The 72,089-nt window shown below is 40.5% G+C and overlaps 4 protein-coding genes across 4 annotated transcripts in view; 1 reads left to right on the top strand and 3 right to left on the bottom strand.

Annotated features, from left to right (window-relative positions):
• Positions 1-62, top strand: part of LOC114371395 (agamous-like MADS-box protein AGL62) — a 537-nt gene extending 475 nt beyond the window's left edge. The window contains exon 1 of the mRNA XM_028328856.1: positions 1-62. This exon is cut by the window's left edge and continues 475 nt beyond it. Within this exon, the coding sequence (XP_028184657.1) occupies positions 1-62 (62 nt within the window).
• A 15,360-nt stretch (positions 63-15,422) lies between these two features.
• On the bottom strand, positions 15,423-17,779 carry LOC114371394. The gene is made up of 3 exons (XM_028328855.1): positions 15,994-17,779; positions 15,650-15,908; positions 15,423-15,483 (listed from the first exon to the last, which is right to left on the bottom strand). The coding sequence occupies exons 1-3, from the start codon at positions 17,777-17,779 to the stop codon at positions 15,423-15,425; spliced, it is 2,106 nt and encodes a 701-aa protein (XP_028184656.1).
• A 29,371-nt stretch (positions 17,780-47,150) lies between these two features.
• LOC114371392 lies at positions 47,151-59,109 on the bottom strand. The gene is made up of 3 exons (XM_028328854.1): positions 58,867-59,109; positions 49,194-49,506; positions 47,151-47,182 (listed from the first exon to the last, which is right to left on the bottom strand). Exons 1-3 carry the CDS (start codon positions 59,107-59,109, stop codon positions 47,151-47,153), a joined length of 588 nt encoding a protein of 195 aa, XP_028184655.1.
• Positions 59,110-62,397: 3,288 nt separating this feature from the next.
• On the bottom strand, positions 62,398-62,808 carry LOC114371391. The gene has a single exon (XM_028328853.1). The coding sequence runs from the start codon at positions 62,806-62,808 to the stop codon at positions 62,398-62,400; it is 411 nt and encodes a 136-aa protein (XP_028184654.1).
• Between the last annotated feature and the right edge of the window lie 9,281 nt (positions 62,809-72,089).

Below are 72,089 nucleotides of genomic sequence, written 5' to 3'. Positions count from 1 at the left end.
ATAAGAAGATGTTAGAGGAGTTTAAGAGACAACTCAAAGAAAAACGTGGAAACCTCAACTGATGATGCCCTATTTAAAGTTTTAGTCAATGTTTTTTAATTTAATATGTTTTAGAATGAGCACTAGCTTAATCAAATTAATGTTTGGGGTGTGGTTAGGACTGATTATCTAGGACTTATGTTTTCGTTATGTTGAATAGTCTTCATCATGTGTGGGTAAACTATGTTTCCTTTATGTTGTTTCTTTGCTTTGTTAGTGGAGTTTGTAATTGTGATGTAGTTTCTACATGATGTAGTGTTTGAATGAAAGGGCATCTTAAATACATAAAAATCCAATTCTATTAGAAATTCCAACCTTTTGAAATTTGGTTGGCGATTTTCATTTTCTCATCTTCAACTAAGGTAGGTCGAGTTTGGAGGTAGGCTTAAAACAAAACGGCACAAATAATTAAATCTCCATTCCATTTCGTAGGGGGTCAAAGAATAATTTAATGTATTTTAAATAGATAAGTAAAATATTTAATGTATTTTAAGTGATTAAAATATATTTTTAATTATACTTTTAGTCTCCTAAATTTTAATTATGTCGATTGGCTCCCCTATGTATCACAAATGTGTGATTTTAGTCCCTTAGATTTCAATTGTGACAATTGAGTGCCTTAGGTGTCTCAATTGTGCGATTTTTGTACCTTAAAATTTATAATTGCACTATTAGAACTATCATTTTTTAGGGAAAAATCACATTATTGTGATACCTTGGTGACTAAAATCCCACAATTACAATACTTAAATGAAATTTATATAATTGTGTACATGAGGACCCAATTGACGCAATTGATATATAGGGGACTAAAGTCACACATTTGTGATAGCTAAGGGATCCAACTAGCTCAATTGAAACTTTAGGTATTTCAATTCTCAATTGTGATACCTTAAGGACCAAAAGTATCATTAAGCCAAAATGGAATTCATAAAATTCATGCAATCAATATTTTAAAATTTTTTATATTTTGTGTTTAGTCCCGACCATTTCGTTTCCTCTGTTAAGTGTTCATATGTCCGTTAATTTTTTAAACAACAATTTGTGGTGGGTTTTAAAATCACCAATATTCATTTAGAATTTCAAATTAAAATTTCTAGCAGCTTAAAAACCGTCAAATCAATTAAAGAAAAAAAAGAAAGAAAGAAAACATATTTGGAACATAAAGACAATTCACAATCCACAACCTCATGCCAATTCTTGACAATAATTCATATGCACTAACCTTGAAAAAAAATTTTGGAAGAAAAGACAATTAACAATCCATAATCTCATGCAACTCTTCTCAATAATACATATTCATTTTCCAAGAAAATAGATCTAGTACATAAATCCCCAACTCTCATGCAACTCTTCACAATCCAAAATCCAAAATAAGAACAAAAAATTATTGGAACACAAGGATGATTCATTAAGGCCACAACTTTAACTTTCCCTTCAATGACAAGCACCTCATCAATTAAAGCAAAAAAAAAAAGTCCAAACACTTGAATTAAAGATGTCACAACCTTGACCATTTTTTCATAACTACCCCAATGTTACCCAAAACACAAAGGTAATTGAAGATGACCCTTTTATTATCCTTCCACGATGTTGTGTGTGGGTGAGGTGATAATTGTTTCTCACACTTTATTTTTGTGAACAATTAGCCTAAATTTTTTTAGGATTTTTGTTAATATATTGTTGCTATTGTGAATAAACTATTATAAAAATAATTTAAGAAAATAAAAAGAGAGTTTTTTTATTGTTTTGTTTTAAATTTTGATGTTACAAAGGTATTTTTTAGTTTAAAGGATTGATAAGTTGCAGACTTAAGTTGACCATAGCTAGATGACCCTTCACCACAGCGAAAGAGGACCTGTTATCAAGTGAATGAATGTGAAGACTTGCCACAACTAATATGAATGTTGAAGACTAAGATATTAAGCAAGCACTCGCCACAACGAGTGCAACTCTCACCATAGCGAAAGTTGGTCATAGAGCAAGAAGATTCAAGTGAAGTATCATTTGCAAAAGATGAAGCCTCGTTGTAGCAAGAAGTGTCCTCGCTACAATGAGAGTCTAATGTGACAGAAAAAATATATAGATTTGGCTCTAACTAAAAGAACTTGTAACATCATAATTGACACCTTTTGTCATTTTTTCGATTCAGACTTATAGATTTGCATTTTTTCCTCTCTCTCTTTCTATTGTAACTTTTGATTTTAATGTTATTTTAGATCAAATCAAGATCCATTGGAGCTAAACATTGAAGTTGTTAATTGAATGAAGTAGTAACCAACTATGTGATTCTTCATTTTCTGATTTATTTTCTTTGTTATACATGTGATCATATTCCAAATCTTTGCTTAAATGCATGCTTAGGCTTGATCAAACTAGCTTTTAGGAATTGAATTGTGTTGAAAAAAATTGATTATAGATTTGAATTGGAATTGTGTGAGAGCTTAATTTTAGGAATGAAATCAATTTTTGCATTGAAGAGATTCATTGTTCATGTTCTGAGTTCTTGGTTAAGTTACCTAAGGAATTAGGAATTTAGCTTAGGAATAAAAGATTAATCACCTAAGGAATTAGGATTAATCAATTGAGCTGAGTCTTGGTTGCATTGTGTTGGATCGAGTGGCCTCAGAATAATTAAGAAGGGGGGGTTGAATTAATTATTCCTAAAACTTTACCAATTAAAAATTACTCTTTTAAGGCTTTTACTTTTGTTGTTAAGAGAATATGGAGTAGAAGAGAAACTTAACAGAAAGTAAAAGCGAAAATTAAATGTACAGCGGAAAGTAAAAGAGTAGGGAAGAAGGAAACAAACACACAAGAGTTTTTATACTGGTTCGGCAACAACCCGTGCCTACCTCCAGTCCCCAAGCGACCTGCGGTCCTTGAGATTTCTTTCAACCTTGTAAAAATCCTTTTACAAGCAAATATCCACAAGGGATGTACCCTCCCTTGTTCTCTTTGAACCTAGTGGATGTACCCTCCACTAGAACTGATCCACAAGAGATGTACCCTCTCTTGTTCTCAGTCAAACCCAAGTAGATGTACCCTCTACTTGTACCACAAAGGATGTACCCTCCAATGTGTTAAGACAAAGATCTCAGGCTGTTAAACCTTTGATACTTTGTGAATGGGGATACAAAAGAATTCTCAGGCGGTTAAACCTTTGAATGCTTTTGTATTAGGGAATGGGAAGAATCAAAAGAATTCTCAGACTGTGTCGTGTTGAATTCTTTGACAAGGGAGAAGGGAGACACAAAAGAATTCAGGCGATTAGTCCTTTGTTCATTTGGAAAAGGGAGAAGAGAGACACAAAAAGAATTCAGGCGGTTAGTCCTTGGCGAATTCTTTTTGGCATAGGGAGAAGAGAATGAAAAGGATGAATAGCACAAGTTTTCAAGGTTTAGAAAACCAGAAAACTTCAGAAAGCTTTTGGTACAAAGAAGAAGAAGATGTTCAAAGAGATTCAAGGCTTGTAAAGGATTGTAATGAAATGATTGGAAAAGTATTCAAGATTGTTGTTAGAAAGATTGATTGAAAATGAAAAACAAAGCCTTGCTTTTATAGACTCTTCATGTCTAGTCAAGAAGGCCATTCAGAAGAGTTATAACTTTTAGAAAAACTTAAAACCCATTTGAAAAAGTCAAAACCTTTTTGAAGAGTTACATCTTTAGATTTTTCAGAAACAAACACTGGTAATCGATTACCAAATAAGTGTAATCGATTACACAAAGCTTTTGAGTGAAACAATGTGACTCTTCATTTTTAAATTTGAATTTCAACGTTCAAGGACGCTGGTAATCGATTACCAAAACATTGTAATCGATTATAGCCTTTTGAAAATATTTGGAACGTTGTAAATTCAGTTTGAAAACTTTTTCAAACTCATTTTGCTACTGGCAATCGATTACAACAATATGGTAATCGATTACTAGAGAGTAAAAACTCTTTGGTAAAGGTTTTGTCAAAAACTCATGTGCTATTCAAAGTTTTGAAAAAACTTTTTAATACTTATCTTGATTGAGTCTTTTCTTCATTCTTGAATCTTGATCTTGATTCTTGAGATCTTGAGTCTTGATTCTTGATTCTAGGCTTTCTTCTTGAGTCTTGAATTCTCCTTGATTCTTGAACTCTTGACTTGCTCTTGATTTGCTTGAGATGTTCTTTGATTCACTTGAGTTGTTCTTTGATCTTTTGAGCTTTTTGTTCATCACCTTTGTCATCATCTTTTGTTGTCGTCATTGTTATCATCAAAACACCTTTGAATCATTGTTGATTCATCATGAAGCTTTGCTTCCACACATTGAACTAGGAAAATGATTAGAAATTGACTTCTATATGTTGAATGCTATGGAATTCAAGTCAGCAATGCCTTTTTTCTTTGATTTCCATTTTTGCTCCAAATTTTTTTTCAAAATCCACCAATTGTTCTTTTCTCGCTATAGCAAACTCGGGTCTTGCTACAAAAAAATTCTCTTTTGAAAACTGAAAAACATTGTCTCACTCACTAAAACAAATTGACAACACACTGTAGTGAATGTTTTAGATTACATTTTTTGCTCAATTCCTAAATATTACACCAAGTCTTTGAGATTACAATACATAATACTTATTGTTTCTTTACTACTAGATTAGGTACACTTTCCTAGATCATGAGCCAACATGAAGGTGAGTAAGGTGATGTGTCAAGCTCATCCGAGTGGGAAATGTGATTGGTTGAGAAGTGAACTTGAAGTTGGTGATATGAGTTAGGGGTCTCAAGAAACCCAAAAACATGTACTCAGAATAGAATACCACATATTTGGAGTCGAGTTTCTAAGGGGGGTTTTGAGCCAACAACGAAGGCTTCAAAGGGTGCTTTTGGAGTGTTGTTTGGAATCAGCATCGAGGAAAGGTTTGTAAACAGTCACGATTCAAAAGGAAGGAGAATCCTTTAGGTTTAGGGTTAAAAAGAATAAATTTTCTTGATTATTTACAAATTTTAAATTAATAATAATTAGTGGTTTATATCCTAGCTATTGATTTATTTAAATGACATCTAAAGTTTTAAAACAATTGGTCCATGGTGTGGTTGCATTTAAATGGTTTTAGAAAATTATGTTGTAGCCATGTCCAAGTCTATGGTTTTCATTGTTGGTCACATTTACCATGAAGGAAATACTTGTGCAAATAGGCCCAACTTTTGTTGGTGGGACTTCACGCCAACTTTTGTTTCTAGACTTTTTGTACTGGACAAATAAAAACTTCTTTGTTAAAGGTTTAGTTAGTCCTCTTTTTTTGCCTCGCCTGGGTTTGGTTATGCCCCCCATGGTCTTCTGTTTTTCTCCTTTGTTTATTATTGGATTATGGCGGGAGGTTGGCGGGTTATTGTAACAGTGCCAACATAGTTGGGATGATTGGAACCTCTTTGTCTCAAATGCCACAATCTTGATCATTTTTTTATAACCTCCCAAACGCTACCCTTGCATGGTGTAAGGGTGAGTCGTGTGGTGTGTAATGACCCGATTTTAACTTTAAATGAATTTAAGTTGTTTTTCGCATTTGAAATTGTTTGGTCTGAAGGATTCAAGTTGGCAACAACTTGTGACTAATTTCTTAAATCATTATTGTTAGATTATTAGTGCTTGATTTACTTGGTAATGGATTTATTTTGTGTTTATAATATTAATATTATTTTGTTTGGTTAAAATTGTGTGATTTGATTAACAATTGAAATTATTGTGCATGTTCAATTATTTAACTACTGTGACAATTAATTATTATAGTGTTGATAATTATGACGTTTGTAAATTCAATTTTATAATTAACCATATGTTTGAAATTATATAGAATTTAATTAACTGATATGTTGTGTGCTTCATGGGCCAAAGGAAGGTTACAAAAATAACTAGATTTGGGCCTACTTGCTAGAAAAAATATCTATCAGAAGGGGTGTATTTAACAGAAACAGTATGCAGCGACGAAACCTGGCCAGAAACTAAAAAAAGTGGAGTTAGAAAAGATCGGGTGGAAACAATATTCGTTTGGGCTTCTATTTGTTTTTCGGTCCAAGAAATTCTAAATAATATAGAGTAATTTTGACACATAAATTAAATTATATTATTAATTAAAATAAAAAATTCAATAATTATTATTAAAATATTTTTAAATATTAATCATAATTTGAAAATCTTAGAAGATTTTTATAATTTAAAGAAAATTGGCTACGTAAATAAAATATAATTTAGTTAAAGTTGAACTTTTTTTATAATTTTCATAATTTGTAAAAACAAATAAATGTTATTTCTTAGAAAATTATATGATTTTTTAATTAAATATTAATTTTTTCATTTCAGCAAGATTTATATATAAGTAGTTTGGACAATATAAAATTCATTGTGTACCATTGGATTAACAATATCAACAAATTATTTGGACATTGGTACTAGAGTTGCCAAAATGGACCAAGCCAGACTGAACTCAAATAGGCCCAAATTCAATCAGGCTTATTAAGTCTAATATTTTTATTTTTCTCTTTTTGAATTTGTATAAATTTGGACAAAAAAGTAAAATTGGTCAATATGGTTCGGTCCAATGGGCCATCAGGTCTGATTGGACTTAAAAAAATAAAGCTCATATAGAATATGGGTTGGCCTAACCCAACCTATTTTCACACTTGGCATAGTGGACCAGTCCAGGCCACGTAGGACCGAGCCATTCATTTTGTTAGTTCTACTTGATACATAATGTCATGAATACTCAAATAGATTTGTTTGCCTAATGAATTACGTGAAGTAAGAAAAATACCACAAGAAAGGGATTGAATTGGGGTTTTACAAACTTTTAAATCATTTTTGAAATAAATAGGTTTCTAGTGTAAGCTCAGAATGAAACAGTTCAAAATGAAGAACTATTCTGAGCTCAGAACAAAACTACAAGTAGTTTTGGAAAAAGTGTTTTTTTCATAGTTCAGATCTCTTGTTTCACAAAAAGGGTTTGTTTAAAATAAAACTTTGATAAAAAAAAATAAGTTTAGTTTTATGTGTATTTATGAAATGTTTTTCTGTCTTAAAGATTAATAAAAACAATTAACAGATCAATCACCAAAATCAATGCAAAGAGAGGGAAGAAGGGTAATGCATAATGATTTTAATATTGGTTCACCCCAACCTTGGGGTACGTGATTTCACTAACACAACCAATCATTGTTGGACCAACAACCTGCTAATACTCCCATTGGACTTCCAACCTAGCTTCAACTAAACCAGCAACAACACTAAATTTCCACCTTGCCAGCCATTACTAGACTTACAACAATAAATGGATTTTTGTGTTTTTGAACTACATAGACATAGATCTTCACCTCACAGAGGGTTTCCACTCAGGAAAATAAATTATGCCATTTCTATCTCAAATCTATTATAGATTATAAGTTGATTATAGAAGTGGGCCATTCTCAACAAAGAGGGTTAAAGCAGAAAACTTAGATTTCTCACACAGAGATTTTGCTCTAGTTTCTCTCACTAGAATGCTTCAACTTGACTTCAAGATGCTCTTCAATAAACTTATAAATGTCAAAAGAAGGTTGTTGAAGTGAAGCCTACTCAACTGATAAGCTTTTGAAGCAAGTAGACAAACTTAACAGTTGTCATGAATTGACAACTTGTAAAGCCATTTTGAGGTAGTCATTTTAAAGTTTCCATCCCGAGGAACCTTTCTGATGAGCATTTTGATGTAAAATCAGAATAGCCAATCTGATGTTAGAAAAGAAAGGATACATGTTTGAGGTAGATCTTTTTTATTGTAGAAGCAAATGCCTTTGGTGTTTTGATGATGATCATGATGATTTGATGCAAATGATGCAAATGGGATTTTCAAGTTTAAATTCAGGACAATGATTCAAGAATACAAGCCACAACATCAAGATGATCACTAGTATTTTAGGAAAGGAATTCCTAATTGATATAGCAAAAGGTTTGGCCAAGTAATTTAAGTTAAAAAGTGTTTTTCAAGAGATTTACTCTCTGGTAATCGATTATCAGAGGATGTAATCGATTACCAGTGGCCAAAACTGCTTTACAACAGCTACTAAATATTTGAATTCAAATTTTAGACTGTGTAATCGATTACACAATATTGGTAATCAATTACCAGCAGTTAATAAACGTTTTAATTCAAATATTAAAACCTGTAATCGATTACACAAATCTTGTAATCGATTACCAGAGGAGATTTTCAGAAAATAACTTCCAAGAGTCACATCTATTCAAATGGTTTATGAATGGCCATCAAAGGTCTATTTATATGTGACTTGGAAACACGAATTGAGATGAGAGTTTTCATTGCCCAAAAAGTTTTATCCTCTCAAAAGATTAAGAGAGTTTTTCTGAATTGAAATGTCTTATCCTCTCAAAGATTCCTTGGTCAAACACTTGCATATTCAACAAGGAATTGTGATTGATCTTCATTGTACAATCTATCTCTTTCAAGAGAGATTTCTTCTTCTCATCTTCTTACTTCTGAAAAGGGATTAAGAGACCGAGGGTCTCTTGTTGTAAAAGAATTATGAACACAAAGGAAGGATTGTCCTTATGTGTTCAGAACTTGTAAAAGGATTTTACAAGAGAGTGGAAAATCTCAAGTGGGTTGCTTGAGGACTGGACGTAGGCACAGGAAGTGGCCGAACCAGTATAAATCAAGTTTGCATTTCTCTCTTCCCTTAAGCTTCTTTTATTTATTGCTATTTATCTTTGGCTTGAAAGAAGTTTATTTTGAATTGTCTTTTGAGTAATTCATGTTAAGGGTGCATTGTTAATCTAAAAAGAGAGAGTGAAATTTTAATTGGGGAATAGTTCTTGTTATCTTAATTCAACCCCCCCTTCTTAAGATAACTGAGGCCATTTGTCTAACAAGTGGTATCAGAGCAGGATTCTTGTATAAAGTTTAAAAACTTCAAGAATAGATATGGCCTCATCAAACTTTCCATTCCTTGAGGGAAATTCTATTGATAGGCCTCTTATGTTCAATGGCGAGGGTTATCACTATTGGAAAACCCGAATGCAGATCCTTATTGAGGCCATAGATTTAAATATATGGGAAGCCATTGAAGTTGGTCCTTTTATTCCTACAAAGGTAGTGGGAAATGCAACTATCTTTAGTAGCATCAGTCGCCCAGTAGGAAGACCAACACGTTGACCATCTACCTTCGCACCCACCACTGCTCACCTTTTATTTACCTTTGTTTTGTTAGTTTACACATGTGTCCATACTACACATAAAACTTTGAATTCTTTGACAAGGGAGAAGGGAGACACAAAAGAATTCAGGCGGTTAGTCCTTCGTTCTTTTGGAAAAGGGAGAAGAGAGACACAAAAAGAATTCAGGCAGTTAGTCCTTGGCGAATTCTTTTTGGCAAAGGGAGAAGGAAATGAAAAAGATGAATAGCACACTTTTGTTTTCAAGGTTTAGAAAACCAGAAAACTTTTAGAAAACTTTTGGCAAAGGAAGAAGAAGAAGAAGATGTTCAAAGAGATTCAAAGATTGTAAAGGATTGTAATAATTGTTATGAATGAATTTAAAATGCAAGTCAAGGTCTTGCTTTTATAGATTCTTCATGTCTGGTCAAGAAAACCATTAGAAGAGTTATAACCTTTAGAAAAACTTGAAAACCATCGGAAGAGTTACATCTTTTGATTTTTATTCAAAACTTATCACTGGTAATCGATTACCAAATCATTGTAATCGATTACACAAAGCATTTCTGTGAAAGGATGTGACTCTTCATAATTGAATTTGAATTTAAACGTTCAAACATACTGGTAATCGATTACCAAATCATTGTAATCGATTACACCATTTTGAAATCAATTGGAACATTGTAAATTCAGTTCAAATCTTTTTGAAAACAATCTTCGCTACTGGTAATCGATTGCAATAAACTGGTAATCGATTACCAGAGAGTAAAAACTCTTTGGTAAAAGGTTTTATGAAAAATTCATGTGCTACTCAATATTTTGAAAAACTTTTTAGTACTTATCTTGATTGAGTCTTTTCTTGATTCTTGAATCTTCAACTTGATTATTCTTGATTCTTGAAACTTGAATCTTGAAACTTGATTCTTGAATCTTGAAATTAAATTTCTCTTGATTCTTGAAGTGTTCTTGACTCAATCTTGAATTCATTCTCTTGGGCTTTTTGTCATCATCTTTGTTATCATCAAAACTCCTTGAATCAATCTTGATTCAACATCATGAAGCTTGCTTCTACAAATACTGGGTCCAACTGAAAATAGAAGAAAATCACTCAGAGTGTACAAACCTCACACAGGCAAGTGTTTCACCCTAATTTTGAACCATAGATATGTCATGACTTGATTTTGCAAATCATTTCCTATCAAATAAAAAATTACATGCGTGATCATGGATCAATAGGAATTTTTTGGGAATAGTGTTTTTGGTGGGAAATTTGGCTCTGAGTGTTTGGGCATTTTCCTTTTCTGTTTTTGTTTAGTACGGGGCGAAAAAGTCGTCGGCGCACAAGATTTTGGTTGGTAATCAAAGAGAAAGGACTACTTCAAGTCGTGGTTTCCTTTGTTTTTTGCTTTCTTCCAATCTTTGATTGGGAATTTTCTTCTTTTTCTTTCTTCCAATCTTTCATCAGGAACTTCTTTTTCTTTTGTTTTCTTCCGATCTTTGATCGGGAACTTTTTTTTCTTTTTCCGAGGGCGAGGATGGATATTCTCACCCTGGGTCATGGTTTATGGTGAGTTGGGATTTTGGCTCAAGGCTTGTAGAACGACTGGACATGATATATGTCAAGGCATTGGTTTGGCCAACGGTTCAGGGATAAAGGAATGTCCCACATTATTTCCATGACACACATGCAACAATGATGATTTGGAAATTTTATGCAAAACTGGTCATGCATACACCCATGTGGACACTCAAGCATCAAGTTTTTATGGTCATGTGACACTAGGGCTCAGGATTCATTTTCCCTATTTAAGTCAACCCAGTGTTTCCAAAACATGCTCTTTTATCAATTCATGCATCCATTCGAGTCCATTTTGGGCTTTTGGCAAAATTTTCACAGCATTCACCTTTCAGGTGCATACACATTTGTTTTTCAAAAACCTTGTGTTCTGAATGGCAAGTTCATTTCCTTTCAAGAGCATGTTGGCTTTTTAGCTAACCAGTTTTATTGTTTTATTGTTTTTTTTTGTTTTATTGTTTTTTTATCATGAGGTATTTTGCTACCTAAACACATATATATTTTTGTGAGGTATTTTGCTACCTAAACATATACATACATATTCAAAGTAGTTTTGCTACATAAACATATACATTTTTTTGTGAGGTATCTTTGCTACCTAAACATATACATACATATTCAAGGTATTTTTGCTACCTAAACATATATATTCTTTTTTTTTTGTGAGGTATTACTACCTTCCCAGTTTGTGCTTGTTTATTTAAATTCCCAGGATTATGAGCAACTAGGTGTGTCAAACTATGACTTAAGAAACAAAGGTGATCAAATAACAAGTAGAAAATTTAAAAGGTACTAGGCTACCTCCTAGTAGCGCTTCTTTAACGTCTTGAGCTGGACACTCTGCCTAGTGTCTATTCGTATCCGTCCCTAGGCCTTTGGGAGCAGAACGACATTATGAAGTAAAGACGTGACCATGCCCCCGCTTACCCTGGTCTCTTTGAATCTTCTACTAGGCGCGGCATCGGCCTTCGCTTGAAGCACGTGTTTCCCCGCTTTCACCTACAGGATGGAAATATGCATGGGCATGCACATGCATAAGCAGTTTAAAATGCAACGATGCTGAGCAAAGTCCGTTATGTTCATTTTAATTAAGCATCCGCGACACCCTCTAGGGACCTGAGTGAAGGGGCTTGACGCAACAATAGACACAACACAAGGATTGGGAAAAGAATCATTAATCTTTCATTTTTATTAAATTTGTGACCGGGGCATACAAAAGGACAAGAAGCCTCGGAAAAAACACAAAAACAAAATGGGCAGGGAATCTCTGAATTTCCCCAAGTGTCAAGCGTAGTATCGCTTGACAACTTCAGTGTTCACGGGGAAGGGTAACTCGATGTCATCCATGTTGGCAAGCACCAGTGCTCCTCCCGAGAATGCTTTCTTCACGACAAAAGGTCCTTTGTAATTTGGAGCCCATTTTCCCTTGCTATCCTTCGGGTCTTGGGATATCTTCTTCAGCACCAGGTCTCCCTTGTTAAACTTGCATGGGCGTACTTTCTTGTCGAAATCATTCTTTACCCGTCTTTGGTACAGACGCCCATGGCTCATAGCCGTCAGCTGTTTGCCCTCTATAAGGTTGAGTTGGTCGAAACACGCTTGGGCCCACTCCGACTCTTTCAAACTAGACTCTGCCAAGATCCTCAAAGATGGAACCTCCACCTCGAATGGTAGTACGGCTTCCATTCCGTACACCAACAAAAATGGTGTTGCCCCAGTTGAAGTGCATATCGAAGTCTGATAACCATGTAGCGCGAAGGGGATCATCTCGTGCTAATCTTTATAGGACACAATCATCTTTTGGATAATTTTCTGGATGTTTTTGTTTACCTCCTCTACTGCCCCGTTCATCTTGCGCCTGTAGGGCGTGGAGTTGTGGTGCTGGATTTTAAAGTCCTCGTACATTTCCCTCATCATCTTGTTGTTCAGATTGGTGGCGTTGTCTGTGATAATCTTTCTCGGCAATCCGTATCGGCAGATTATCTCCTTTCTAATAAACCTGATGACCACCTTCCTTGTGACACTGGCGTACGAGGCGGCTTCAACCCACTTGGTGAAATAGTCGATTGCTACCAAGATAAAACGATGCCCGTTTGAGGCTCTAGGCTTGATGGCCCCGATAACATCTATTCCCCACATGGAGAAGGGCCATGGGGCAGCCTTGACATTTAAGGGTATCGGTGGAGCGTTGACATTGTTTGCGAATGCCTGGCACTTATGGCATTTTCTCACATGGAGGCAACAGTCGTTCTCCATGGTGAGCCAATAGTACCCCGCCCTCAGGATCTTTCTAGCCATGGCATGCCCATTGGCATGTGTTCTAAAAGAGCCCTTGTGGACTTCCACTATCATCCGCTCAGCCTCCTTAGCATCTATGCATCGGAGTAACACCATATCATGGTTCCTCTTGTACATCATGCTCCTACTCAAGAAGAACCCAGTCGCTAACCTTCTTAATGTCCTCTTGTCATTATCAGAGGCCTCGGGTGGGTATTCCTTGTTCTCGACATATCGCTTGATGTCGAAAAACCAAGGTTTACCATCTTGCTCCTCTTCTATCAAACAACAATGTGTGGGCTTGCCGCGACACCAGAACTCGATGTATGGCAAGTCTCCATGCGGAGTCAGCTGGAACATGGATGCCAAAGTGGCAAGTGCATCGGCCATTTGGTTTTCCTCTCGGGGAACGCGGTGGAAGGAGACATCATTGAAGAAATCAGCTAGCTTCGTGATGTAAGCCTAGTAGGGTATCAACTTATAATCCCAAGTCTCCCACTCCCTTCTTAGTTGGTGAATTACCAGAGCTGAGTCCCCGTAGACCTTGAGCCGCTTGACACCGAAGTTGATGGCCGCTTGGACTCCGAGGGCACATGCCTCATACTCGGCCATATTATTGGTCTAGTTGAAACCTAGTCCGGCTATGAAGGGTATGCACTGATCGTCAGGAGAGACCAAGGCTGCTCCAACCCCGTGGCCTACGGCATTCGATGCTCTGTCGAACCATACGACCCACTTCTCCTTGTCCTCTTCTTCCAGCTTCCCCTCAAATAAGGCCATGATGTACTCATCTGGGAACTCGAGATGCATGGGCTAGTCATCGTTGAGGGGTTGCTGAGCCTTTTGGGTAACATAGACTATGTCAAAATCGAATAGCAACACCTGCCACCGAGCAATTCATCCTGTGAGGGCCGGCTTTCCAAAGATGTACTTGACCGGGTCCATCTTGGACACCAACCAGGTGGTATGGCTCAACATGTACTGTCTCAGACGATGGGACGCCCATACCAAGGCGCAACATGTTCTTTCCAAAAGGGAGTAATTCATTTCGCAGGCTGTGAATTTCTTACTTAGGTAATAGACAACGCATTCCCTCTTTCCAGAATCATCATGTTGCCCCAACATGCACCCCATTGACTTATCCAACACTATCATATAGAGGAAGAGAGGTCTTCCAGCCACCGGTGGCATCAGCACCGAGGGGTTCATGAGACATTGCTTGATCTCTCCAAACGCCTCTTGACAATCGTCATTCCAACGAATAGACCGATCCTTGCGCAAAAGCTTGAATAACGGCTCACAGGTAGCCGTGAGCTATGATATGAACCTGGAGATGTAGTTCAAGCGCCCCAAGAAACCTCAGACTTGCTTTTCAGTGTGCGGCTCTGGCATTTCAAGGATGGCCTTAACTTTTTCGGGGTCAACCTCTATCCCCTTTTGGCTCACAATGAAACCTAATAGTTTTCCCGATTTGACCCTGAAAGTGCACTTGGCCGGGTTCAACCTTTGCCAGTACTTCCGTAACCTCTTGAACAACTTCCGTAAGTTGACGAGATGTTCTTCTTCGTTTATGGACTTGGCAATCATATTGTCCACGTACACTTCGATTTCTTGATGCATCATATCGTGGAACAAAGCCACCATCGCCCACTGATACGTTGCCCCGACGTTCTTGAGCCCGAAGGACATCACCTTATAACAGAATGTTCCCCACAAGGTGACGAACATTGTCTTTTCCATGTCCTCTGGTGCCATCTTTATCTGGTTGTAGCCCAAGAAGCCATCCATAAAGGAAAACAAAGTGAAATTGGCGATGTTGTCCATGAGGACATCAATGTGTGGTAAAGGAAAGTTATCCTTGGGACTGGCTCGGTTTAGGTCCCGATAGTCTACACACATTCGCACCTTCCCGTGTTTCTTTGGGATAGGGACTATATTGGCCACCCACTTAGGGTATCGAACCATGGCTAAGAAGCCCGCATCAAATTGCTTCTTTACTTCCTCTTTAATCCTTAAGGACATTTTGGGCTTCATCCTCCTCAACTTTTGCTTCACCGGGAACATCTGGGATTCAAGGGGAGCCTGTGCTGTACAATGTCAGAGTCTAAGCCAGGCATATCTCGATATGACCAGGCGAAGACGTCTTGGTAGTCTCTTAGTAAAGTCACCAGCTTGTTATGGATAGAGGCAGTCATGCCCGTTCCCACCTTTACCTCCTTCCTTTCATCGCCAGCACCAAGATCTACGACCTCTGTTTCCTCTTGTTGCGGCTTCAACGCCCAGTCCTCTTGGGAGACCATCCTTTCCATCTTCGGGGATAACCCTGTGGCATCTTCTTCCTCCTCCATCGGATCTGCTTCTCACCCAAAATCGACGGCCGAGTCCTTGGTATCAGTACCTTCATAGAACTCGTCGTCGTATCTGTATCACAGCAGAAAGAAATAAATATGCAAATGAATGAAGAAGGGTGAAGGCGCAAGAATAGATGAGCAAAAGATCTTGTATTATTGAAATGAGTAACGCCTTATCAAAAGGAGAACCCTAAAGCCTAGGCCCAGCCATAGGGTTCTTAAAACTCATGGTTTACATTATGCTTGCCGAGGAAACCTCGGGCCGTTCCATGACTTGCCAGTTTCCCAGCTGCAAACCCGGGGGACATGGTTGCACCAGGTCGGGACACCTTTGAGGGGATTCATCGTGCACCATGGCCACTTCCTCTTCACACCTCAAGCCTACGCTGACGAAGCTCTCGTTGAGGAGACAGGGAGGGGCTCCTTCACATGTGCCCTTAGCTGTGAGCCAGTGCCCCGGTTTCTCTTTTCCCAGCCGCTCTTCCTTATGTTGGCCTGCGTAGGCTTATATCCCAAATCGAACTTCCAGAGTCGGGCCTGCCGTCATTGTTCTTCCCCAAGCCCATGTCGGGCTAGTAACCATGCCCTAACATGACATGGGCTACCATGACCGCTGCACTAGACATGCGAGGACACATTGGGAGGGACTCCACCGAGGTATTACTTACTATCTCGAAAGATTGGAAGGCCATTTCCAGAGCTTCTTCGGTGGCTTCGACATAGGGCATGGAGGACAGGAAGCTTATTAGAAGGTCCTCCTCTCCCGAGACGATGACCAAAAGGCCCTCCACCATAAATTTCAATTTCTGGTGAAGCGTCAAGGGTATTACTCCAAGTGAGTGGATCCAAGGTCGGCCCAATAAGCAACTGTAAGCAGGATTTATATTTATCACTTGAAAGGTAACCTTACAAGTGTGGGGTCCTACTTGGATCGAGAGGTCGATCTCCCCCCTCACCTCCCGACGGCTCCCGTTGAATGCCTGGACTATCATGGTGCTTGGCCTTAAGTGGGATGCATTGAAAGGCAACTTTTCCAACGTGCTTTTTGGCATCATATTCAAGCTCGAGCCATTGTCGATGAGGACCTTGGCCATAACATGGTCCATGCACTTGACGGAGATGTGTAGGGTCCTGTTGTGCCCTCGTCCTTCAGCAGGGATTTCCTCTTCTGTGAAGGTAAGATAGTTATTGGCAGTAATGTTGTTGACTATCCCCTCAAAACCCTCCACGGACATGTCTTGGGCCACGTGGGCCTCGTTTAGCACTTTGATCAATAATGCCTGATGAGGCTCCGAGCTTATGAGTAGCTCTAGGAGGGAGACCCTAGCTGGGCTTTTGTTAAGCTGCTCTATGATCTTGTATTTGCTTTGTTGGATTATTCGAAGGAATTCACTGGCCCCTTTTACCGACACCTCCTTTCTGCTAGACTCCACTTTCTTCTCAGCGAACCTCCCTGTCGGCACATCCTCCTTCGGAGCGGGAGTCGCGTTACTGGCTGGTCCTTCATTTTCCTTAGCCTTTCCCTTAGCATTAACGGGTTGTGCTGGTAAGTCAGGTGTCGCAAGGATGCGACTGCTACGGGTCACGCCACTTAGCTCGGTGATGTTGGTTACCTTCGTCAAGAGTGAGTTGATGTTGGCGGTGTCTTCTTTCTTCTCGCACAGGTTTAGGGGGGCATACTTCCACGGTACCGCCTTGCTGCTTTTGTAGGGAAAGGAGGCCGGCCCTCGGCTTGATGTCGTGGGCGTGTCTTGGTGCCGCTGGGGTGCAGAGACCCGGGTGAAATATATCACTAGGGGTTTCGATTTCTTAGGAGTTTCCATATCCGCGGATTGCATGCAGACATGCTGTTCATTCTCGCTCCAACTATTGACTTCAAGCTGACCAAGATCGATCATACGCTGCAACAACTCCTCTAGTGTCATGCATGTCTCCATGTCGTGTGGCAGACCCGGGTGCATCAAGCAGGGGTCTTCTTTGTTCCCGCTGGGGGGAACCACACCTGCCTCTTGCAGGTCTTCAAAGATAAACCTTCTTAAGGTTATCACGTCTCCCAAATGCTTGGGCTGTCGCGACCCACACTCCTCTACTACGTTGACGGCCGGTCCTCCGTGATTGGCAAGTGGGTTGGTCTTCACATTGGGCCCATCCTCTTGGAATGTCAGCCATCCTGCCTTGATCAAACTTTGAACCTTGGTTTTGAAGGCGAGGCATTGCTCAATCCAGTGCCTTGGGGTTCCCCCGTGGTATGCGCATGTGATGTCGGGATTGTACCACTTGGGAAAGGGGACTTGATAAGTTCTTTCCAGGGTTACTACCACCATATGGTTGGACAGTAGTGATGGCAAGAGGTCCCTACAGGACATGGGAATCGGGGCCAATTCTGGGGTTCTCCTCACCGAAGGGCTTCTTCCGGCATTGTAGCTCGTGTTGGGGGAAAAGTTGTTGTTAGGACGAGACTGGGCTGGAGCCGGCGCCAGAGAGGAGACCCTTGGTGGTGGTGCGGGTGTCCTTAGTTAGCCGGGTGCCAAGGGAGAAGAGCTTTCGGCGTGGGCCGCAAAGCTTGGGTGATGCTGGGCATACTGGTGGGTGCCGTGTGGGGCCGGTTGAGACTTAGGCTAAGTAGGTGTGGAGGTGACAGTGTGGGTGCCGCCTTCCTTCTTCCTTGCCTCAGTTGTTCCCACCCTCTGATTGTTGGTGCTGGCGTGAAGATGAGGTCTGTGAAGCTAGAGGGCATATAGCCTACCAACTTTTCATAGTAGAACATCGACAAAGTGTCTACTATCATGGTGATCATCTCCCTTTCCATCATAGGAGGTACCATCTGGGCCGCCAAATCCCTCCATCTCTGGGCATACTCTTTGATGGATTCGTGTTTTTCTTGCACATGTTTTGAAGCTAGGTCCTATCAGGAGCCATATCTGTGTTGTATTGGTACTGCCTAATAAAGGCAGTAATCAGGTCCTTCCATGATTGAATGCGAGATGCCTTCAAGTTGGTGTACCAAACCACCACAGCGCCGGAAAAACTGTCTTGGAAGAAGTGCATAAGCAACTTTTCATCCCTTGAATTCGTGCCCATCTTTCAATAGTACATCTTCATATGGTTCTTGGGACAAGTAGTCCCTTTGTACTTGTCAAAGTCCGGTACTTTGAACATGGGAGGGATAATAACGTCTGGCACTAGGCACAAGTCCATCATGTCCGCGAACGGAAAGTCACCAAATCCTTCGATGGCTCTTAACCTCTCTTCGAGGAGGTCGAGCTTTTCCCTCCCCTCCGCTGCCGGAGGCGGCCCTCCCATAGACAAGAGTATTGGGGTTGAAAGACCCCCACTATGTTGGGTTGAGGTAGCGTGTCCGGTGTCAGTCCTTCGGCGGTGAACGGGGGGTAAGAGTTATCCTCCCTGTGAAAATGCTCCCACAGACCTTCATAGGCAACCCCAATAGGCTAGGGAGGGGCATGATCTATGTTATCATACAATGTTGGTGGTGTGAAGTTGGGAGGCAAGCCATAAGGGAAGACATTTCGGATGTACCCCGGATGCGGGCTGTTGGCGCGTCCCATAGTGTCTCTTCCTCGTCCCCTCATGTCCGGGGCAGGGTGGTGTGTTGGGCTTGTTGCGGGCTGAAGGACTGGGTCCACTTTAGCGGCGATACTAGCTGCGACGGCTGCTGTCCATCAGCCTTTTCATTCCTAACATGGCTTCCATCATGGAAGCCATTTGATCTTTTAAGGCCGACATATTAGCCTTCATCTGTTCTTGCACCTCTTCCAAGTTTGCCATCGTTCTAGACTTGGAGTGGGTACGATAGGGGTGCTTTGGAGCGTGTTTAGTTATGATGTTTCCACCTAGAGAGGCAAAATGCGGTGAGTATGCAACAAGGCAGTTAAGTATGAATGCATGCTAGAAGTAAATTGTCGAGGCATTGGATTCACACTAGTCTTTTGAGCAAACTCATGGGTTCAACCTCATTTTATTTAAAGAGAAGAAAAATTTTCAACTAGTCAAGATCCGGGTGACAATACAACCGCCCTAACGGTTTCTAATTATATGGGCCATCAAGTCTATTATATGCTGGCAATAGCTGAGGAGCCCATGGATTTCCTTGGGGGTTGAGTACAAGTCTGCCATCGCCTTGGCCTTTGTTAGTAATCGGGGAAGATCTCGACTCCCGTTCAAAGTAAGGGCGAATCGATCCATCCACATCGTTGCTTCTGGGTGCAATGCGTCAATCATCCTTCCCCTTGCATTCTTTTCCATGTACACTTGGGCATACTCATCCGCCACCTTATGCTCATGGGATGTTGCCAAATCTAGTTCTTCTTTGTACTTGCCGATGATGGCTAACATGTTTGCTTCGATCTCGCTCAGCTGCTGAGACAAACTCTTTTTGGACCTTAGACAAGTCTTCAATTTGTCCTTTAGAATCATGCCTTCTACTCGTGACTGGTCTCTTTTTTCTCTCTAGAGTTTAAGCTCGTTGTTGCTGCCCCACAAAGCTCCTCAAAACTTATTTCGGCCGTGTTCTTCCTTCCGAAACCTCTTGGTTTCTTGCTCCAAGACTTTGGCAATGGCTGTATTGATGTCCCTCAGTTCGTCATTCTCCCTTCGGATTCTGACGGCTGTTGTTTTGAATCTTTCCTTGACTGCTTGGGCTTTCTCGAGTTTCGCTTTGAGGGCTTGCACCACTTTGCTTTCCTCTGAGGCTTCAGCCTCTTCCTCTTTAGTGCTCTCAGCTTCGGGAGCCAATCTAGACCTCGTGTGTAGGCTCTCAACCACCTATGATACTCGCCGATGGTTCCATTGCTACTCCCCCTAAGTTCTCTGTCCTTTCTCTGCACCACCTCTCATGCCTTGCGGACTCCCTGGAGCACCCTTGCATTGGGGTCACTAAAACCTCGTGTGACGAAAGATGTGAGGCTCTCCACCAACAACGCTCCCCTCATGGGGTAGCCAAGCTGTCTTATTGCGAGGATGGGATTACAGTTGATACAACCCCTTGTCCCTATCAAGGGAACATTTGGAAATCTTCTGCATGAAAATAGAATTCCTGATCTTCCCTCCTTCCAGCGAGGGAACCAATTGATCGACGCCCCTTCTATGCTTGCCAAGAGTTGGTCCCAATTTGCTTCTCTCTTTTCTGCGCACGAATGGTGACTTTGCAGTGGGCAGGTGTGTCTCGCATCTTGGCGGAAAAGGTGCAAAACCAACCACACATAGAGGGTTGACGTGCAACAGACAATTCTTGCATTACTCTTTTCACACCTCCGGTCAAATGTGTCGTATATGTTGGCCAAGATGGCGACGACTGGACTTTCCTTGTTGTGGTGAAAGGCGAGGAAAGCGTCAATTGCTGCTAGGTCCACCAAATCATCCACGTTTGGAAAGAGGACGACTTCGAAGATTAACAGCGCTAGGATATCAATGAAAGGAGGCCACTCGTTTTGACTTGCCAAGGCCCTTGCTCTTTCTTCTAGACATTTTCTTGGTATACCGGCCACTCCATTTCTATTTTGCTTTACTCGGTCTAATTCTTGTGCTGAAATTCTAACTACTCTGGCGATTCTAGACATGGAGGGGTAGAATCCAGAAAAGAGATAAGGCTTCCTCCCTTCCAGAGGGCATTCAAGAATTTCTTCGAACCCTTCTACTGTCGGCACTAGCTAGAAATCTTTGAAGGTGAAACATCTCAGGGGTTGGTCATAGTGCTGGGTGAGGGAAGCGATCGCCTTTGCAAAGGCTTCTATCATAGCCAAGTTCCAAATCTTACCATAGGCTTTGCGAAAGGCTTGCCACTGGAGCTGCCCCATCAACTCCCTTAATTCTTGTAAACTGGTGACCTCTAGACCCTTGATCTTGACTTGGTAAAACCTTTTCTTGAGCAGAGGCATTTGACTTAATCCCATGCTTTGCTAGAATGGAAAGTTCTTGTGTGAATCAATACTCTGGCATATGCCATGGGAGAAATAGATGAATGCATGAAGAAATGTTTATGCGATGCATGACACCAATGCATATTTCGGACACGGGAGGCTGGACGATTGTCTCTTTTTAACTACAACATTTGGGCAGCACAGTCCCCTATGTATGTACTTAAAAAGGTGATGTGGACCTTCCGGCTTCCCGTGACAACATGACGGGACCAAACATACAATGCAAGCGTAATGACACGACATGGCGAAAAAAGTGCAAGGTTTTGGTTGCGGTCGAGACACAAAATCAAGGTAATACTCTCAGTTGAAACATGCAGCAGAGACACACATGTCATTTCATGCATAATAGTGTTCTAAAGAAAACAACAGCACGTAGCGTGCTTGCTCCGTGCCCTTATTTTGGGTACCTAAATAGGAGGAACTAAAGGTTTTTTAGTAACAATTCTTGAGGTAGTCATATCTTTCTTGATGGTTTCTAGAGGTATCATTTCCTTTAACAAAAAATATTATGGCGGTAGGAACTACCAGCAACAATACATCATTAAAGAGAAAAACTCTAGATGAGGTTTCACTGTCATCAAGCAAGTCGAAGACATAGCATGACCACAGATTCACCTCCGCTTCCTAGGTTCCCATGGACCCGGGTATAGGGCCTTTTTCAACTCATCATGCATGCAAAAAGGTGTTTGTGTTTGTGTGCATCAAATGAACAACTATTTACTTCATGCATATATTACAACATGCTTAAAACATTACAGAGTTATATAAGAACATAAAGGAAATAAAAACGATGGAAGGGAATTTACAACATTTGCACAAAAATAGGCCTAACTCTCGAAAACATGTCCCCTGCTGAGTCGCTGACTATCACAACCTACCATACGGCGGGAGGACGACACGGAGGCTCGCGGGTGCGTCTTCCAAGGAAGGAAGGCGCGCGGAGTCGCCACCAATGTTTATTTGAGGAAAACGTCAAAAAAACCGAAACGTGTGGTCTACGAACTTTAAGTGTGAAAGGTTCGGGAGTTGTTTTTACGCACGGGGAAGGTGTTAGCATTCCATGCATCCGTCACAAAGGACGATGACCTTTAATCAAATGTGCAATATCATGTCTTCAATTTGTTTTATTTTCCCTCTTTTATGTTTTTATGTTTTTTATGGGCCTTTTGTATTTTTTATCTTTTTATGGTCGACAAGGGTGTTTCCCTCGCTCCTACATATCCTCAATTGCGATGAGGAAATCAGACCTACGTAGTTCTTTCTGAACTAAACGTTGGTTAAGTTGTTTTTATCTTTTTTCGCAAGATAGATTTTAATTGAACAAAGGTCATTTAAGGCGTTGGACCATTAAACGATCTTTTGATTTTGAAAGGAGAGAAATGTTAAGGCATTGGGCCATTAACGATCTCTTGTTTTTGAAAGGAGAGAAACGTTAAGGCATTGGACCATTAACGATCTCTTGTTTTTTTAAAAAAGGGATGGTTGACAAAAGCGAGGCTTTTGCTCCTACGTATCCTCGATTAGTGGTGAGGAAATCAGACCTACGTAGTTCTTTGTGAAAAGTAGTAAAGTTATTTGTTGATTTTATGCTTTTGAATGGTCCATGTTAATCGATAAAAGCAAAGAGGACCGTTTAAGGAGTTGGACCTTAAAACAGTTTTAAGTGACTTTTGCGGACAAAGCTTGATTTGTGAGTTGATTTTAGCCTTAGATTCACTTTGGTTATTAGTCAATTCATTCAAGGAAACTTTCAAAGAAAAAACGTTCGATTGATTTTTTTGACTATTTTATTCAAAGATATTTTGATTATTTTATTATTATTTTTCCTTTTTTTAATTTAACCGAGGTTACAGCGTGAACGATCGGTTGGATTGTTTTCTAATAGTGATTAAACGAGATTACAACACAAATGATCGGTTGAAAAGCTCATTAAAAGCAAATGAAAAAAAAATCGGTTGAAGACCGAAGAACGAATGAAGAATGGTAGAAAATCTTCACGGATTTGCTCATGGAAACACGTTTTTTCACCCAAAATAGCTGAAATGCGTAACATAGGGGTCAGGGATCAATTTACACACTCGTTGTGCGCGTCCACTTTCGCTAAGCCCAGTAAAAAAAAATTGAATTTCAAAATTTTGGCATGAACTCAACGAAATGGCCCGTTAAGCGAGCGTTTCGAGAAACCAAATGTCTCTCGCAACTTGCTTAGCGGCCGCACTCGCTAAACGAGTTGGTCAAAAAACATATAAGTGAGTGTAACAGCAGTTACACTCACATTTACTCAGATTTTCTAGAACACATCTCCTGCATCCTCTATCTCCCAAATATTTGTGCATTGCATTTGTGCATTCTTCATGCATCTTCTGTTAATCTTCACGAAGCACTTCTGATCCAAGTAAGTTCCTCATTTCATTTATGTTGTTGCTTTTGATAATACCTTAGGATAGAAGACATTAGGTTAGCAATTTAATTTTTAGGATTATATTGTAAATAGAATAGATAAAAATTAGGACTTTGTGAAAGATTGTACTGTGTAGGTAATTTTGATGGTTTTGCATGTTTGATAGGTGCCTTTTAGAGGCCTAAAAAGAGAAGAAAACAAAGTTTGTTTTCTGCGTTTTTTCTGGAAAACGCGATGAACTCGCTAAGCGCGTCTGCTATGCTAAGCGAGTTCATCAAAAGTGTTTGAATGTATGTATTTCTAGACGAACTTGCTAAGCCAGCCATGATGCGCTAAGCGAGTTCATCTTTTTATGATGAATGTTCATCATCTGGTATAAACATGGCTAAGTAACAATTGTGCACGCTAAGCCACCAGAGCCTTGAAGAGACAAAACTTGAGGCTAAGCGAGTGTTGTCTCGCTAAGCCTAAGTCACTTAAAGCATTTGCTGATCAATTGTCGTGCTCTAAGCCAGGAATACTTGAGCTAAGTGCAATTCGTTATGACAATCATTGGGCTAAGCGCGTCCGATGCGCTAAGCCACTTAACTTCGAAAAATTTTGTGAAGTTTTGGGTGCGCTAAGCGCCTTTATTGTGGGCTAAGCGCTATTCAGTGCGGCCCTAATTCGGCTAAGCGTGACCCTATTGCGCTAAGCCACTGTGTGAAATAGCTTGCTCTTGGCTAAGCGAGTGGATACCTCGCTAAGCCAATTATGCAGAAACAAATTTTCTGTCATAATTGGCTAAGCGTGCCCCTCTTGAGTTAAGCTGTAGTGTTATATTTCTGAGGGCGTTCTAAGTGAGCAATAGCCCGCTAAGCGCACATAGTTAATTTCAGCTTTTATTTTCTGTTTTTGAACTTGAATAAATTTTGGTCTAATGTGAATTTTGGGTTCTTTTTACAGATGGTAGAGTTGGAGAGGCGTAACTTACACAAATGCCTCGCCAATCTCCAAGATAGAAGCATAGATGTAGCTGTGGTGAAGGAGTTTTATGCTAACTTATACAACCTGGAAGACCAGAGCCCTAAGCAAGTGAGGGTAAAAGGCCATTTAATCAAGATTGATGCTGACAGCCTGAATACCTTCTTAGAGACCCCAGTAGTTTTGGAGGAGGGTGAGACACTACCTACCTATTCCAGATTTACAAGGATGAGGATTGAGACACTACCTACCTACCTATCCTCAAGAGTTTGTTGTCTGTCTCTGCATCTCTGGTAGGGGTTTTGTTCTGAATGCAGATGGCCATCCTTGGAAGCTTCTGAGGAAAGATCTCACCACTCTTGCTCATACATGGAGTGTCCTCTCCTACAACAACCTAACTCCCACTTCCCACACCTCTAACCTTAATATGGACAGAGCCAGGTTGGTTTACGGCTTAGTCACAAGCATGGACATGAATATTGGAGCCCTAATCTCTGGTCAGATTTCTACCATTGCCTAGAGTAACTCCTCTAGGCTCAGATTCCCAACCTTGATCACTGCTTTATGTAGAGCTAGAGGAGTTACCTTTGACAGTCTGACCTATCAAAGCCGGAGCCCGACCATTAACTTGGCCTACATTAAGAAAAACTATTAGAATGTGGATGATCTATCAGTTAACTTCAGAGGGGCTAGGAAGGTAAGGGCTCGACCAGCAGATATTCCTTCTTCTTCTAAACCACAGCTCCTTCCACTTCTACCACTCCTACACCAGCTCCTCCCACTTCTGCCACCCCTACACCAGCTACCCAGGACTCTCAGCTCTTTGAAGCCATGCTTCAGAGTATTCATCAGGGGAAAATTTTATTACTGCAGAGCTTGCAGTTGGTAGCTCCTCCAGGGTCCCTTCTGTCAGTAGAGCAGTTCATTGAGAAGGTAACCTGGCTTGGAACCTTGCCTTCTGCTGTAAGAGAGGGTGAAGGCCCCAGTGCTCAGGTACCTCAATAGGTACAAGATGCGTTTTCTGAGGCTACCATCCCTGGAGCTTTTGATTTTTTAGGTGCAGGAGTAGAGATGAGGCTATTCTTCCTGAGCCAATTGTGCCAGTTATACATGAGACTGTTGAAGCAGGTGAGTTATAGTTGAAGCAGGAGGCTGCTACTCCTAAGAGGACACCTCAGACCTAAGAAGGTCCACTCTCACCAGGGATGGACCTATCTTTTGCTCAGCAGGTAGCAGATCCTCTTACACCAGTACATGAGAGACAAGCAGATCCTCCTACACCTATCATGGAGATGCCAGAAGACCTTACCACGCCAGTCCTGAGACTGTCATCCACTCCTCCAGCTACCCCAGTTTTACATCTAACAGATGAAGAGGGTATGCAGGACACACAGGGCACACAGGACCAGTCACAGGAATTCTAAATTCCTGATTTTTCCTTTTTGGGAATTATTATAATTATTATAGTTTTAGTACATTGTTTTTGGTGATTTTGGTTTATATTTATAATTATATATTTGTCTTTCTGTGGATAATTAGTATGCATGTTTTGAGGTATACTGAACAACTTAACTTGATTCTCCAAGTATGTAGTGCAAACACTTGATCTTTTTGTGGAATTATTGGTGTTGTGAATTGATTGTGGAATGAATGCATGATTGAAATGAAAAGTGTGTTTTATCATGAGTTGAGCAAGTGTGTATGTTAGATGATAAAGAACAAGAAAGTAGGCTCACAGTTAGAAATGTTAGTCACTTGACAGGTTGATTGTGAAAGAAAAGCTTGATCATAAACCGGTGAGAGTGTGAACTTAATTGTTGAGAGAACGACTAGCATTGAGTAATAATTTTTGCATCAATCTCTGAAATTTAGAATGAAATGTATGAATTGGAAATGATGAAGGCCATTGTTGTATATACAAGCCACTTGACCAAAAGCTTACCTGTTATCAATGATTATATCATCTTTGAGCTAAATTCTAATTGTATTGAACCGTGAGCCTTGAATTGTAATTCCTATTTACCTTACTTAGGTTTTAAGAGGGCACGTTGGTTTAGGACAATTTTACCCCAAATTTGGGGGAGTCTGTTAGATGGTTAATGTTTAAAGGTAAGAAACAAAACACACATATCAAATAAATAAAAATATATAAAAAAGAAGAAGAAAAGAGTTCAAATAAGTGTGTGTTGTTAGAACAACTCAAGTGAAAGGCTAATGAGCAAGCTAAGTATATTAAAAAGACTAATTAGTTAAGTCTAGAATTTGTGCTCTCTTAGAATTTAAGCCTTTGAATCCTAAAAAAACCAATATTTTTGTAGCCTAGCCTCATTACAAGCTAATAAAAGTCCTTCTGATTCAATTTGTGCATTTATGACTTTATGACATGTGATGAAGTTCAAAGATTGGACCTCTTGCTAGTCATTAATGATAAAAAGCTTAAACACTTGAGCTTGAGTGAAACAGAAGCCGTGAGATTTTGGTTAAGCATTTTTCCATGAAATCTATCTCTTGCCTAGTTTTATTTAGTTGTGTTGCTTGCTAAAATGCTCTTTTCTCTGAAAAACTGCATGCCTTGTGAAAAGCAATTGATAAAGGCATTTTTGTTTCATTTGTTATCATGCAACTAATATTTTGGGAGTTACACACCTTTATACATAATCACTGCATGTTTTGTCACTTGGGGACCAATGACTTGTTCTTTATTTGCTTGAGGACAAGCAAAACTGTAAATTTGGGGGAGTTTGTTGTTGGTCAAGTGGCCTCAGAATAATTAAGAAGGGGGGTTGAATTAATTATTCCTAAACCTTTACTAATTAAAAATTTACTCTTCTAAGGCTTTTACTATGTTGTTAAGTAAATAAAGAGTAGAAAAGAAACTTAACCAAAAGTAATAGCAGGAATTAAAATGCACAGCGGAAATTAAAAGAGTAGGGAAGAAGGAGACAAACACACAAGAGTTTTTATACTGGTTCGGCAACAACCCATGCCTACATCCAGTCCCCAAGCGACCTGCGGTCCTTGAGATTTCTTTTCCAACCTTGTAAAAATCCATTAACAAGGAAAGATCCACAAGGGATGTACCCTCCCTTGCTCTCTTTGAACAACCAAGTGGATGTACCCTCCATTAGAACTGGTCCACAAGAGATGTATCCTTTCTTGTTCTCAGTCAAACCCAAGTAGATGTACCCTCTACTTGTACCACAAAGGATGTACCCTCCAATGTGTTAAGACAAAGATCTCAGGCGGTTAAACCTTTGAAACTTTGTGAATGGGGATACAAAAGAATTCTCAGGCGGTTAGTCCTTTGAAATCTTTTGTATATGGGAAAGGGAAGAATCAAAAGAATTCTCAGACTATGTCGCTTAGAATTCTTTGACAAGGGAGAAGGGAGACACAAAATAATTCAGGCGGTTAGTCCTTCGTTCTTTTGGAAAAGGGAGAAGAGAGACACAAAAAGAATTCAGGCAGTTAGTCCTTGGCGAATTCTTTTTGGCAAAGGAAGAAGAGATGAAAAGAATGAATAACACAAGTTTTCAAGGTTTGGAAAACCAAAAATTTTTGGAAAGCTTTTGGCAAAAGGAAGAAGAAGAAGTTCAAAGAGACTCAGAAATCAATTGGCAAAAGTTTGTTGTCTAAAGAATGAATTGGAAAGATATATATGAAATGCAAAATAAAGCGTTGCTTTTATAGACTCTTCATGTCTGGTCAAGAGAACCATTAGAAGAGTTATGACCTTTAGAAAAACTTAAAACCAATTTGAAAAAGTCAAAAACTATTTGAAGAGTTACATCTTTTGATTTGGTAATCGATTACACAAAGCTTTTTTTTGTGAAAAGATGTGACTCTTCACATTTGAAATTAAATTTCAACGTTCAAACACACTGGTAATCGATTACTAAATCATTGTAAACGATTACAACATTTTGAAATCAATTGGAACATTGTAAATTCAGTTGAAAGCTTTTTGAAAACCATTTTGCTACTGGTAATCGATTACAATAATCTGGTAATCGATTACAATAATCTGGTAATCGATTACCAGAGAGTAAAAACTCTTTGGTAAAAGGTTTTGAGAAAAATTCATGTGCTACTCAGTTTTTGAAAAAACTTTTTAATACTTATCTTGATTAAGTCTTCTCTTGATTCTTGAATCTTGAGTCTTGAATCTTGATCTTAATTCTTGAAAGCTTGAATCTTGAAACTTGATTCTTGATTCTTGAAATCAAATTTCCTCTTGAACCTTGAAGTGTTCTTGATTCAATCTTGAACTCATTCTTTGATTCTTGAGATCATCATCTTTGTTATCAAGAAGTGTTCTTGACCTTTGAGCTTTTTGTCATCACCTTTGTTATCATCAAAACTTCTTTGAATCAATCTTGATTCATCATGAAGCTTGCTTCTACAATCTCCCCCTTTTTGATGATGACAACTTCTGAAATCAAGAAACACACACACACACACACACACTTTTTCTTGTCGATCACTCACATAAATTTCCATTCTCCCCCTTTGTTTTTGAATTTATGCTTCTCTTAAAATTAAGTTGATTACTCATGTGAGTTCTTGATTTAATCCCTATTTCTCTCCCCCTTTGGCATCAACAAAAAGCCAAAGTGTGTAATAAGTTTGAAGCATACAAATACAACTAAGCATCCATACAACATTCATGGAAAAATATAAACCAAATCATGAAGCAAGAACCATGAATAGATCAAATATATATAAACCACATTGTCAAATAACATAATTAATATTTGTTCAAACATACCATGCAAATAAAGAAATAGTAAATTGTTCAAATATCATAATAATATAGCCAAATACACGGCTGGAAATCAAAGTACTAATAATATTAAAATAATAGAAAACTAAGATGATGGTGGTAGATCAAAGCTTGAACGAATATAAGACACATCTTCTTCAACCTTGGTGATTCTTGACTCCATCTCATTGAAGCGCATGTCCACTTGTAATTCCAAAGTGTCAAACCTTTCACCAACAAAGGTTTGAAGACCATCAAACCTGTCCAAAATCTTTGAAAGAAGAGATGAATCTTCTCCATCATGTCCTTCTTCACCAATATGTCGAGCACCCTTTTTCATCCAAGAGCCATCATGCTCTTTTTGATAACCAAAGGATGCAATGACTGAAGCGCCTATAAGGATCTCTTGATTGGAACATAGGGTTCAGAATCAATAGGGATGTTAAAGTGTTGAAGGAAAAGGGTGACTAGATGAGGATATGGCAAAGGAGCATTCAATCGCAATGCCTTATGCATGTGATATCTAACAAGATGTGCCCAATCAATTTGTAGACCTTTATGAAAGGCCCACATAACAATGAGATCTTCTTCAGAAACCTGTGCAAGGTTTCAAGATCTCGGAAGCAAGATGCGAACAATTAGATAATGAAGGATGCGGCTTTCAAAAGCCAATGAACCGGCAAGAAGCCTTCCGGTCATATCCGCTTGGTTGGTGCAAACCAACCGGCAGGCATCATGCACATAAAAATCAAACTTCCAATCGTCAATCAGTGCACCTTCACTTGGAAATTGGGTTAAATCATAGAATATGGATTGGTCAATGACCATCTTAATCCCATAAACTTCAGACATTAGGGTGCCTTCTTGGATTTCTAAGTTTGAATAGAAAGCTTTGACTAAATCAGAATAAACAGACAATTTTAAAGACATGAATAGAATAAGATTGGAGTTTTCAAATGCTTGAAAGCATGCAAAAGTCTCATTTGAAAAGAAATCCATACCAATGAATTTTGGGTCAATAATGGAATGAGACGAAAAGAGGTTTTTGTACCGTATCCGATGTTCCTCATATGAAAACAATGATCCAGAGGGAATGGAAGAAGGAATCGGCGTTTCCTGTGACCCGAAATGTCGTTGACTCCGACTCGAAGTGCCTTTTCGCTTCTTTGATGGTTCCGCCATTTGAAGAGATTATTTGAATTTTTATTCGGTTCAAATGAAAGAGAATGAAAAAAGCTAAAGATTGGGCTTTGTGGGAAGTGATTTGGACAAGAAATGAGTGAGATATAGCTGGAGAAAGATTTGGGGGCGAGGGTTTTCGAGAGAGAGGAGAGTTACAAATTTCAGAATTTGAAATTTGAATATATAGGTGCAGGGACGAGTTGTAATCGATTACACAAATATGGTAATCGATTACCAGAGAGCAACATAGCCAGAAATAACTGCTTGTAATCGATTACACTATTATGGTAATCGATTACCAGAGGTTATTTTAGCCAGAAAACATAAGCTGATGGACTTTTTAGGAGAGAAGGAATTTTGAAAGATTATCAAAATACTTTTTAAAGAAAAAATATATATTAAAAATACTTTATGAATGTTTCTTAATCATGTAATTTACATATCATGCAAAAACATTAAAACATGTAGATAAACAATTATATCAAAGCAATCAAACACAAGTATTGAGGAATAATGATTATAGATATTATTAAAATATTTGAATGAATATTTTATGCAAATAAGATAAAATCAATCAAGAGCACATACTCATAATTTCAAACAATCAAAAAACAAACAAATGAAAAATTGTTAGTCATCATAATCAAATTGGTTGAAGAAAAATTTCAACTTAAGAGAAATTTTAATAAGAGAATGGTTTTGATTTTACCTTTTTCATGATCAAGGTGTCTAGATCTTCAAAGATAAGGATCTTACTTTTTATCCTTGTTTATGATTCTTGAGAAATGTTCTCATCACTTTCATAATCCTTGGTTAGAAGATTAATCTCCTTTTCTGAACCATCAGATGAATCATTGCCATCCCATGCAATGTAGGCTTTCTTGGTCCTTCTTTCATCATACCTTTTCTTTTCACTTTTTTTAGGCCATTCTTCATTTGAAGGACAATTGGCTTTGATGTGACCAATTTGGTTGCATTTGTAACACCTAAGGACTTGAGAATCTTCTTGTGATTTTCTTCCATTGTTGAAGTTCTGACGCCTGTCAATTTTTCTTTTCTTGATAAATTTATGAAATTTCTTCACAAGGAAAGAAAAATCTTCTTCATCATCTGAATCTTCTTCTTCGTTTTCTTTTTGCATTGATGATGAGGCTTTAAGGGCTATACTTCTCTTCTTCTTGCCATTTTCTTCATTTTGATTAAGACATTGGAGTTCCATTTCATGTTCCTGCAATTTTCCAAATAAAGTAGCAAGAGACATGGAAGAGAGATCTTTACTTTCAGAAATAGCAGTTACCTTAGGCTGCCATTCCCTACTTAAGCATCTTAAAACTTTATTAATCAAATCTTCATTAGGAAAGATTTTTCCTAAAGAGGCAAGGTGGTTTACTATATGTGCAAATCTTTTCTGCATGCTATAGATATTTTCATTAGGGTTCATCCTAAATAATTCATATTCATGGGTAAGGGTATTGACTCTAGACCTTTTTACATCAGTGGTTCCTTCATGTGTTAATTGGAGAGTATCCCACATCTCCTTGGCATTTGTACAATTTGACACTCTAAAATACTCATCTATTCCTAGGGCTGAAGTAATAATGTTTTTGGCTTTAAAATGCACAGCGGAAATTAAAAGAGTAAGGAAGAAGGAGACAAACACACAAGAGTTTTTATACTGGTTTGGCAACAACCCGTGCCTACATCCAGTCCCCAAGCGACCTGCGGTCCTTGAGATTTCTTTTCCAACCTTGTAAAAATCCTTTTACAAGCAAAGATCCACAAGGGATGTACCCTCCCTTGTTCTCTATGAACAACCTAGTGGATGTACCCTCTACTAGAACTGATCCACAAGAGATGTACCCTCTCTTGTTCTCAGTCAAACCCAAGTAGATGTACCCTCTACTTGTACCACAAAGGATGTACCCTCCAATGTGTTAAGACAAAGTTCTCAGGCGGTTAAACCTTTGAAACTTTGTGAATGGGGATACAAAAGAATTCTCAGGCAGTTAGTCCTTTGAAATCTTTTGTATATGGAAGAATCAAAAGAATTCTCAGACTATGTCATTTTGAATTCTTTGACAAGGGAGAAGGGAGACACAAAAGAATTCAGGCGGTTAGTTCTTCGTTCTTTTAGAAAAGGGAGAAGAGAGACACAAAAAGAATTCAAGCGGTTAGTCCTTGGCGAATTCTTTTTGGCAAAGGAAGAAGAGATGAAAAGAATGAATAGCACAAGTTTTCAAGGTTTGGAAAACCAAAAAAGTTTGGAAAGCTTTTGGCAAAAGGAGGAAGAAGAAGTTCAAAGAGACTCAGAAATCAATTGGCAAAATTTTGTTGTCTAAAGAATGATTTGGAAAGATAGATATGAAATGCAAATCAAAGCGTTGCTTTTATAGACTCTTCATGTCTGGTCAAGAGAACCATTAGAAGAGTTATGACCTTTAGAAAAACTTAAAACCAATTTGAAAAAGTCAAAAACTATTTGAAGAGTTACATCTTTTGATTTGTTCAGAAACTATCATTGGTAATCGATTACCAAATCAGTGTAATCGATTACACAAAGCTTTTTCTTTTGTGAAAGGATGTGACTCTTCACATTTGAATTTGAATTTCAACGTTCAAACACCCTGGTAATCGATTACCAAAACATTGTAATCGATTACAACATTTTGAAATCAATTGGAACATTGTAAATTCAGTTGCAAGCTTTTTGAAAACCATTTTGCTATTGGTAATCGATTACAATAATCTGGTAATTGATTACCAAAGAGTAAAAACTCTTTGGTAAAAGATTTTGAGAAAAATTCTTGTGCTACTCAATTTTTGAAAAAACTTTTTCATACTTATCTTGATTAAGTCTTCTCTTGATTCTTGATTCTTGAATCTTGAGTCTTGAATCTTGATCTTAATTGTTGGAAGCTTGAATCTTGAAACTTGATTCTTGAAATCAAATTTCCTCTTGAACCTTGAAGTGTTCTTGATTCAATCTTGAACGCATTCTTTGATTCTTGAGATCATCATCTTTGTTATCATGAAGTGTTCTTGACCTTTGAGCTTTTTGTCATCACCTTTGTTATCATCAAAACTTCTTTCAGTCAATCTTGATTCATCATGAAGCTTGCTTCTACATTTGTTAGTCGGTTAATACGACTAACTTTTGTGTAAAAAAAGCTATGTAAATTGTAATCGACTCCTTCCATTTACAGTACTTTTTGTAGTATTGTGAGTACTTTTTGTTAAATTTAGGTAATAAGTACTGAGTATCCCACTTTTGTGTATTTAATAACCTTTCCATTTCAATTTCAGGTAAAATAAGCAAGTTTGTGGAAGTGCTGATTTTGAGTCGCTCGCTAAGCCAATTCTCTGGCTTTGCAAGCCATCCACTAAACACAGCAGTTCATGGCTAAGTGCGTAGAAGATCTTGGAAACAGATGAGTTGTCATGATGTGCTCAGCGAGAATCAACTCGCTAAGCGCACCACTTGCACCTCCAGGCTCAGCAAAGAAGAGGCGCGCTAAACCAAATGTCACTTAATTTGGCTAAGCGATCTAGAATGTGGTTGAGCGAACGGCCAAAAATCAGCAACTCTATTTAAAGCATGAAATCAGAAATGGAAAGTAGTACTCAATTTTTGGCGTTTAGCATTCATCTGAGTGGCTGAGTGGTGGAGAGAACTTCTGGTGTGAAGATCCTGAGGGACAACACAGATTAAAGAGGAAGTTATCATGCGTAGTATTGGATGAGAGTTTGAGTGATTGTGAGGTTTCTAGAGGTGATGGAGACATCCTCACCACTTGTACTTCCTAATCTTTCATTTTCTATTTTTCATCTTTGTAAGAGAAGCTTCCCAGTTATGGAGAGCTAAATCCTCAGTTGGTTCTTCCTATGGGGTACTTGATGTAAATACTCTTATATCTATCTAATGATGTTGGATGTGTTCTCTGTGCTATCAGTACTTCATTTTTAGTATGCTTTTGCCTTGATCACGTAGATGCATGCTCAGTTAGGGTCATTCAACATTGGGAAATGTTTTGATCCTTAGAACTTGATAGGACAGGGCTAGTTTATCGTATTTTCACGAGGGATTGAGGTACGGTAACCTAGTTGTTGGTATGTATGTCTTAATGCAGTTCTGGTCAAGTTTAGTCCAACAAGAGGAATTTGAAGATGACACTTGGCTAGGATTAGGCTAAACATGCACGAGACATCTGGGTTTAGCAATCTAGGAGACAACATAGAACACATGAATGTTGTTAGGTAGAGAGCATCTTTAGTAGCATTAGTCACCTAGTAGGAAGACCAACACGTTGACCATCTACCTTCGCACCTACCACTGCTCACCTTTTATTTATCTTTGTTTAGTTAGTTTACACACGTGTTCATACTACGCACAAACCTTTTATAACAAGACACTTATTTACTGAACCACAGCTTTACCAAGTAAAACAAGTTCCCTAAGAGTTCGATACTCGGTTCTTACCGTTTTATACTACTTGCATGATTCGGTGCACTTTCCAGCCGTCGAATAAGTAGCACAACTTCATCAACCTTAACACATCTTCACAACTCAAAGCATTTTGAAATAGATTTCTTCATAGACATTTAAGTGAGGTACAATAATTGGCAAGTTAGTTTTTTATCTAGGGCTAGACTATGAAGTACCTACATTCTTTCATTTTGATACTTCTTATTAGTACTTCTCATGGACAGATTCAACTTTCAACAAGTTTGCATCTTCTAATGCAGTTAGCATTATTCACTTTCTAATATGCCCTCAGTGTGTGTGGTAGAATGTGGAAAGTGAGGTGTTGTCAACTTCAGTATTTTGATTTGCCCTCTGTATTTGTGGCAACATATGAAACACATGATGTTGTCCTTCAAATGCATTCTAAACCATTTTGAACTCCATTCTGAAGTTCAGTTCTTCAGAGTCAAGTTCATCATTATTTTGATGTAGACTCTGATACAACTTCATTTTGATTTTCGATGCTCTTTATGTAGCCTTTGATAAGTCTTCTATGTAAGGCCTTGTTGTTTAGTATATTTCCTAAACCAAGTACTCACACAGAAGCATTCTTCATCATGCAGATAGGCTTCATGGAATCTTCACAGTTCTTACCTCCTTGACAATTATTTTGAGACAACCTTTATGAGCACTTCAGAATGAATGAACATATCTACCTCTTAAGACAATTAACACTAAAACATTTAAGTAGAATATTAGTTGTCATACCCTAATTTCATCTGGGGACCATTGTTTGTCGGCATGCGACCTTTGTTTGACCACCTCAAAATGTTTAACACTCATCGTTGTGGAATCCGTAAAGTTCTGAGATGTTTTGGGAAGAAATCGGTCAAAAACATGAAATGAGAGTGTATTTAGCAAAGTGGGGTGTGTGTAAATAAACTGTTATACTATAATTTCATTCGAGGACCATTGTTGATCGCTTCGGAAGGCTTAACACTCATCGCGGTGGAATCCGTAAAGTTTCGTGAGATTTCGGAAAGAAAATAGCAAAAAACATAAAAACGGGGGGGGGGGGGAGGGGGGCAGAGGGGGTGGTGAACTTACCAAGATAGGGGTGTAAATGGAAATTCGAATCTAGGCCCGAAACATTTTGGAAGTTGGGTTGCTTAAAGAGGAAGCAACTGGGCGGCAAGCTCCTCCACGTTTTGTTGAAAAATGATTTCCGGGTCTTTCGTGGCTTCCGTAAAATTTCTGAAAACCTTGGGTAAGCATATTTCACTTAATATTGGTGAAAGGTAAGAGAAAAAAAAGATTAAAATCAAATCCAAAACACTTCCGTAAGGCTTCCGTAACTTTTCTGTAAAGTATGAAAAGGGGGTGAACTTAGTAATTGGGGTGCGCTTAGAAATCTTCCTCAAGAAGCCTCTGGGAGGCAAGCACCTCCCTTTTTCCCTATAAATAGGGGAGGAGGGGCTGTTTCAAAAATTTTCATGACCCCTAGGCTATGCATTTCAGCTATTTTGGGTAAAAAAACACGTTTCCGTCAAGACGAACAAAGTCAAAGTAGTTCCGTAACGCTTCCGAGATGTTTTCGTGAGCAAATCTGTGAAGATTTTCCTCTGTTCTTCACCATTCTTTGTTCGTTCTTCGTTTGTTCTTCGTTCTTCAACCGGTAAGTGTTCGAATTCGAGACTTTCAATTCATTTCTTATTTTGTTTGCTTTCATCTTCATCTCATTCACTTTTGATTTTCTTTTCTTCCGTTTTTAACGTGCTTTAACCGTTTATTTAAGTCGTTATCTCACCTAATAAATGATAAAATGAATTTCAACCGATCATTTGTGTTGTAATATCGTTTAATCACTGTTAAAGAAAAATCTAACCGATCGTTCACGCTGTAACCTCGGTTAAACAAAAAAAAAAGCAAAATAATAATAAAATAATCAAAATATCTTGAAAAATAATAATAAAATAATCAAAATATCTTGAAAAAATAATAATAAAATAATCAAAATATCTTTGAATAAAAAAATTAAAAAAATCAATTGAACGTTTTTCTTTGGAAGTTTCCTTGAATGAATTGACTGATAACCAAAGTGAATCTAAGGCTAAAATCAACTCACAAATCAAGCTTTGTCCGCAAAAGTCACTTAAAACCGTTTTAAGGTCCAACGCCTTAAATGGTCCTCTTTTTTTTTTATCGGTTAACATGGACTGTTCAAAAGCATAAAACCAACCCATAACTTTACCGCTTTTGCAAGAACTACGTAGGTCTGATTTCCTCATCACAATTGAGGATACGTAGGAGCAAAAGCCCCGCTTTTGTCGACCACCCCAAGAGATCGTTAATGATCCAATGCCTTAACGTTTCTCTCCTTTCAAAAACAAGAGATCGTTAATGGTCCAACGCCTTAACGTTTCTAAAACAAGAGATCGTTAATGGTCTAACACCTTAACGTTTCTCTCCTTTCAAAAGAATCAAAAGATCGTTTAATGGTCCAACGCCTTAAACGGTTTTTCGTGCGGTTAAAATCGATCTTGCAGAAAAAGATAAAAACAACTTAACCAACGTTTAGTTCTAAAAGAACTATGTAGGTCTAATTTCCTCATTGCAGTTGAGGATACGTAGGAGCGCGGGAAATACCCTTGTCGATCATAAAAAGATAAAAAATACAAAAAACATAAAAAACATAAAAACACAAAAAGACATAAAAAAGGGAAAATAAAACATTTTGAAGTCATATTTTCACAGTTGATTAAAGGTTGCCGTCCCTTGTGATGGATGTGTGGGGTGCTAATACCTTCCCCATGCGTAAAATCAACTCCCTAACCTTTCACACTTAAAGTTCGTCGACCACACCTTTTCCGATTTTTCTGACATTTTCCTCAAATAAACATTGGTGGTGACTCCGTGCATTTTCCTTTCTTGGAAGACGCACTCGTGAACCTTGCATCGCCCTCCCGCCGAAGGGTAGGTTGCGACTCCACTGGGGACTGTTTTTAGAGAGTTAGGCCTTCTAATCTCGTGCAATATCATGACTTCCTCTTTTGTTGGTTTCCTTTTATTTCTCTTACGTTCTTGTATATAACTCTTTGATGCCTTTTTGTGTGTTTTCTTAAATGTATGCATGAGATAGATATTTATTCATTTGATGCACACACACACCAACACTATTTGTATGCACGGTGGATTCAAAAGGGGCCCTATACCCGGGTCCATGGGAACATTAGGAGTAGAGGTGAATCTGTGGTCATGCTGGGTCTCCGACTTGCTTGTTAACAGTGAACCCTCATCTAGAGTTTTTCTCTTTGATAACATATTATTGCTACTGCCGCAATATGTTTTGTCGAAGGGGATGATACCTCTAGAAACCATCAAGAGAGATATGACCACCTTGGGAATTATCACTAAAACCCTTTTAGTTCCTCCCATTTAGACCCCTAAAATATAGGCACGGAGCAAACACGCTACGTGCCTTTTAAACACTGCCATGCATATAACCTAAATGTCATGTACGCCTTTGCTGTATGATTATTTCAATATCGCCATGTTGTGTACATCCCTTGGTTGCGTTTTTGTGCATCTGTATCATGTCGTCACGCTTGCGTTGTGTTCATCCCCTCATTTGTCACGAGAAGTTGGAAGGTCCGTGTCACCTTTTTAAGTGCATGCGTGGGGCGCTGTGCTCCCCAAATGCTATATTTTAAAAATGGGAGATAATCTTCCGGCCTCTTGTGTCCGTAAAATGCATATGTTCCATAAGCATTCCTTCATACATTCATCCATTTCACCTGTGGTAGATGTCGAAGTATTGATTCGCACAGGTTTTTGTTCACTTTAGTAAAACATGGGATAAAGTCAGGCGCCTTTGCTTAAAAAGAGGTTCTATCAAGTCAAGATCAAGAGCCTCGGAGTCACCAGTCTGAAAGATTTAGGGCAATTGATGGGTTAACTCCAGCGACAAGCCTTTCACAAGGCCTATGGCAAGATCTGGGACCTGACTATGGCAGAGGTCTCCACAGAGGCCATTGCCTCCCTCACCCAATATTATGATCAGCCTTTGAGATGCTTCACCTTTGGGGACTTCCAGTTAACACCCACGATAGAATAGTTTGAAGAGATCTTGGGATGCCCTCTAGGAGGAAGGAAACCGTATCTTTTCTCAGGGTTCAATCCTTCTTTGGCTAGGATTTCCAAAATAATCAAAATCTCGGCACAGGAATTGGACCCGGGGAAGCAAGTTGAAAATAGGGTGGTTGGAGTACCAAGGAAATGTTTGGAAGCAAAGGCGAGAACCTTGGCGAGCCAAGACGAATAGGCTCTGTTCATCGATGTCCTGGCACTCTTGATCTTCGGAGTGGTCCTCTTTCCAAACGTGGATGGGTTGGTGGACCTAGCAGCAATTGACGCTTTTCTTTCCTTTTACGACCACAAGGAAAGCCCGGTCGTCGCTATCTTAGCCGATCTATATGACACATTCGACTGAAGATGTGAGAAGAACTATGCAAGGAATGTTTGCTGTACACCGGCCCTCTATGTATGGTTAGTCTCACACCTTTTCCGCAAAGGGGAAAGACACATTTGCCCGCTAGAAGGTCACCGCTCGTGCGCCGAGAAGAAGGAGGCAAACTGGGACAAACTCTTAGCAAGCAAAAAAGTTGCGTCCGTCAATTGGTTCCCTCGATGGAAGGAAGGAAGAACCGGCGTTCTCGTCTCATGTGGGGAATTTCCAAATGTTCCTTTGATGGGAATGAGGGGTTGCATTAATTATAATCATGTCCTCGCTATAAGACAACTTAGCTACCTCATGAGGGGGGCACCATCAGAGGAAGGCCTCACACCTTTTATTGCATGAGCTTTCAATAGCCCCAACACGGGGGTGCTTCAGGGGGTCCACAAGGCATGGGAATTGGTGCGAAAGAAGGACAAGGAACTAAGAGGAAGTGGCAACGGGGCCATCGGCGGCTACCATAGGTGGTTGAAAGCCATTGCACAAGGTTTGGATTGGCTCCCGAGGTTGAGAGCCACTAAAGAGGTGGAGTTTGAAGCCTCAAAGGAAGGCGAAGAGGTACAAGTCCTCAGAACGGAGCTTGGGAAAGCCTAAGCGGTCAAGGAAAAGTTCAAGTCAACAACCCTTAGGATCCAAAAGGAGAACGCCAAATTGAGAGACATCAACGTAGCCACCACCAAGGCCTTGGAGCAAGAGACCAAAAGGGCCCGCAGAGAAAAACACGGTCGGGACAAGTTCTGAAGGGCCCTGTGAGGCAGTAATAGCGAACTTAAGCTCCGAAGAGAGGAAAGGGACCAATCCCGAATAGAGGGCATGATTCTGAAAGACGAATTGAAGACTTGCCTAAGGTCAAAAAGGAGTCTGTCTCAACGACTAAGCGAGACCGAAACAAACATGTTGGCCATCATCAGCAAATACAAAGAAGAATTGGACTTGGCCACCGCCCACGAGCACAAAGTGGCGGACGAATACGCTCGAGTGTACGCGAAAAAGGAGGCTAGGGGAAGGGTGATTGACTCATTACATCAAGAAGCGACGATGTGGATGGACCGGTTTTCTCTTACGTTGAATAGGAGTCAAGATCTTCCCCGATTACTGGTAAAGGCCAAAGCAATGGCAGACGCATACTCCGCCCCCGAGGAAATCCGCGGGCTCCTCGGCTATTGTCAACATATGATAGACTTGATGACCCATATAATTAGGGTCCGTTAGGAAGTTTGTATTGTCACTCAGATCTTGACTAGTTATAACTTTCTGAATAAAATGAGTTTATCCCATGAGTTTACTCCTAAAACCCAATGTGAATCAAATGCTCCAACACTTTATCTCTAGCATGCATTCATGTTTACAAATCCTCGTTACATACTCCTCACATTTTGTTCTCTTTAGGAAAGACACCATAACTAAGCACACATCGGGGCATCCCTATCGCACCAAATCCAAGTCTTGGACGATGGGTGACCTAGAGGAAGTACAGGAATAGATGAAAGCCGACATGTCGGCTTTGAAAGAACAAATGGCTTCTATGATGGAAGCCATGCTGGGAATGAAACGACTAATGGAGAGTAACGCGACTACTGCTACCGCCGCTAGCACGGTTGCTGAGGTAGACCCCATTTTCCCGACTGCAGTGCACCATCCCATTCCAAGCATTGTGGGGCAAGGGAGAAGCACACCAGGGCATGTCAACGGCCCCCGTCTGGGTTACAATTGAAGTGCTTACCCCTACGATTTACCACCTAACTACACACCACCGACCGTGCATGAAGACGCGAGTCACATTACTCCCCTCATCCTCGAAGGGCAGCCTCCTCGACACCCTGACAGGGCCCATGAGGACCCTCAAGAACGCGCTCAGGGGGACGTCGACTCCTACTTCCCATTTCCCGCTGTGGGGCTGACACCCAACACACTGCCTCAACCCAACATCACGGGAGTGCCTCAAACCCACCCAACACAGTCAATGCTTCTGACCGGGGGAGGGCTGCCCTGGGGGCGGAAGGAAAGGAGAAACTTGATCTCATCGAAGAGAGGTTGAGGGCCGTTGAAGGATTCAGCGATCATCCTTTCGCAAACATGACTAACCTGTGCCTAGTGCCGGACGTCGTCATCCCTCCGAAGTTCAAGGTACCTGACTTCGATAGGTACAAGGGGACAACGTGCCCTAAGAATCACTTAAAAATGTATTGCCGGAAAATGGGTGCTTATTCTAGGGATGAGAAATTATTGATGCATTTCTTTCAAGATAGTTTGGCTGGGGCAGCGGTCATCTGGTACACTAACCTAGAAGCTTTCTGCATTCGCACTTGGAAGGATCTGATTACTACTTTCCTGAGGCAGTACCAGTACAACTCTGACATGGCTACCGACCAAACCCAGCTGCAAAACAGGAGTAAGCGAGAACACAAGTATTTCAAAGAATACGCGCAGTGTTGGAGAGACCTAGCAGCACAAGTAGCCCCATCCATGGTCGAGAGAGAGATGGTTACTATGATGGTGGATACCTTGTCGGTATTCTACTACGAGAAATTAGTGGGCTACATGCCCTCCAGCTTTGCGAACTTGGTATTCACCGGAGAAAGGATCGAGGTGGACTTGAAGAGAGGAAAGTTTGATTACATCTCCCCCACAGGTACCAGCGGTAGGAGGACTGGAACAGCTAGGGAAAAGAGGAAGGAGGGAGATTCCCATGTCGTCACTTCAACGCCTGCGTGGGCGAAGCCACCACAAATCTCCCATGGTACCCACCAATATGCAAAACATCACCCGAGCTTCTCAACTCACGCTAGGGACTCTTCCAACTCAGCACCCGCACAGCCAAGGGCGCCCGTGCCCATCTAAAGGGGGCCCCCCAGGCTCCGGCTCCGGCTCCAACCCCGCCTCGCCCGGTCGGCAATGCCCACCTTGGCGTAAGCTCCAACACGGTGAGGAACTTTCCGCCAAGGCCGGCTCAGGAATTCGCCCCAATCCCAATGACGTACGGGGACTTCTTGCCATCCCTCATCGCCAACCAAATGGTCGTGGTGTCTCCCAGAAGGATCTTCCAGCCTCCATTCCCGAAGTGGTATAACCCTAGCGCAACATGCGCATACCATGGGGGAACCCTGGGCCACTAAACTGAATAGTGCATGGCCCTTGATCGAGGTCGTACCCGAATCAAATAAATATTAAAAATGCAGTATCTAGGAAGTGATCCTAGGTCGTCTCCCAACAAGCAATGATCAACCAAACGTTCATAGCAGATAGTAATAAAACAGTAACGAATTTGGGGGGGGGGGGTTGTTTGTTTTTGTAAATTAAACAGCGAGCAAATTTTAATTAGAAAATATCAGAATTAAAACACGTTGTTTCCCCTTGATTCACAAGCAAGTCTCTTATCCTAGGTTACGAGAATTTATCCTTTATCAGTTCAACCACTTAATCCAACCCTAAATTAAATTACTAAGCGAAATTTAACATACGGCAGTCATTATGTGATTAAGCAACACATACACCAATTAATGATGAACGAAACTGATCATTAAGCATGAATGTAAATTAAGCGCAGAGACAATTAATCAAGCACTAAGCATGCATGGATTAATAGCAACAAATACAGAGTAATTGGTGAAGAGGAAAAACTGATCAGAATTCGATAGTAATAATAAAACCTCAAAGAGAGTTGTGCTTGATCCTCAAGAGAAAAAAACACTGGAGACTTAGCCTTCCATTAATCAGTAGAAAACGAAATTGCAGATTGAAGCAGAAAATGAAATTTTATTGCTACGTGAATAGTAAAAACTGGAATTGCAAAACCTAAAATTATTCTTTCTCCCAAAAACGAAAAAAGACTCCCTAAAACTAAAACCTTGGTGCTATTATATAGGTTCTCAGCCTCAAAGCTTACAAATCTATTTTAAGTACAAGCCCATTAATAAAATAAAATCTGCACAAGATAAGATAAGATTTGATAAAATAAAATCTAGATGAAATAAAATCTAGATAAGATAAGATAAAATCTAGATGAAATAATATCTAGATAAGATAAAATCTGGATAAGATAAGATTTGGTTGAATAAAATTGTCTGTTCTCTTCAAGTCCAAGCCCAATTGCTTATAATTCTCCTGAAATTAAATTAAAAACACAAAATTAATCCAGTAGGCCCAAATGATAAAGCTGCATAATTAATTTGACAATTAAGGCTAATCAGTAATTAAAATGGTGACAAAAAGGGTTAAGAAATAGGAGAAAATGATGACACATCAGCCCTCAAGCGCAAGGTCCAAAGTTTGATAGAAGTCGAATGGTTGACATTTCAAGAGGACGGGCCCAACATAAAGACAAACCCGCTTGCCAATCAAGGAAGGGGAGCTTTTAATGCCATCGAGGCAAGTAGCTCACGCGGGCCCAAGCCTTTGAAGGACGTAACAACCTCCAGAAGATTTATCTATGAAGCCCTACAAAAGTCGGGCATGATTCCTCGCGGTGGGCACAAGAAGGATTCCTGTTTGATGCATCCCAGTACGTCGCACAACATGGAAGCGTGTTCGGCGGTAGGAGACCTATTGCAACAAATGATATACCAAGGCCGGCTTGAAGTCAGTAGTGAGGGAGAAGAGGAACAACATATATGCATGCAATTCGCAGATAGGGAAGGTCCTAAAAAGCCTAAACCCTTGGTGATACACTTCACCAGGGACAAGGCTCCCCAAAGGCCCCGACTCCCCTCGGCGATATCAAGCGTTAGACCTATTCCTTTCCCTTACAAGAACATTCGTGCAGTCCCGTGCAAGTACGCCCCTCCGGGCAACGGGAAGGAGGAAGCTACCAACATCAACTCACCATCGACCAAAATAACCAACATCACCGGTTTGAGCGGCGTAACCCGCAACGATAGCGTATTCGCACCCCCCACCTACCAGTGCAGCCCGTGAACGCTAAAGGGAAAGCGAAAGGGATCGAAGAACCGAACATCAAAGTGATCCCTACACTGGACGAGGATGTTCCGGCAGGGAGGTTCGCCGAGGGAAGAAAGGGCCTCTGCAAGAAGGAGGTATCATTGGAGGAGGCCAGCGAGTTCCTTCGCATTATCCAACAAAGCGAATTCAAAATCATTGAACAACTCAACAAAACCCCGACCAGGGTCTCCCTTCTGGAATTGCTCATGAGCTCTGAGCCTCATCGAGCATTGTTGGTGAAAGTTTTGAATGAAGCTCACGTAGCCCAAGACATCTCCGTAGAAGGCTTTGAGGGGATCGTCAATAACATTATAGCCAACAACTACCTCACCTTCGCCGAGGAGGAAATCCCCGCTGAGGGGAGAGGACATAATAGGGCTTTACATGTGTCGGTCAAATGCATGGAACACATTATGGCCAAAGTACTCATCGACAACGGCTCAAGCCTGAATGTGATGCCCGAGAAAACGTTGGAGAAGTTGCCGTTCAACACCTGCCACTTGAGGCCGAGTTCCATGGTGGTCCGCGCTTTCGATGGCAGCCACCGAGAGGTAAGGGGAGAGATCGACCTCCCAGTACAGATAGGACCTGACACCTACCAAGTTACATTCCAAGTGACGGATATCAATCCAGCTTATAGGGATCTGTTGGGGTGTCCATGGATCTACTCAGTTGGAGTCATCCCCTCCACACTCCACCAAAAGCTGAAGTTTGTAGTGGAAGGACATTTGGTCATAGTATCAGGCGAGGAAGATCTCCTGGTAAGTTGTTCTGCCTTTATGCCATATGTAGAAGCCGCGGAGGAGTAGTTGGAAGCGGTTTTCCAATCCTTTGAGGTGGTAAGCAACGCCTCTGTAGATTCCCCCCCAAGACAGCTCCACCTGTCTGGCATGGCAATGATGGTGCCCCGGTGATGTTGGGGCACGGCTACGAGCCCAGAATGGGTTTGGGCAAGGATAATGGCGGTAGAGCCGACCTAGTAAGTGTCAAAGGAAATCGTGGAAAATTCGGGTTAGGCTATAAACCTACACAAGCTGACATGAGGAAAGATATCTTAGAGAGGAAGAACAAAGGCCAAGGCCCACAGTTAGGACAACAAGCCAACAAGGTCCCGCCATGCCATATTAGTAAAAGCTTTGGGAGTGCGGGTTTTAGACGCGAAGGACAAATCGCCGCGATATGCGATGAAGATTCCCCGAGGAGGTCGAATTTGGTATAGGCATGCCCTCCCGGTTTCCAACTAGGGAACTGGCGGGTGGAGGAATGCCCGGAGGTTTACGCGACAAGCATAATATAATTTTTTTAGCTTCAGACCCTATAGTTAAGCCTAGGCTTTAGGGTTTCCTTTTGTTAAGGCATTATGTCTTTTGTTCTTGAAAGTTTATAATATAAAGATCTTTCTTCATATGTTCTTGCGCCTCCACTTGTTCTCATTCATTTGCATGTTTATGTCCTTGTTACGCTTAAACAATGCAGATCCGACGATGAGTCCTGCAAAGGTGCTGATATCGGGGACCTGGCCGTCGATTTCCAGCAAGAAACGAGTCAGACGGAGGATGAAGAAGACGAAGACGTAGGACTTCCCCCAGAGCTAGAGAGGATAATTGCTCAAGAGGATCAAGAGATGAGGCCGCATCAAGAAGAGACGGAGCTTGTAGACTTAGGTGCCGACAATGAAACGAAGGAAGTGAAAGTAGGCACAGGTATGACCCCCCTCCATCCGTGAGGAATTAATGGCCCTGCTGAGGGACTACCAAGACGTCTTTGCATGGTCGTACCAAGACATGCCTGGTTTAAGTCACGACAATGTGCAGCACAGGTTGCCTTTGAACTTCGGTTATTCTCCGGTGAAGCAAAAGCTAAGGAGAATGAAACCCAAGATGTCGTTGAAGATCAAGGAGGAGGTGAAAAAGCAGTTCGACGCCGGTTTCTTGGCGGTGGCTCGATACCCCGAGTAGGTGGCCAACATTGTGTCGGTCCCTAAGAAAGATGGGAAGGTACAAATGTGTGTGGACTACCAGTGTGACACCCTCTACCCTCACAAATATAAATAAGTAACTAAATAAATCATACAAAATTTGTTTAAATGTTTATAAACACATAATAATAAAAGAAGAAAAAAAACATGCAAAATTAATTAATAATTTTTTTAAACACATTTAATTTAAATCAATTCAAAAGGATAAAAGGTTCACATCCACTTAGTGAAAACATAATAAATTTTTTTTTTGAATAAAAGATAAAATTATCCCGGCTCAAAACAAGGTCGTCAACTCTAAATAAATAATAAAAAAAAACTAAAATAGAAAAGTATAATGCAATTATATCATTCGGTAAATCATAACATGCGAGAATCATAATATACGAAGTAAAATCCTATGCCCCAATGAAACACTTATCAGAGCATATCCCTATCACATCTCTAGCATGTGACTCATCATATGAAGGCTCGCCTAAAACAAAGTGGCAATCATCCCAAACACAAACACACACCGAGAACAAGTTATCACATTCGTATATAATAAAACATTAGAGCATGTGAAACATATAATACTTAAAGCTGAATTTATATAAATAACATTACTTCACAACATCGCACACATTATTCACACCTATTCAAGTTCACACACTCCATAAAATAACATCAACCACAATTGTTAACTCAATGAAATTCTAATTCAAGCATTATGCAACAATTATACTAAGACTCAAGCCTATATGCAATGTGGTACCATGCCAGTGAAAAACAACACTGGGGCGCTTAGGAGTACATGACAAGACACACCACACAATGGGTATACTAGGTCACTCTCACTAAGTAAAATCATAAGGTGACTAGTCAGGGTTACTCTGTTTTGCGAGAATGCCCCAACCACATGGGATCAACATGGGCTTAAAGGAGCACTCAAACCGAGTATCTTTACCCCCAAGGCCTAGACTCTGAAGAATCCGTTTGGGCCTCACCTTCTTGATTCAGGTCCAACCCCTAAAATAATTTTTTTTTCTTTTGCATCCAGACACTGTTTATGAGTTATATAATACCCACGACCTCACTCTTATATTTCAAACATATTTAAAAAATTGCGCTACAGTTTAACCCTTCAGGATCCTAACTAGGAATCCTACAATTTCCTTTAACACTGCGCATAAAAGTTCGCTCAAGGTAAACACTAGTCGGGTTACTATATAATTCATAACTCACAAGACAAGTAATATCACTACAAATATCAAACACACACTCATTCACAACCATATTTCATGTCTACAGTTTAACATTTCACACTTTAACTAATTACAAAATATACTCAACAATTAAATAACAATGTATCATAATAATAATAACATACAATATTTAACTTCAAGACTTATAAACAAATAACTATAAAATACATGTAAAACATATATATAAATATATTATATTCAATATATATATATATATATATATATATATATATATATATATATATATATTAACTTAAGTGTTAAGCTTATTATTATTTATACATACTAACAATAAGGTACATTAACTTGGTAAATTAAATTATCAGTGTAAATGTACATCAATATAAATATAATATAATAAAATATTAACGTAAACGTACATATTATATATATATATATATATATATATATATATATATATATATACCATATAAAATGTATTAAGTATATATTAATATAAAATAATCACAATAATATCAAACATATCATTAAGTAATTATAAATTATATATAACAATAAAAATATATACTCATATTGATTTATGTGAACAACATGTATACCTATATTCTAAACATATTACAACTAAGTTACTAACATCAAGAAAATGCCTAATTACGATGTGAATACAACTTTAGTTAATTTTTTAAATGATTTTAGCCAGTTCAATTATCCAACAATCCCTACACATGAATTTCATGACGAGAAATCACCCAAGTGAAATAAAATATAAAGTTTGTGAAATAAGAGTATCAATATATATGTACACGTATACACTGCGGTGTGGAAAAAAAATAAAATAAAAAATAAAAATGAACAAGATTGAAAGGCCAAGATATCTGGTATAAACAAAATCACCATCACACAATTTTATGCTAATTATAAAGAATTCTAATTCCTAAGGTACACACCTAACACAGGAACAAATCAATTCTACAACAAACTCGCATCAGAACACCAATTAGTTCATCAAACACACTCAATATGCAATTAAACATGAAAACATAATTAAACTTCATAAACACCCAAAAGTAACCCAAAAATTGATCCTCTAGGGATCCCTACACATGTTCATTCTAATCCCCAAGCGTGAGTAACTCATCCTTTACCTCGATGTAGTCGCTTAAATGTTCTCCGTTAGCAATTGTGACGTCTCTGGTGCTCTCTAGAGCTCCTCCTCTAGTTGCTCTATTAGAGTTCTTGTGCGTCTGAAAAGAAGAAAGGAACAAAATGTGTTTTCTAAAAGCTGCTCTAGGTTAACATTTGACTTATATAGTGGGAATTTATGACCTAATTATTTTTTTTACTTATTTATTATTTATTAATTTCTTATTTATTTATTAAAAGTTACGGCTGTTACAATTCCACCCCCCTTAAAAAAAAAGTTTCGCCCCCGAAACTTACCGGTATCGAATAAGGTAGGATATGCATCACGCATCTGACCCTCTAGTTCCCAGGTGGCATCCTCGCCTGAAGCACTTCCCCATACTACTTTGACCAAGGGAATCTCTTTCCCCCTTAGCTGCTTAACCATACGATCGTCGATCCTCAGGGGTTGTGTTTCATAGGTCAAGTTCTCTTTCACTTGGACATTGTCCAACTCGATCATGTGCGACGGATCATGGACATATTTGCTGAGCTGAGAGATATGGAAGACACTGTGGAGATTTGAGAGAGATGGTGGCAAAGCCACCTGATACGCAACTGGGCCGACACGCTTTAGGATTTCAAAGGGACCAATGTGAAATTCTGATACTGAGGACAGATGTCGTACAGGATGTCACGACATCGCGCTTCAGAACATGCAGATTGTATATGACAGTATGAACAGATTAAACAAGTAAATAACACAAGAGAATTGTTAACCCAGTTCGGTGCAACGTCACCTACATCTGGGGGCTACCAAGCCAGGGAGGAAATCCACTAGAATAGTATTAGTTTGAAGATCTAACAGCCACTGTATACAACCTTCTCACCTAACCACTACCCATGCAACTTCTACCTAAGAGCCACTCTTAGATATGAGAACCCCTCTCACTCCCTCTCAATCACTCACCCGTGTTTACAAACAAATCAAAGACACACCAGAGATTGCTCTCTGAACAATAGAGATCAACTCTACACACTCAGGTCCAACACTTGATGTTAGGGTAACATCAAGGTGGCTCACAAAACACTCAAGTCACAAAACTCACAAAATAACTCTTCAATCTCTGACTTGATTAAAAACCCGTGCAGCCTTCATGTTTATATAGCAGTGTACGTATCTGGGCTGCAACAACTTGCGCTGGATAAGCTCTATCATTCTCCTGAAAAATCTGCACTTAAAGATCTAAAAGATAAAGTTTTATCTTTTAGTTTTTATCTTCAATCTCTAATCCCTGAACGAAACTATTCAAGTTTGTAATTCAAACTTTAATTATCTTTTAATTCGTTCCTAAAGATAGAGCGCCTAATCTGTTGCTGACTGCACATTAATCTGTTAAAGATATAACAGATTTATGTGTCCAGTATTTTCGGGCAGGATGTCCTGGACATTGTATCCGACATCGTGGATCCTGCAGCTTCAATTCTTCATTTGACATTTTATCTTGCCTTGTGCATTATGCAGCCCGATCTGATTCCTTGACATAATATTAGACATCATGTGCAGCAACTCCAGCTTTCCTTCATTGTCTAAGTGCTTATGTTTTAACAAAATTTTAGCCAATCTTTTAAAACTCAGTAAAGCTAAGCACTAACAATCTCCCCCTTTGGCAAATTTTGTCTAAAACATACTTAGACACTTCCTGAGCAGGTACGAGCAGTCATGCAAGTGGGATCAGCAACTTTCATTATCAGAGTAATCAAGCACAGCAGTATCTGTAGTGGTGACAGCAAAATTCTGCAAGTTGCAAATCTACAAGTCTTTTCCAGGATGTCAAGACATCTCACGTGACATCAGCTTTCTGCTCCCCCTGTCTCCATGCTCTTACTGCTGTGAAGTGAATATTCTGCTAGGCACTGCATCTTCTATCAGCTACTAGTTTCAGTAGCTTACATCAATCATCATCAGCAGCAGCAGTATAAATACTACTCCCCCTCAAAATCATAAATCATGCATAATATCCTAATATCCTACTACTCCCCCTTTTTAGACAGAATTTGGCAAAAGTAGAATGCATGAAATTAATGTGCAAATATTACAGACCAATAACAATCAATTGTTCAAAGGGACATGCCCCAATAGCTAGTAAGAGTAAAAAAATAAAGGTCTGATGGTCATGGGGTGGCATCAGAATCATCATCATCTGATTCTGTATCCTCTGCTGCATCTTCTTCTTCCTCAGCTGCTTCTCCATCATCAACGCCATTGTCTGAGAGTCTTTTGATCAGACGTTCCAGCTCCATTTTCTTCTCTGTGTTGGCTTTGATGGTTGCCTCCAGCACCTTGCATGTGTCCTTGAGTTCAGCAATCAAATCATCCTTGGACACAGCACCTGAAGCAGCAGCTTTCCCTGATGTCGAGACAATGTCTGGGACATGTGTCCCCTCAAACAGTTTGTAATGCAGGGATAGAGGAGATTCTCTCTTCTTCACAGAGTCAATGTTGTTTAAAATATTGGGATGTTGACTCAACATAATGCCACACAATACAGTTGGGAAGGCAATGGGTAATTTGACAGCAAAAGATTCTGAATGCTTAATAGTTTGATCAAAAATATGGTTTCCAAAATTAAATTTGGACTTGGTTCCAACAGTATACAGAAATTTACCCAAACCTGTGGCAACAGTGGAAGTATGATTGGTGGGTACCCAGTTGGCAGTGCCAATCCTATGCAGGATTGCATACTTCACACTTAGCTTCCCTGCAGAAAGCTTCCCTTTCTTTGGCCAATGCTGGACTTGCTTGGCAGTGATTTCCTTGGCAATTTGATGCTCAGAAACAGCAATATCCACCACTCCTTCAGTTGGTCTGCCCAGGTACTTGTTGATTACAGCAGGGGAGAATCTAACACATTTTCCTCTGACAAACACTTTCTGATACTCATCACTCTTTCTGTTTGTTATGTCAGAGGGAATGTTGACAATGAATTCCCTGACTAGACTTTCATAACAATCTCCCAACTTGGTGACAGTTTTCAGCAGTCCAGCAGCCTTGATGAGGTCCATGATCTCCTTGCAATCCAAGGCATCTCTTCCCAGTTCTCTTTCTAAAGCAAGTCTGCGTTGATATACAAATTTCCACCTTTCAACATTGCCAATGGAGTGGAATGAAATGTTGTCCAATGGGGCATCAGGGACATTTCCAGGCACCTTTTTCCCTGATTTCTTGGCTCTCTTGATGTCGGGAACATCTAGTTCAACATCATCATCAGAATCAGATGAGGAAATTTCTTTCCTCTTCTTGGAAGGGATTGCAACTTTGCTCCATTTGGATGCGGTAGGAGTGATTGGTGTGCTCTTCTTCTGTGCAGTAGTTTTGATTCGTCCAGACCTAGTAATGGGGGTTTTTCCCTTTCTGCTTTGTAATCTTTCTGCAATGCCAGGTGCCAACTTTTTGGCAATGGGTTCCTCATCAGATTCTACTTCTTCTAGGTCAATGAGGTCACCTGGAGCAGGTTCTGGTGCCCTTGGTGCAGGGGTCTCCTCTGTGGCTTGATCCTATTCCTCTGTTGATTCCTCTTCACTGGATGAAGAGAGGACTTCAGCATTTGGGGTGGAAGATGTTGGGACATCTTTATCAGCATCAGGGACAGAAGCATTTTTCAAAATGCTATTCACAAGACTGCGGATCTTCTTATCCATCTCAGTGTCTTCTTCCCTAGGGCTTGTTGCAAAGCTAGGGTTTTCAGAAATCTTCACTCTCTGTTGTCTTTTAGGGACCAGTTTCTCAGGAACAGGGCCTGGACCAGGAATCATTTGTATGGGTTGGATATTGAATGCAGGTTGTTCCTGGTTTGATGGAGTTTTGGAGGATGATGGAGATGATGGTACAGAGGGTGAAACAGGAGATGAGGTTTCTTTTGGTGAGGTAGCCATGGAGAAGCAGAGCTTTGGGAGTGGTTTCGTGAATATCTGAGAAGTGTTGGGGAATGCTGTTGAAAACGAGATTGCTACGAAAATGTAAGTTTGAATGAGGAATGTAGGAGAACGTGTGAAACGGAGGTTGAATTTGTTTTGGCACAATAGTGAACGTGCTATTAATGTTGAGTGAGAAGTTTGAGCACGTTTAGATAGAAGTAACTGCTATAACTCCTCTAGCAGACAAATGCCCAGCTTGCCCCTCAGTTTTTCAAACTGATTTGCATCCAATGCCTTTGTGAAAATATCTGCTACTTGTTCCTCAGTGGCAACATGCTCCAGTGTGATAACTTTATCATCAACAAGATCTCTGATATAGTGATGTCTAATGTCAATGTGCTTGGTTCTGCTGTGTTGAACAGGATTTTTAGAAATATTAATAGCACTCATGTTGTCACAGTACAATGTCATGACATCTTGTTCGACATTGTACTCCTTCAGCATCTGCTTCATCCAAACTAGTTGTGAACAGCTGCTTCCTGCTGCAATATACTCTGCTTCTGCAGTAGATAGGGACACACAGTTCTGCTTCTTGCTGAACCATGAAATAAGATTGTTTCCCAAATAGAAACATCCACCAGAAGTGCTTTTTCTGTCATCTGCACTTCCAGCCCAATCAGCATCACAATATCCAACCAGCATTGAATCTGAACAATGACAGTACATAATCCCATAGTCACTGGTGCCATTTACATATTTCAGAATTCTCTTTACTTGATTCAAGTGACTTATCTTGGGATTGGCTTGATATCTTGCACAAACACCTACTGCAAAGGTGATGTCAGGTCTGCTTGCTGTTAAATATAGTAAGCTCCCAATCATGCTTCTGTACAGACTTTGATCAACACTGGTGCCAGCTTCATCCTTTGACAGCTTCAAGTGAGTAGGTGCAGGTGTTCTTTTATGGCTGGCATTTTCCATCCCAAACTTCTTGACAATGTTCTTTGCATACTTGCTTTGTGAGAGGAATATGGAGTCTTCCATCTGCTTCACTTGGAGTCCTAGAAAATAAGTCAGCTCTCCAACAAGACTCATCTCAAATTCAGATTGCATCTGTTGGACAAAATGTCGAAGCATCTCATTCGACATCCCTCCAAACACAATGTCATCAACATATATCTGTGCTATCATCAAGTTTTCAGCATCTTGTTTGACAAAGAGAGTCTTGTCAATTCCTCCCTTCCTATACCCTTGCTGAGTAAGGAACTCTGTTAGCCTTTCATACCAAGCTCTTGGAGCTTGCTTCAATCCATAGAGAGCCTTCTTGAGCCTGTATACATGATCTGGATGAGTTGGATCTACAAATCCCTTTGGCTGCTCCACATAGACTTCTTCATTCAGGTATCCATTCAGAAACGCGCTCTTCACATCCATCTGCTACAGCTTGAATTTGAGGATGCAAGCTACACCAAGTAACAATCTGATGGACTCAAGTCTAGCAACAGGGGCGAAAGTTTCATCAAAGTCTACACCTTCAATCTGAGTGTAGCCTTGAGCAACAAGTCTGGCCTTGTTTCTGGTTATAACACCTTCTTCATTGGTTTTGTTCTTGAAGATCCACTTGGTGCCAATCACATTAGTTCCCTCGGGTCTAGGAACTAGCTCCCAAACTTCGTTCCTTTTGAATTGCTCCAATTCTTCTTGCATAGCATTGATCCAGAACTCATCAGTCAGTGCCTCTTTCACATTCTTTGGCTCAGTTTTGGAGACAAAGCATGAATTGGAGACAATCTCAAACTCCCTTGATCTTGTAGTGACTCCTCTGTTTGGATCTCCTATAATCAGCTCCTTGGGGTGCATCTTCTGGATTCTAATGGAAGGACTCTTGTCAGGTTGATTGATGTTTGGTTCATCTGTAGCAGAATCAGAGTTTTCTGCATTTTCTGCATTTTCTGCACTTTTAGCTGTATCTGCTACATTGTCTCCCGATGTTCTGACATCGTCTTCGACATCCTTCTTTCTTGCTGGAGTTAGATCATCAACAACCACATTGATGGATTCCATCACAGTTCTGGTTCTGGAATTGAATACTCTATATGCTCTGCTGTTTGTAGAGTATCCCAAGAATATTCCTGCATCACTCTTGGGATCCATCTTTCTCCTTTGCTCTCTATCTGCCAAAATGTAACATGGACTTCCAAAGATGTGGAAGTGCTTGACAGTTGGCTTCCTCCCTTTCCAGATTTCATACAGTGTGGTTGGAGTCCCTCTTCTAAGTGTGACTCTGTTGTGGATATAGCATGCTGTGTTCATGGCTTCAGCCCAGAGATTATAGGGAAGTTCTTTGGCATGAAGCATGACCCTAGCAGCTTCTTGCAAAGTCCTGTTTTTCCTTTCAACTATGCCATTTTGTTGTGGTGTGATGGCTGCAGAGAACTCATGAGTGATGCCTTCAGATGTGCAGAATTCAGTAAACTTGTTGTTTTCAAACTCTCTGCCATGGTCACTCCTAATTCTCTTGATGACACAGTCTTTTTCTCTTTGAAGTCTTAGACTCAACTCTTTGAATACTTCAAAGGTGTCTGTTTTCTCTCTGATAAAGTTGACCCAGGTAAATCTGGAGAAATCATCCACAACAACATAGGCATACCTCTTTCCTCCAAGGCTTTCAACTTGCATAGGCCCCATCAAGTCCATGTGAAGTAGTTCCAGCACCCTGGAAGTGGTCTGATGTTGAAGCTTCTGGTGGGACATCTTGACTTGCTTCCCAATCTGACATTCACCACAGATTCTGCCTTCTTCTATTTTCAGATTGGGAATGCCTCTAACAGCACCTTTGTCAATGATTTTCTTCATGCCTCTTAAGTGCAGATGTCCAAATCTTTGATGCCATATTTTGACTTCATCTTCTTTGGAGGATAGACATGTGGAGGAGTAACTGGTTTCTTGAGGTGTCCATAGGTAACAGTTGTCCTTTGATCTGCTGCCCTTCATTAGAACTTCACTCTTCTCATTTGTCACCAAGCATTCTGACTTTGTGAAGTTTACATTGAATCCTTCATCACACAACTGACTGATGCTGATCAAGTTTGCAGTCAGTCCCTTCACCAGCAGTACTTTGTTCAGACTAGGAAGTCCATCATGGACTAGCTTTCCCATTCCAGTGATCTTTCCTTTAGAGCCATCTCCAAATGTCACATAGCTAGTGGAGCAAGGTTCAATGTTCACCAGGAATTCTTTAACTCCTGTCATGTGTCTGGAACAGCCGCTATCTAGGTACCAATCTTCCTTAGCTGATGCTCTAAGTGAAGTATGAACAACAAGACTAACAATCTTCTGTTTTGGAACCCACATCATCTTCCTTCCGCTGCTGCTACTTTGAGTTCCATGATGTGGATGGCCATGTAGATGATAGCAAAAGGGCTTTATGTGACCATACTTGCCACAGTAGTGACACCTCCACTTCTTTCTTTTGCTCTTTTTCTGCTGCGTTCCATGATGTCGAGACCGATGTTGTGACATCGTGGCTCCAGTGCTGTTTTTGGCAGGAACAAATTCTGTCATGGTTGTTCTGCCAGCAGATTTATGATTAAATCCAAGTCCTCTCTGGTTTCCAACATTCTTCCCAAGCTGTAGCACCTCATCAAGCATATCTGAGCCTTTATTCAGCATCTTTATTGATTTTGTCATGTTTTCCAGTTTAGAGTTCAGAAAACCAATTTCTCCTTTAAGCTCAGAGATCTCCTCTTCATGTGCCTCCTTCTCAGCCTCTAGATTTGCAATGATCTTCTTCAGTTGTGCTTCTTGCTGAAGAATCTTCTCACTTTTGATGCATAGTTCTCTATAGGATATAGCAAGCTCATCAAAAGTGATTTCAACATCAATATCACTTGAATCTTCATCAGATTCAAATATCCCAGTGAGTGCATTCACATCTCTGTCAGAATCACTTTCTTGTTCACTCTCTGTATCATCAGACCAACATACAGAAAGTCCTTTCCTCTGCTTCTTGAGATGGGTGGGACATTCAGCTTTGATGTGTCCATAGCCTTCACACCCATGGCATTGAATTCCTTTGCTGTGACTGGGCTTTTCATCTGACTTCTTCTGGTATTCACTACCTTTCCTGATGTCGAAAGGGATGTTCCGGACATGTGGTTTCTGCCTCCTGTCCATTCTTTTCAGCACTTTGTTGAACTGTTTTCCAAGGAGCACAACTGCGTTAGTCAGACCTTCATCAGTATCCAGGTCATACTCATCTTCTTCTCCTTCATCATTGGACACGAACGCCAGGTTCTTGCTCTTCTTTTCAGTTCTATCCGAGAGTCCTAGCTCGAAGGTTTGAAGGGAACCAATGAGTTCATCTACTCTCATGTTGCAAATGTCTTGGGCCTCCTCTATTGCAGTGACTTTCATGTCAAATCTCTTAGGCAAAGATCTGAGGATCTTTCTCACCAGCTTTTCATCTGTCATCCTTTCTCCCAAGGCAGTGCAAGCATTGGCAATTTCAAGAATGTTCATGTGGAAGTCATGAATGCATTCTTCCTCCTTCATCTTCAGATTTTCGAATTTTGTAGCCAATAGTTGCAATCTGGACATCTTCACTTTGGAGGTTCCTTCATGAGTGGTTTTCAGAATCTCCCATGCATCCTTGGCAACTGTGCATGTGTTGATCAATCTGAAGATATTCTTGTCAACTCCATTGAATAGGGCATTCAAGGCTTTGGAGTTTCCAAGTGCCAATTCGTCTTCTTCTTTTGTCCAGTCTTCTTCTGGCTTCAATTCATCAGTGGGCTTTCCTTCTGTGTCCAGCATCTTGGGATGTTCCCAGCCTTTGATGACAGCTTTCCAGGTTCTGCTATCCAGTGATTTGAGGAAGGCCACCATCCTTGCTTTCCAGTATTCATAGTTGGTTCCATCCAGAATTGGTGGTCTGTTCACTGGTCCTCCTTCTTTCTCCATGTTCATCAGAATTTATCTCCCTAGATCTCACTCAGTGATTTAGAGTGCCCGCTCTGATACCAATTGAAATTCTGATACTGAGGACAGATGTCGTACAGGATGTCACGACATCGCGCTTCAGAACATGCAGATTGTATATGACAGTATGAACAGATTAAACAAGTAAATAACACAAGAGAATTGTTAACCCAGTTCGGTGCAACGTCACCTACATCTGGGGGCTACCAAGCCAGGGAGGAAATCCACTAGAATAGTATTAGTTTGAAGATCTAACAGCCACTGTATACAACCTTCTCACCTAACCACTACCCATGCAACTTCTACCTAAGAGCCACTCTTAGATATGAGAACCCCTCTCACTCCCTCTCAATCACTCACCCGTGTTTACAAACAAATCAAAGACACACCAGAGATTGCTCTCTGAACAATAGAGATCAACTCTACACACTCAGGTCCAACACTTAATGTTAGGGTAACATCAAGGTGGCTCACAAAACACTCAAGTCACAAAACTCACAAAATAACTCTTCAATCTCTGACTTGATTAAAAACCCGTGCAGCCTTCATGTTTATATAGCAGTGTACGTATCTGGGCTGCAACAACTTGCGCTGGATAAGCTCTATCATTCTCCTGAAAAATCTGCACTTAAAGATCTAAAAGATAAAGTTTTATCTTTTAGTTTTTATCTTCAATCTCTAATCCCTGAATGAAACTATTCAAGTTTGTAATTCAAACTTTAATTATCTTTTAATTCGTTCCTAAAGATAGAGCGCCTAATCTATTGCTGACTGCACATTAATCTGTTAAAGATATAACAGATTTATGTGTCCAGTATTTTCGGGCAGGATGTCCTGGACATTGTATCCGACATCGTGGATCCTGCAGCTTCAATTCTTCATTTGACATTTTATCTTGCCTTGTGCATTGTGCAGCCCGATCTGATTCCTTGACATAATATTAGACATCATGTGCAGCAACTCCAGCTTTCCTTCATTGTCTAAGTGCTTATGTTTTAACAAAATTTTAGCCAATCTTTTAAAACTCAGTAAAGCTAAGCACTAACACAATGAATCTAGGTGTGAGCTTACGGGACTTCAACGCCCTACCAACCCTAGTCCACGGAGTAACTCTCAGAAATACATGATCACCTATAGCAAATTCAAGATCCATTCTTCTCTTATCATAGTAGCTCTTCTGCCTACTTTGGGCTGCTCTCATCCTTTCTTGGATCAACTTGACCTTTTCAATGGTCTGCTGAACTACCTTAGGTCTTAAGGCAATGCTCTCACTGGAATCTACCCAACATAGAGGTGTCCTACATCTTCTACCATACAATGCCTCGTAAGGCGCCATACCTATATTGGAGTGAAAACTATTGTTGTATGTAAACTCTATCAAGGGTAAGAAACTATCTCAACTACCCCTCTGCTCTAACACACAGGCTCTCAAGAGGTCCTCTAAGGATTTCTGTGGGTGGTAAGCAGAACTCAACCTAAGCTTGGTCCCCAAGGCTTTATGAAGACTCTCCCAAAATCTAGAGGTAAATCTGGGGTCTCTATCAGAGACTATGCTAGAAGGAACACCGTGTAGTCTAACTATTTCACTGACGTACAAGCTAGTCAACCTCTCTAAAGAATATTTGATGTTAATTGGGATGAAGTGAGCAGATTTGGTCAACCTGTCTACAATAACCCAAATGGAATCTAAACCTTTAGGGGTCCTAGGTAACCCCACCACGAAATCCATGGAGATGCTATCCCACTTCCACTCAGGTATCTCTAAAGGTTGCAACTTCCCTGAAGGCTTCTGGTGTTCTATCTTAGCTTTCTGACACACTAGGCATGCAAGGACAAACTCATTAACTTCTTTCTTCATACCCGGCCACCAAAACATCTGCCTAAGGTCCTGGTACATCTTAGTCGCTCCCAGGTGGATACTCAAACTACTTCTATGGCCCTCTTCCAAGATCGTTCTCCTAAGCTTGGGTACACTAGGAACACACACCCTATCTTGAAACCTCAAGACTCCATCAGTTCCCACTCTAAAACTACTCTCTCTCCCTGCGACTATGGACTCTAAATGGGCTGACAAGAATGGGTTAGACTTCTGACCCTCATAGATCTCGCTTAAGAGTTCGCTGGTGACTCTCAACATACCCAACTTAATGCTACTAGAGGTGATCTCACATGCCAAACTCATGTCTCTAAACTGCTCTAAGAGGTCCAACTCTCTAACCATCAAAGCAGACATTTGAAGGGATTTCCTACTTAAGGCATCAGCTACTACATTGGCTTTACCTAGGTGATAACTAAGCTCAAAATCGTAATCCTTAAGGAACTCTAACCATCTCCTCTACCTCATGTTAAGCTCTTTTTGATCAAACAAATATCTAAGGCTCTTATGGTCACTAAACACCTCAAATTTAGATCCATAAAGGTAATGCCTCCAAAGCTTAAGAGCAAAAACTACGGCTGCTAACTCAAGATCATGTGTAGGATAATTCCTTTCATGTATCTTAAGCTGTCAAGAAGCATAGGCCACTACCTGTCCCCGTTGCATAAGCACTCCACCCAAACCCATCTTGGACGCATCACAGTACACCACAAAAGGTTCACTCAGGTCAGGTAACACTAAAACTGGTGCAGTGGTCAACCTTTCCTTAAGGGTACGAAAACTACTCTCACACTGGGCATCCCACACAAAAACTTGACCCTTACGAGTAAGCTTAGTCAAAGGTAAGGCTAGCTTAGAAAAACCCTCTATGAATCTATGGTAGTATCCTGCTAAGCCAAGAAAGCTCCTAATCTCAAACACTGACTTAGGACTCTCCCAACTCATCACCGCCTCTACCTTGGAAGGATCTATTGCTATCCCTCCCTTAGATATAACGTGCCCTAAGAAGCTCACCTCCTCTAGCCAAAAATCACACTTGGACAACTTAGCATACAGTCTATTGTCTTTGAGGGTTTGCAACACAACTCTCAGATGCTCCTCATGTTCCTCTCTAGTCTTAGAATACACCAAGATATCATCTATGAAGACCACTACAAAACTATCTAGGTAGGGGTGAAAGATCCTATTCATATAATCCATGAACACACCAGGGGCATTGGTCACACCAAAAGGCATAACCAAGTACTCATAATGATCGTAACGAGTCCTAAAGGCAGTCTTCGGAACATCTTCAGGCTTCACTCTAATCTGGTGGTAACCTGACCTAAGATCTATCTTACTGAACACACAAGCCCCTACTAATTGGTCCATCAGGTCATCTATCCTAGGCAAAGGGTACCTATTCTTAATCGTTACCTTATTCAACTGATGATAATCTACACAAAGCCTCATAGTCTCATCATTCTTCTTAACTAACAACACCGGTGCTCCCCAGGGTGACAAACTAGGCCTCACAAACTGTTTCTCTAAAAGTTCCTCTAACTGTTTCTTAAGCACACTCAACTCTACAGGGGACATCCTATAAGGTGTTACGGATATGGGTCCAGTACCGGGCACTAGGTCTATAGAGAACTCGACCTCTCTTTCTGGTGATAATCCTGACACCTCCTCAAACACCTCAGGAAACTCTCTCACCAATGGTATATCACTCACAGGGTTTGTAGTCTCGACACTCATACTAGCTAAGATCATGTATACCCGTGCATCCTCCCTCAAAGATGCCTCAACTTGGTTAGCAGACAAAAACATATCACCTTCACTCACACCAGACTCAGGAAAGACAACAGATTTCTCAAAACAATTTAATAAGACATGATTGGAAGATAACCAGTCCATACCAAGAATAACATCAATCTGACTCAAAGGTAAAAAACTAAATCAATCTGAAACTGTCTATCAAAAATTAAGACAGGACATTGCAAGCACACATCAGAAGTTAAAATAGACCCACTAGCAGGTGTATTCACGATCAAGTCAAATTTCAAGGAAGACACAGGCAAGGCAAGTTTTTCAACATAGACACGACAAATAAATGAATGGGTCGCACCTGAATCATACAATACAACCAAGGGAACTTGACTTATGAAACACATACCTTGGATGAGTTCATCAGACTGTTTGGCATCAGCACCACTAAGAGCAAACACTCTCCCCGTGGTCCTTGGTCGTCCACTCTGGTTATTCAGACATTCACTCCTCTTCTCCCTCCTCGGATATGGGCAACTGGTACTGAGGTGGCCCTTACCTTGGCAGTTAAAGCAAGTCACCTCTCTATCTGTGCACTCACGGGCAATATGCCCAAGCCGACCACACTTCCCACACTTGAGTAGTGTAGTAACAATAGCAGGAGCACCACTACCACCACTACCTCTACCTGCGTTGAGACACCCTATTAATTGGCTGAGAACTCCCACCAACTGGTTGAAGTCCTCCACTGGTATTGGCATTCCTGTAAAAAGCAGCCTTCTCCTGCTGATCTTCATCAAAGATTCTACACATGTTGGTCAACTGTGCAAAGTTGTGAATACCGTGATAATTTACCATCATCTTTACTTCTGGTCGAAGGCCATTGACAAATTTCACGCATTTGGACCTCTCCCCAGCTTCCCCCTGATAATGAGGAAAATACCTTACAAGGTTCTCAAAGTTCATTGCATACTCTGCCACCGTCATACTCCCTTGTTTTAGCTAAAGGAACTCCATCTCCTTCCTATTCTTCACATCTTCTAGAAAATACTTCTCCAAAAAAGTTTGTCTGAAGGTCCCCCATAGGACAACAACACCACCTGCTCCCTCCAAACGTGGGAGAGTGTTCTCCCACCAATACTCTGCCTCATCTGCTAGCATGTGAGTAGCAAACAACACCTTATGATGGTCCTGACATTCCATCACCCAAAAGATCTTCTTAATCTCCCTCAGCCAAGCCTTAGCACCCTCAGGATCATAACCCCCTTTTAAGGTAGGCGGGTTGTTCCTCTGAAAGCGATCTAAACCATGGTACATAGTTGCTCCTCCATCGCCTCCCTGATTGGCCATAACTTGCGCCAAGTTGTTCAAGGCCTCAGTAAGAAGTTGTTCTCGCTCATTTCTCGCAGCCATTACTTCCTATGTCACGCAAGAAACAAAACTTTGAAAAGAAAAAAAAACAAATATACCAACACAATAGAGTACACCTCTAATCAAACAAAACAAACACAATGCATCAGCGTACACAAGGAAACACAGAAAGCTCATAACACACATAGTCGAAAGGTCCGACCTGCTCTGATACCACTAAATGTGACACCCTCTACCTCACAAATATAAATAAGTAACTAAATAAATCATACAAAATTTATTTAAATCTTTATAAACACATAATAATAAAAGAAGAAAAAAAATGCAAAATTAATTAATAATTTTTTTAAAACACATTTAATTTAAATCAATTCAAAAGGATAAAAGGTTCACATCCACTTAGTGAAAACACAACAGAAATTATTTTTTTTTGAATAAAAGATAAAATTGTCCCGACTCAAAACAAGGTCGTCCACTCTAAATAAATAAATAAAAAACTAAAATAGAAAAGTATAATGCAATTATATCATTCAGTAAATCATAACATGCGAAAATCATAATATGCGAAGTAAAATCCTATGCCCCAATGTCACACTTATCAGAGCATATCCCTATCACATCTCTAGCATGTGACTAATCATATGAAGGCTCACCTAAAACAAAGTGGCAATCATCCCAAACACAAACACACATCGGGAGTAAGTTATCACATTCGTATATAATAAAACATTAGAGCATGTGAAACATATAATACTTAAAGCTGAATTTATATAAATAACATTACTTCACAACATCGCACACATTATTCACACCCATTCAAGTTCACACACTCCATAAAATAACATCAACCACAATTGTTAACTCAATGAAATTCTAATTCAAGCATTATGCAACAATTATACTAAGACTCAAGCCTATATGCAATGTGGTACCATGCCAGTGAAAAACAACACTGGGGCGCTTAGGAGTACATGACAAGACACACCACACAATGGGTATACTAGGTCACTCTCACTAAGTAAAATCATAAGGTGACTAGTCAGGGTTACTCTGTTTTGCGAGAATGCCCCAACCACATGGGATCAACATGGGCTTAAAGGAGCACTCAAACCGAGTATCTTTACCCCCAAGGCCTAGACTCCGAAGAATCCGTTTGGGCCTCACCTTCCTAATTCAGGTCCAACCTCTAAAATAATTTTTTTTCTTTTGCACGCAGACACTGTTTATGAGTTATATAATACCCAAGACCTCACTCTTGTATTTCAAACATATTTAACAAATTGCGCTACAGTTTAACCCTTCAGGATCCTAACTAGGAATCCTACAATTTCCTTTAACACTGCGCATAATAGTTCGCTCAAGGTAAACACTCGCCGGGTTACTGTATAACTCATAACTCACAAGACAAGTAATATCACTACAAATATCAACACACACTCATTCACAACCATATTTCATGTCTATAGTTTAACATTTCACACTTTAACTAATTACAAAATATACTCAACAATTAAATAACAATGTATCATCATAATAATAACATACAATATTTAACTTCAAGACTTATAAACAAATAACTATAAAATACACGTAAAACATATGTATAAATATATTATATTCAATATATATATATATATATATATATATATATATATATATATATATATATATATATATATATTAACTTAAGCGTTAAGCTTATTATTATTTATACATAATAACGATACGGTACATTAACTTGGTAAATTAAATTATCAGTGTAAATGTACATCAATATAAATATAATATAATAAAATATTAACGTAAATGTACATATTATATATATATATATATATATATATATATATATATATATAACATATAAAATGTATTAAGTATATATTAATATAAAATAATCACAATAATATGAAACATATCATTAAGTAATTACAAATTATATATAACAATAAAAATATATACTCATATTGATTTATATGAACAACATGTATACCTATATTCTAAACATATTTCAACTAAGTTACTAACATCAAGAAAATGCCTAATTACGATGTGAATCCAGCTTTAGTTAATTTCTTTAAATGATTTTAGCCAATTCAATTATCCAGCAATCCCTACACATGAATTTCATGACGAGAAATCACCCAGGTGAAATAAAATATAAAGTTTGTGAAATAAGAGAATCAATATATATGTACACGTATACACTGCGGTGAGGAAAAAAATAAAATAAAAAATAAAAATGAACAAGATTGAAAGGCCAAGATATCTGGTACAAACAAAATCACCATCACACAATTTTTATGCTAATTATAAAGAATTCTAATTCATAAGGTACACACAATTGTTCGAGAGGTTTAGGAGGTATCAATTGAGGTTAAACCCTACTAAGGGCACCTTCATGGTCAAGTCAGGAAAGTTGTTGGGTTTCATTGTAAGTCAGAAGGGAATAGAGATGGACCCCAAAAAAGTAAAAGCCATCCTTGAGATTCCGGAACCCCGTACCGAGAAGCAGGTCTGAGGTTTCCTGGGGCGTTTAAAATACATTGCCAGATTCATATCATAGCTCACAACTACCTGTGAGCCGCTTTTCAAACTCTTGCGTAAGAACCAGTCCGTCCACTGGGACAAGGACTGTCAAGAGGCGTTTGAAAAGATCAAACGGCGCCTCATGAACCCTCCCGTACTTATGCCGCCGGTGCCCAGGAGACCTCTCATCCTGTACATGACAGTTTTGAACGAGTCGATGGGTTGCATGCTGGGGTAGCATGATGAGTTGGGAAAAAGAGAGCGAGTCGTCTACTACTTAAGTAAAAAGTTCACAGCTTGTGAGATGAACTACTCCCTGCTGGAAAAGACATGTTGCGCTTTGGTATGTGCGTCCCACCGACTAAGATAGTACATGCTGAGCCATACCACCTGGTTGGTATCCAAGATGGACTCAGTCAAGTACATCTTTGAGAAGCCCGCTCTCACGGAGCGGATCGCTCGGTGGCAGGTTTTGCTATCCGAGTTCGACATAGTCTACGTAACCCAAAAAGCGATAAAGGGAAGCGCCTTGGCAGACTATTTGGCTCAGCAACCTCTCAATGATTATCAACCCATGCATCCCGAGTTCCCAGATGAGAACATCATGGCCTAATTTGAAGAGAAGCTAGAAAAGGACAGGGACAAGTGGATCATGTGGTTCGATGGAGCATCTAACATTTTGGGCCATGGCGTTGGGGCGGAATTGGTCTCTCCGGACAATCAATGCACACCTTTCACGGCCAGACTTGGTTTCGACTACACCAATAACATGGCTGAATACGAAGCATGTGCTCTAGGTGTCCAGGCAGCAATTGATTTCAACGTCAAACTGCTCAAGGTGTACGGAGACTCGACACTGGTGATTCACCAGCTAAGAGGAGAGTGGGAAACTAGGGATCACAAGCTAATACCCTACCAGACCTACATCAAGGAGCTGGCTGAGTCCTTTGATGAGATCTCTTTCCATCACGTTCCACGAGAGGAAAAACAAATGGCCGATGCGCTCGTCACTTTAGCGTCCATGTTCCAGCTGACACCGCATGGAGACCTGCCATACATTGAGTTCAGGTGTCACGGTAAGCCCGCATATTGTTGTTTGGTAGAGGAGGAGCAGGACGGTAAACCTTCGTATTTCGACATCAAGCGATACGTTGAAAGCAAAGAGTACCCACCGGAAGCTTCCAACAATGACAAGAGGACATTAAGGAGGTTGGCGGCTGGTTTCTTTTTAAGCGGGGGCATACTATACAAGAGAAACCATGACATGGTGTTGCTCTGATGCGTGAACGCTAAGGAAGCTGGACTCATGCTGGAGGGGGTCCATGAGGGCTCTTTCGGTACATACGCTAACGGGAACGCCATGGCTAGGAAGATCCTGAGGTCGGACTATTATTGGCTCACCATGGAAAGCGACTGTTGCCTCCATGTAAGGAAGTGTCACAAATGCCAGACGTTTGCAGACAATGTCAACGCTCCGCCCTTGCCATTGAATGTATTGGCCACACCGTGGCCCTTTTCCATGTGGGGGATAGATGTGATCGGGGCCATAGAGCCCAAGGTTACGAACGGACATCGTTTCATCTTGGTGGCAATCGATTACTTCACCAAATGGGTCGAACCTGCCTCATACACTAGTGTCACAAGGAGTGTGGTGGTTAGGTTCATCAAGAGGGAGATAATTTGCCGATACGGTTTGCCAAGGAAGATTATCACAGACAACGACACCAATTTGAATAATAAAATGATGGGGGAAATGTGCGAGGAATTTAAGATCCAACACCATAATTCGACACTCTACAGGCCCAAGATGAACGAAGTGGTGGAGGTAGCCAACAAGAATATCAAAAAGATTATTCAGAAGATGATTGTGTCATACAAAGACTGGCACGAGATGCTCCCTTTTGCGCTACATGGTTACCGAACTTCGGTGCGCACTTCGACTGGGGCAATGCCATTTTCCTTGGTATATGGAATGGAGGTCGTTTTGCCATTTGAGGTGGAGATCCCGTCGTGAAGAATCTTGGCAAAATCCGGATTAAAGGAGTCGGAGTGGGCTCAAGCGCGTTTCGATCAGCTCAATCTCATAGAAGGTAAGCGTCTGACCGCTATGAGCCATGAGTGTTTGTACCAGAGATGGGTAAAGAATGATTTCGACAAGAAGGTACACCCGTGCAAGTTCAACGAAGGGGACCTGGTGCTGAAGAAAGTTGCCCAAGCCCTGAGAGACAATAGGGGAAAGTGGGCCCCGAACTACGAAGGGCCTTTCGTGGTAAAAAAGGCTTTCTCCGGAGGGGCCCTTGTGCTCACTAACATGGATGATGAGGAACTACCTTCACCCGTAAACGTTGATGTCATCAAGCGATACTACGCTTGAGACTTGGGGCAATTAGGAGAGTTGTTGCATGTTTAATTTTTTGTTGGTTTCCCCAGGGATTTCTGTCCTCTGTAAATTGTCGTCGCAATCATTTAAAGAGGGCGAGATTGATGATTCGTTGTTTTGACCCTCATTTTGTGCCTTTAAGGATGCATATTCTTTTTAAATGATCCGAGCCTTTTCGCTCGACCCATAGGGATGCTCTAAGTGCTTATTTAAAACTGAACCCAATGGGTTTTTGCTAAAGAATTATTGCGTTTGAAACTGCTCATGCATACGCATGCACATGCATTTTGTACCTTATGAATCGACAGACAGGGACATGATCATTTCGAGAGGTGGTCAATACAACGTCAAATCCTAGACAGGGATGAACCAAGGTAAGTGGTAGAGTGGCCATATTTTCACTGCATAAATTCCATTTCCTGCATTCAGATGCTCGGGGACGGGTACGAGCAGGCACTAGGCTGGCGGTCAGCAGATCATCATCCCGTGACTGGCTCCACACATTGAGGAGGCCCTGCTATATGCCTAACTTATCCTATGGACTCAGAGCAAACGAGCACGGACCCATAGGGGAACCCGTGATTTTCTTGTTTGAAAAAAAAAGGATGCATAGGGTTAGCTCGCATGGGCGAGCACCCCCTGCACGAGAAAGGTTAAAAAGAGAGGGAAAGGGTGAGTTTTTCACCCAAAACTTCTTCCTCTCATCCAAAAAACGTAAGCTTATTGGATCCATCGGATTTCCAACCTTAGGTCACCATTTCTTAGCATTTTTTTATTCCATTTTGCGCTGTTATTCATCCCCAACAAGAGATGGCTCCGAAGAAGCTCTCCACAAAGAGGTCCAGGAGGGACGCCCATGGGGAAAGCTCCAACGCCCCGATGGAGTTCGATAGTCACCGGTTCCGGAGTGCCGAGCACCAACAGCATTTTGAGGCCATCAAGGGATGGTCGTTCCACATGAAGCGACGCGTCCAGCTCAGAGAGGATCAGTACTCGGACTTCCAGGAGGAGATAGCACGCAGGCATTGGAAACCTCTAGTGACTCCCATGGCCAAGTTCGACCCTGAGATAGTCCTAGAGTTCTATGCTAATGCCTGGCCCACGGAGGAGGGAGTTCGGGATATGCGCTCGTGGGTAAGGGGTTAGTGCATTCACTTTGGCGCAGATGCCCTCAGCCAGTTCCTGGGCCACCCACTAATCATGGAGGAGGACCAGCGGTGTGAATTCAGCCAGAGGAGGGACCAGACCTCCGACTTTGACGAGGAGGCCATCGCCCAGCTGTTGTGCATACCGGGCCAAGACTTTGCCCGGACCGCTATGGGGAGGCGAGTGAACGGATGACTGTTCATGTGGCCCAGATAATTGCTGACACCATTTATTTGTTTGCAGGGGTGACGCCCACTAGGCACCCTTTGGACCCGGAGAGGTCCAATAGGGCCTTGAGATTTTCGGCCTTGATCACGGGCCTCTGCCAGTTCTATGGGGTACCTGTCATCCCTAGCAAGGTAATCCTGCCGCCGATCACCCGAACTTTCATCGAGAAATATTGCAACCCTAGGCAGGCCCAGGGGGATGCACAACAGGCTGCAGATGCACCACCACCTTAGCAGCCCGATCCGGTTATACCACTGAGCATGGAGCAGTATCAACGGCATATGGTTCGCCAGCAGGCGGCCAACCACCACAGGCAGGTGCAGTTGCATGAGTGCTTCTATCGTTTCAGCCTCAGCTAGCAGGGGAAAGGCTCCACTCATTTTGTATGCCCTACCCCAGAGCAGTTCAGGGCTGAGGTCGCGTGGCCTGGAGATTGGCCCACTGAGGAGGGAACCAGACCCGCAGGATCCCCGGGCGAAGCGGAGGAAGCCCACATGGATGAGGATATGACCGACCTGCTCGGTTACCTAGGAGAGGGCAGAGCCACACGACCAAGGTCGCCGCACTTGTGATTCCATTGTCGTCTAACATCACTACTTTCAGTTATTGTTTTTGTTTCCATTACTGCTTTCAGTTATTGTTTTTGTTTCCATTGTGATCTAACACTGCTGCTTTCAATTATTGTGTTTGCTCCCACCGTGGTCTGGCATTACGACTCTCAGTTTGTTTTGTCATTGTTTTTCTATTGCGACTTATCATTGCAATTTCTTCGATTATTTTGACGTTGGATTTTGACGTAAGTAGGCCTTGCGTACCCTCGTTCGCATAACTTTTCAGAAAAGAAAACAAAAGCATATGTGATTGTAGATATCAACTTTGTCAAAAAGAAAAACAAAATAAAAATAAATTGGTTAACTAAAAAGCCAACATGCTTTGGAAAAGAAATAACTTCTGGCTTTTCTTTGAAAGAAAAGATTTACTGATCGTGACACAAAGGCTTTGTTAAAAAAAAAGTGTGTGTACGCACCTGAAGGGTGAATGCTGTGAAAAATTTCCCGAACGCCCAAGATAGACTCGGACAAATGTATGAATTGATAAAGGAGCATATTTTGGAAACACTGGGTTAACTTAAATAGGGAAAATGATGAATCCTGAGCCCTAGTGTCGCGTGACCACAAAAACTTGATGCTTGAGTGTCCACATAGGTGAATGCATGACCAGTTTTGCATAAAATTTTTGAATCATCATCGTTGCACGTGTGTCAAGGAAATAATGTGGGACATCCCTTTACCCCTGGACTGCTGACCAAACCAATGCCCTAACATATATCATGTCCAGTCGTTCTACAAGATTTGAGCCAAAAGTACCAACTCACCATAAACATTGACCCAGGGTGAGAATGTCCATCTTAGCCCTTGGAAGAAAAGAAAAAGAAAAGAAAAAAAAAAAGAAGTTCCCGATCAAAGATCGAAAGAAGAGGAAAAGAAGAAAATTTCCAATCAAAGATTGGAAGAAAGCAAAAAAAGAAGAAGACAAAATAAATATACAGAAAGGTCTATGTACCAGACAATATCTGAACAATACAGAATTGTCACAAGCAAACAAGAAAAGAAAGGAAACCACGGCTTAAAGTGGTCCTCTCCCTTTGATCGCCAACCAAAATCCTGTGCATTGGCGACTTTCTTGGCCCGCACTAAACAAAAACAGAAAAGGAAAAGGCCCAAACACTTAGAGCCGAATTTCCCACCAAAACACCATTCTCGAAAAAGTCCTATTGATCCATGATCACACGTGTAATCTTTGATTTGATAGGAAATGATTTGCAAAATCAAGTCATGACATATCTATGGTTCGGAATTAGGATAAAACACTTACCTGTGTGAGATTGATACACTTTGAGTGATTTTTATTCTTTTTTGTTGGACCTAGTGTCTCCTCTAAATGATCGTTTAGAAACGAAACGCTAACGTCCAAAATCTCATTTGCGGTTTACAAGAAAATTTTATCAGCATACCCTCCTTCCCCTCGGTAGACACGTTTGTTTTTCTCCAAAAACTGTATGTTGCTTTGATCAATTGGAGGTTTTGTTTCTTTGCTAAAGCATGTTCGCATTTTAGCGAAAGAACACCGAGACTATTTTATTCTCACACAAAGTCAAGAACTACATAGGTCTGAGTTCCTCATCACAAATTAAGGATACGTAGGAGCAAAAGCCTCACTTTTGTCGACCACCCCACTTTTTGCTATCGTGACCTATGAGTCCGTTGCCACGCAGAGACGCCCTATACGGTAACCCGCACACACTCATTTGCTATCCGTAAGAATCAAATCCTGATAGCATGCAGTGACTAATGTTGTCATCTGCACCTTCCCCGGAGATGTCAGCGTCTTCCAGCCGAGACTGCGGAAAATTCTCATTCGCTATCCATAAGACTTAAAGCCCGATAGATGCAGTGACTAACGTCGTCATCTGCACCTCTGCCAAAGATGTCAGCGTATTCCGGCCAAGACTGCGAAAAAGTATCATTTGTTATCCGTAAGACTCAAAGCCCAATAGCATGCAGTGACTAAAGTCGTCATCTGCACCTTCCCCGGAGATGTTAGCATCTTCTGGCCGAGACTGCGGAAAAGTCTCATTTGCTATCCATAAGACTTAAAGCCCAAAAGATGCAGTGACTAACGTCGTCATTTGCACCTTCCCCGCAGATGTCAGCGTCTTCCGGTCAAGACTGCGAAAAAGTCTCATTTGCTATCCGTAAGACTCAAAGCCCGATAGCATGCAGTGACTAATGTCATCATCTGCACCTTCCCCGGAGATGTCAGCGTCTTCCGCCCGAGACTGTGAAAAAGTATCATTTTGCTATACGTAAGACTCAAAGCCCGATAGCATGCAGTGACTAACATCATCATCTGCACCTTCCCCGAAGATGTCAGTGTCTTCCAGCCGAGACTGCGGAAAGGTCTCATTTGCTATCCGTAAGACTCAAAGCTCGATAGCATGCAATGACTAACGTCATCCTCCGTAACTTCCCCTGAGATGTCA

The sequence above is a fragment of the Glycine soja genome, chromosome 10, assembly GCF_004193775.1.
Source record: "Glycine soja cultivar W05 chromosome 10, ASM419377v2, whole genome shotgun sequence".
NCBI lineage: Eukaryota > Viridiplantae > Streptophyta > Magnoliopsida > Fabales > Fabaceae > Glycine > Glycine soja.
This window is presented reverse-complemented; position numbering and strand designations above follow the sequence as displayed.

Coding starts and splice junctions, on each gene's coding strand:
- LOC114371394 (XM_028328855.1), bottom strand. CDS start 17,779: ATGTCCTGTAGGGACCTCTTGCCATCACTACTGTCCAACCATATGGTG. Junction 15,909..15,993: donor CCATGTCATGTTAGGGCATG/GTTACTAGCCCG, acceptor AAGCCTACGCAG/GCCAACATAAGGAAGAGCGG. Junction 15,484..15,649: donor GTTTCCTCGGCAAGCATAAT/GTAAACCATGAG, acceptor GCTGTGATACAG/ATACGACGACGAGTTCTATG.
- LOC114371392 (XM_028328854.1), bottom strand. CDS start 59,109: ATGGCGCCTTACGAGGCATTGTATGGTAGAAGATGTAGGACACCTCTA. Junction 49,507..58,866: donor GAGTTACTCCGTGGACTAGG/GTTGGTAGGGCG, acceptor GAAATCCTAAAG/CGTGTCGGCCCAGTTGCGTA. Junction 47,183..49,193: donor TCCTACCTTATTCGATACCG/GTAAGTTTCGGG, acceptor GAACTTGAATAG/GTGTGAATAATGTGTGCGAT.
- LOC114371391 (XM_028328853.1), bottom strand. CDS start 62,808: ATGGCTGCGAGAAATGAGCGAGAACAACTTCTTACTGAGGCCTTGAAC.